Consider the following 72089-nt stretch of genomic DNA (forward strand, 5'->3'; position numbering starts at 1 on the left):
TTACAAATTCAACAGAAATTAACGCTTTTCAAATACTTAGTCCAAAGAAACTGCGGCATATAACGCGACAGTAACATTTAACAGAGTCATCTGATAATGCGCATTGCAATGCATATATTCCCAAAGTTTATATTTTTACCCTTTGCAATTGTTACATTGCAGCTAAATGTTTGCAAGTAAATTCATAGTGGTTTTAGAATCAAAGGTAGTGAAAAAAGTTATTTCGAAGAGCCACAGTTGTAATTCTTTCCTCGCAAACAAATGCCAAGGCAATATTCTTCATCCTGGAATCATTAATAATTCCCAGCTCGATATGTACAATAGTCTTTTTATTGCAACAGATAAGCCTACAAGTCCTATTTCACATGTGTTCTGCCGTTTGGTGAACAGACCAGGCGATGTCAATTTAAAGTTATGTACCCTTTCACTTTTCGAGAGAAAGTGCACTTCGGGTATCGGATCCCTGCTTCTGAGCTGATCGCCGTCATCCATGCACACAATTGCATTCTTCACAGTGGCAAACATTTGGAAGTGAGTCACTATGATTGCTTGCGCTCTCACTCTCCGCGTGTCGCTTACAGGGGAGAGGGTCCGCGTGCAAAAGAGGGCGCCGGTGGCGGAAGAACCGAAAGACGGTAGAGTCAGGACTCGGGGCAAAGAGAAGGGGGGACCAACTCCTCGCCCCCGGGGTGTCCGCCGTCGACCTGGCTGCCGCTGCCCGTTCATCATGCTGGCTGGAACACTTCCTCGAATGGGAAGTTGGCGAAGGCGCGGCTGAAGATGAGGGTGAACGCGCTGCTCACCATGTCGTTGATGGCCGGTCGGAAGAGCGGGAAGAACGGTCTCCAAGACGCGTTGATCACGTTTTCGACCACGTCATCTGCGGGAGGGAAAGTGAAGACATACAAATGAGACAGGATCGAGGCAGCAGCTGGGATTCCCGGAGATGGAACTGGTTTAGTGTTCTTCGAGGAAAGGGGATCAGGTCTGCATGGGGATTGGTCTCACCGCATACACTTCGGTGGTATTTCAAGAGGATGAGTATACTTGAATAATGAAAGTCCTGTGCTTGTTCATTTGAACCAATATTTTCTCTTTCTCCAAAATGTACTTGGTTGTGACATTCATTAAATTAATTGGCAAAAAGTTAATCAGCGAAACAGAAAATATTCGAAGGTCGGAGAAAATATAAAAGGGTGAACCTGGATAAAAGCAAGAAACCTTCCTTGAATGAATATCCTACGTTATCGTGGAGTAGTATACAGTCATTTGCATTGAATTTCACATTTCTGTACGATTGATAATTGGAAAACTGCGAGTAAATCGATATACATAGTTGCGTATATTGTTTAAAAAACATTATGAATGCAAAAAAAACCCATCAACTTTTATTTAATGTTCTTCGAATTTTCTTTATTTGGTAACAAGTAATCTTGTGTTATCACAGAAGTTTGACATTTTTTTCTATGGTCCTTCTTCAAATTCACCTCTAAGTTAGCGTCGGCATATTTGCAAATCATTGCTTTCCTCAAAAACCACTAAGGGTCCGTCCATTTATAAAGTTGAGTAATCTTCATAATTTTTGCTCAAATCAAACAAAAGTTTCTGCCCTTACTAACAGTGCCTTGTCTTAAAACCGCGACGGTTGGTGCTAAGTTATTTCCAAGAAATATCTTGTTGAATTAGATTTGTTTTGGCCACGGATTGAAGAATTATTTATTTTTGCACATTTTTTAGTCCTCTAATTTTTACAGGTTTCCATAATTTTTTATAATTTCAGAAGTTTCTAATTGGATAGTCTAGTGATGTAGGGCTTCCTGCTCGGTTTAATGATCACAATAGTAGGCTTCATCTTTTGATTAGTGAATTTATTTGGTGCGGCGAATAAAGAGCTCGGTGAAATGGTTATTCACCAAGACTTTCTATAGAATTATGTAACTGTATGTTGAGGCTACTTAGCTGTAAAATAGAAGAATTATCTGTATACTTAGATCAATTAAAGCATTTACAAGTTCATTAGTTGATCATTCATTAAGTTTCTCTTCCTTTCAATTACAGTTTAAACAATGCCCATTACATTTTTCTCTAATTTATTTCAACAACCCTTTAAATAAGAATATAAACATCTCATCAACTCAAAATGACACCATTATGCACCTCTACAGATCTAATTAAACCAATATATAAGTCTTTCTTATCTTTAAATGACGCTGCGGCGGCTAACGTACTGGCTTCCCACCCTGAGGGCGCGGGTTCAAATCCCGGCGGTGTTGAATATTTTTCAGAGGTATCTCGATCCCTACTTGAGGTGCTCTGTGGAGGGCACTTTGAGTGAGTACGCCGTCCGTCGGATGGGACGTTAAACTGCGGACCCCTTGGCGCTTTTCGTAAAGAGTAGGCTAATGCCGACGCCGGGTTTCTCTCCACCCTTCATCATTTCCTATCCATCCCCTATGGCGCAAATGACCTCAGCTGTCGGTCGCCTCCCCTCAAAACTACTACTATTAAATGACGCCCTACTGTTTCTTTTTTATGCTGACCCACCTAATCTTTCATACTTTTCTATGATTTATTGCAGAAGACTCCAAAACAAATTCCTCATGTAGATTTAGATGGCAAGATCCTTCTTAAGATCACGGTTTTTAAAGCAATAGCAGGCGCTTGTACTTATCCATAACAAATAGGAATGAATTATTGAATGAGCATAAGGGATTAGCAGAGTTTTATGCAAAATGTTAAAAACCTTATTTCAGTATTTTTTTTTCTTTTTGGAATTATCTTATTTGTATGGAGTTCCCTCATAGTTCTTAGAGTTTACAATTGAATTACTCAATTTTGTTCAGTTAATTGAAAATTTCCTTGCTTCACTCCGAAACTTTCCAATTTAAACATTCAACTTCAATTTCACATAACGTGAATTTCATTCTTCCTAGGCTAATTCTACTGTTATTATGTATAATATAACAATAATAATATTATTAATACTATAATAATATTAAGTAATAATTCCTAGTCAACTCTGATCCTATACTTTAATGCTTATGAGAGTAAGTTTTTTGAGTTGTTTCAATGACAAGATGCATGAAAGAGTCGAATCCAGTCTTCTTGAAGGACGGTTTTCATTCAGACTCATCATTAGTACTTCCCTACAAGAATGGCGGAGACTTTAACCAGAGAAACTGGGAGGTCATCATGACGCCAATGTTTGAGCAGTCCAAAAGAGAATGGTGTTAAGTGATTTTGAGTATTTTCCACGGGAGAGGAAAAAAATTTATTTTTTCAAGAGATGTAGCTCACCTGGGGGCCAACCGTAGACGGCCTTGGAATACCGTTAAATGAATATTCATCTGCATCGGCAAAAAATTTCTTCGTAAACTCAACAGAAGTTAACGATCACCTAAGACTTTATAAATATATTCATTATGGACCTAGCTTTTTGTTAAGACAACACTGATGATTCCCTGTGCCATTTACGAACTCATTTATACATAGTTTCGAAAAACAGGAGGTACCTAGCCGTTGGCGTGGGATAGGATTTGGTTATTAAACGAAATACTTCCAAAAAGCTTTGAGCATACAACTCAGAGATCAACGTAAACAAAAAACTCTGACCTTACCCTAATACGCTTTAATTCTTTGCACAGGCAGTCATTTAGGATGCCTAAATTTCAATATTTATATGTATATTTTTTTGAAGTACTCTTACGGTTAAGGTAGGTTGTGGATGAACACACGTACCAGATAAGTATTTTGTTTCTCCTAAAAAAACACAATTCAACATCTCTACGAGTCCCTTTTCATCTTTGTTTACTTCCTTCCTCCCTTCATCCCGTCCAACATCCTTATTCTATTCCTGCCCTTTCCTCGTTTGCTTAATATTCTCCCTTGTATTACTGCCTTCAACATCCCACTGAAGATCAATACGTCATGCATTAATTTGTCCTGCCTCCTTATGATCTCTCCTAACTATCTTCTGTCCTCAACGTTCTCATTTGTTTAGCTTTCGGCCCATTTCACCTTCGATATTTTTCCCCACTCCCACATTTCAAAAGCGACCCATCTACATCTATAATAAGAGACTCATTCACGAATTATTCACTCTATTGCAAAGTTTTGACGAGCCTTTTCTTAACATTCTTACTCAACGTCCTGCTTTGACCATTTCGGTCCACGAGATTTCCGAGATAAGTAAACTGTTCCTCCTACTCTAATTTAATATTAAACTTGACCTTTGTCTTAATGGCAAACCGGATAAGCTTTGTTTTATTTACATTAATTAACATTCCATATCTATCGCACTACATTTCCAATTCACTAAGCAATGCTTGCAAGCCCTTGGCTGACTGACAAACTAAAGCTTGGTCATCAGCAAAACTAACTGATTTTACGAATTCCCCGTCGACTTTCATTCCTACTTTCAGTTCTTCCCATGCCTCTTTAATCATTTCCTCTGGATACAGGTTTAACAGCAACGGTGATAATGGGCAACTCTGCCGTACACCTCTTCCTAACACTGTCCATCCGGACTCCCCGTTCCCCACTCGTACCTGAGCGGGGCATGTACAGGTTGCGGATTAGCCTCCTTTCTCTCCAATCTATTCATATTGTCTGCAATATACTCATTAGATTTCCTAGTTCAATCTATTAAATGCCTTTTCGAAGCCCAGGAAACAGGCAAATACGTCCTAATAATGCTTTATATTCCTCTCGATTAGTGATCTCATTACTGCAATAACATCACGCGTTCCTCTCTCCTTTCTAAACCCAAACTGGTCATCTCCTAAGTAATCATTTGCCCTCCTCTCTATCCTTTTGTTAATGATCCCGAGAACCAGTTTATCAGCGTGGGATATCAAACTTTGTTTGATTCTTCAGACCTCTCATGGTAGCCTTTACCTTTTCGGGAAAAGGAACTAACACTGATCTCACAAAGTCTTCCGGCCAGATTCCTTCCTCATAGAAACAACTAATCAGTTCATTTAGAGTTTTCATCCCACATTTTCCTAAACATTTCAGTACTTCCACAGGAATGTTGTCAACCCCTACAGCCTTAAATTGAAATTCTTTTAAAGTTTGCCACATCTGCCCCATTCTTCCGGTCTTGCCCCAAGCGCATTCCCTGTGCTCAACAGACACTTGCGGGGTCGGAGATTTGACGTCTCAAATGACGTCACTCGAGAAGTGCAGCAATGGTTTTCGACGCCATTTGCCGAGTTACCTAAGTAACGGTCTTCGAGAGGTCAAGAAAAGCTGAAAGTAATGTATAACTCCATCTGTAAAGGAGATGTAAAAATAAAAAATGAAAATTAAGTTTCTATCTTTGGTTTGTAATTTTATCGGCAGCTATTCTCCTTGGCCCAGCAACCTCTTGCCTTACCACTTCCGAGTCATCCTTCTTTGTCTTTCCTTTCCCCATCCGGCTCTTATTGCTTTGCTTCCAAATTGCGTGACCTACAAGTCACGCCATGGTTTATGGCAAAGGTTACAAGACCACAAAGGTATGAGGAATACAGTTTAACTTCAATTACAATATCAATTTCTCTTATCTCCAAATTCTCTTTATTAAGGATTCGGCATTGTACCATTTGTTCTTTACTCACCGCGCGACGCACACAAAATACACAAATGTAATCTTTGTTCCCATAATCTGAAGGATGCGCAAAATTGATAATGTGTTCAATAAAGAGAACGTATTTTAATATTCTTTAAATTAAATCTGTTGACATAAGTTCAAAATTCATCAAAAAAAACAAAAAATCCATCTTTTTATAGCCATTTTGCGCACACGCGTGTTTATCACATGAAAATATTTGCATTCAAAGCTGCTTTAAGGTAATAATCAAAGAGATTTTCTTCTTGCCTAGCCCCTTTCACTCATGATAGGCGCAATCACAGTAGCTGTGAAAACTTGTTTTGGATCCCGTTGGTCGTGTAATACGTGGAACAATTGTAGCTGTGGGTCATTCATCGGGACTTATTCAAACGATAAATTTCGTGGCGAACATGCCTTTACTTACGGCAAATGATTCCGACAACAACGGAGTTAGTTACTCTGAAAACGTAAACATATTGACTCATAAACTTGTACGTGGATAGGAAACTTTCCCAGCGACCTACAAAGTGATATTTTTGATTCGAATGAAAGGTTCTCGGTAAAATACTCCATTTTCACCAATAATTCTTCTCCGTGGAATTCTAAATCTGGTCTTTCAAGGGCTTATCAAGGGTATTCCACTTATAGTTTTAAGGATAAAGCTAATGCGTGAAGCATGTTATATTTTTACAACTAAATGAGAGATAATTTTCCAGATGTCGAAATAATCAACATTAATGAGGGAGAGAAAAAAGGAAAATCTAGTAAACAGCTATAGAGATTATGGAGGAAACTATGCTTTTGCGAAGGGGTTTTTAAGAATCAACTGAAAGAGTTTTAAATACGTTTCACAAAATATTTCAATGATTGCTCAACAGCAGCTGGAACATGCAAGTGGCCATCGTCTTCTTTCGCGCGAAACATTTTATTGGATTTCGGAGAATTTTTCCTCAATGTCAAATCGTTGAATACTTTGGCCGCTCGTTGATTATGTAATCCGTCCGGTACGTCAGTGCAAAACCATGATTTTCATTCCTACCTTTTGTTTGGTGTTTCCATGCAAATTTTCGAAGCAATCAATAGTAAGTCGAGGTGATAGAAACTGTTCCGTGTGCAGCATGCACCCCAAATCATCCTTCTCCCTCACAATAGTCAACATTTTGATGAATTTTTCTCACCAATTAGTTCTTCTTTCGTCATTTAGTGAAAGATTAAATAATTTTTTACGTGTATTCACCAACGTCGGTGGTTATCTTATGTCGAATACTTGCCATGATTAGGGGATGTCGGTTTTTGCATCTATAACGGCGAGGGAATGAAGTGTTGGAGTTGGAATCTGCAAAATTTCTTTTCATTTTACCCGTCCTCCTGAGCCCTCACGAATGTGTAAACCTGCACCGTCTAAAATTTTCCATTCTTCCTCATACTAAAGGAATCCACCATCAGAAAAGACACGCCAAGTAAAAAAGAAATATGTAAAAGAACTAGAGATTGCCTGTGTAACATTGATCGGAAAAGTGCGTCTTATTTAATGTGAACTTCAAGTTATCTTGTGCATAAATAGGAATTTAATTAATTCAGATGCTATAGAGTTAAAAAATGCACAATACTACTCTAGTCTAATTAGATGTATTGTGCAGACACTACATATTCAATCCATTCAATTTAGTTGAAAAAAATGCTTACTCAGTGTTGTGTTTGCCCTGAGAAGATTTGATATGTAGATTTTCATGTCTCTGACACCAGTGTTGACAATCCGCACAGATATAGGGAGACCATCAACAGACCTCTCTCCTCGCCTCAAGGTGACTGTTGTTGTCTGGTTGTAATCATCTGGAAGTAAAGGAAACAATTGATTGGTGAAAGATGCCCACTGTCATTTGAATGAGATAAGCTGCTTTTTCGAAATAATTCAGCTGTGTCCCTTTCACGGTTGCTTAAATATTGGCATCGGAGACCTTTCTTAATTGGTGAAATTTTTTACCTAGAGCATTAGCAGTTGCTAAGAAAGGGAACGAGAGCTGAGGGGATTGAGATGGTGCGGGGGCTAGCGCACTGGCTTCCCACCCAGAGGGCCCGGGTTCAAATCCCGGCGGTGTTGAATATTTTTCAGAGGTATCTCGATCCCTGCTTGAGGTGCTTTGTGGAGGGCACTTTGAGTGAGTACGCCGTCCGTCGGATGGGACGTTAAGCCGCGGACCCCTTGGCGCCTTTCGTAAAGAGTAGGCTAATGCCGACGCCGGGTTTCTCTCCACCCTTCATCCTTTCCTATCCATCCCCTATGGCGCAAATGACCTCAGCTGTCGGTCGCCTCCCCTCAAAACTACTACTACTGAACGATCTGTAAGATATGGCAACATGTCACTTTTTTCTGGTGAATTTGAAAATTTTATTTATAGTATTGTATTAGAGGGAGTTTAGTCAATTTCTGCTCCAGAGTCGTATTTAAATTTATGGCACGTGATATGGTCGGGATGCTTTCTCATGTAGTGTAAAGTGAAAAAAAAGAGAAAGTAAGTCGCTCACCCGCTCTAATAAAAACATTAAAAAGGGACGTATTCTATGATAAATTTATATTGAAACCATATAATAACCAATACGATTATTTGTGCAATTAAACTTGGGTATTAATAAAAATATTGAATTCAAATTCAATTGATGATTAGACTTTGATGAACGTCCATTGAAAGAGAACGATTTAACTCGCTCCTTATTACTTACAAAGAGTAAGATTAAATTTTCCTTTGTTGTTCATGCGGACTGGAATAAAACTTCCTTCAAACTCATAATCTCCGCTGACTACCTTCTCCGGAAATGTCTGCTCGTACGTTAACTTCTTGTTAGCCATGTCACTCCTGCAAAAAGATGAAATCATTGAAAGGTTCTGATTGTACAACGGAATAAAAGTATTTAAGGTGAGCAATCGGACGTTGAGCTCTCTGAGTTTTATATCATGGGGTTTTAGGACGTTTAAATTGTGGAATTATAAAGAAAAGACTAAATAAGTCGCTAAGACTACTATTCAGGACTAACTTGAACCGAGTCACAGTGGACAGCCTCCAACCACTTTCCACCACATTCTTCAACTTCAGCTTGTACTGCATTAGGGGCCCAGATCTCTTGTGAACCACTTCTTTGGCAAAGAATGGGTCGAAGGGTGGCAGCTGATACTCGGGGGCTCCTGGTAAATGAATTGAAATATAAATTAATTAGGTATAAACACTAATTTAATCACAGGCTATTATCTAAATTTCCTCCTATTTCATTCAGAATTCTCATCGACACTTTCCCTGATACATTTTATGCAGGTTGAAATGATTCCTTGTAATATGATCCAGTAAAAAAATTTCTGAAGACAAAATTTAGATCTCTTTTTAAATATGTGATCATGTCACACAAATAATATGAAACTATAACTCGAGCAAATAATCACTCGAAAAATAATTGATATTGCTTATGACGCAGTTTTTCATATCTCAGGTCATCATCATGCAGCATTTTTCTGCAAGCTTTTCTTTTATTTATACACATTCGCCTTAAAGAAAAATACCGAGAAAATGAGGGAACGTACAGGGACTTAAGACATAGGTAAAAAAGAATGGGATAAAATGTTTGTATAAAAAATATCGGCCACAATGTTTTCCTAACGTGCGCGTGAAGTGCAGAACTCAGACCATCGCTCAAGTGTGCGCCTGATCGCAGGTCATATTGGCATTGATAAGATGACAGCGCACACCGTTATCACTGGAATTTTGACAATAGGAAATATATGCGCTAAACTTATCTCGAAGGTCTGAACGGACGACCAAGAGTAGATTCGTGTCTCTGCTTGCGAAGGCCTCCTGCAACGGCATCGCGACGATTCCCCAACCCCAAAACCGTCCCAAATTGGCACCAGCAGACTATAAGGTATCCCTAAAAGTGATATCCTCTGTCAAAGAACACCGCCACAGGTAGCTAAATGCCGTTAAAGAAGCTTGCACGCGTACCCTTAAGAATCCTCCCGGAATCCGTCAACCAGGGAGCCTCCGAGTCGTTATCATGTATTACGTTGAACTTGAGCACGGATTAAGGGGTTGGCTACAACGGATAGAGATTGGTTTAAGTACGACCTTTTGATAAGCCGTTTCCGCTGTTTTTACGCGATACTGGTTTTTCGTCTGCTGATATCCAAAGTGTAGTCCAAAATTTGATTTTTACTAACCCATCTATTTTTTCAAGGATTAGTTTATCTCTTTATTTTGTGAGCGGTTAGCATGGTGAGCGTTTTGTGATATTATTTAAATTTACAGCTATTAATCATGGATTTAATTACGAAGAAGAATTCCATAAGTCGATGCAAGATTTTGATCTCGAGGATATTATTTACCCCCATTAATGAACCCAAGTCGGTTTGTAGAAAGAAAAAAATTTTCTCAAAGTCACTATGGAAAATCGAGGGTCCAAAAAAATTACCACACTTTCTAAATGATCGCTATTGGAGACGTAAGTTATTTGTGATGTGAATTAGTCTAATAATGACGTGAGCCTTGCATTGCTTCTTTTCATAAAACATAGCTTGCACATGAAATGTTTTGAACTTAATTTCTGTTTGGAACAGAAAAAATCCTTAAGAAATTTTTGAAAACCTTCTTATAAGATGACCCTTAAAGAGAAAAAAATAAGGCAATATATTTGGTGAAACTTTGTTCAATTACTTACCTACGGGCATCAAGAACGCTGCTGAGTTAATTCCATTCCTAATGCATTCGTCCATATCTTCATTCCCTGGATGGCAATTTGCGAAAAAGCTTTCTGGAAAAAAAGTCAGTTTTAGTTAATGGTGATTTCTAATCCACATTGCAGTCGTTCATGTATATTCTTATGGTAAGATAAATTAACAATTAATGTTCACACCATAGGTTTTCCGATTATTCACTGAATATTTCCATTCGAGAAATGACATTTCAAATTTCCCCTCGTGACTTTGTGCGAAGAAAACGTTTTCCGCAAATCGCTTATCATTCAGTAGAACTGGTTTCGTAACACCACCAGGCACTATCAGGTGCAAAGTATCGTGGTGTTATTTTGGTCGACTTACGTCTTGAAGATTAGGCGTAGTTAGTTTTGACGGCGGTCAGTGTGGGTCATATTCTAAACTGTACCTCCTTTCGCATATTGTAACCACAAACTGATCTAAACCTATTGAATTCTAGACATGGTGAGAAAATGAAACAGGAGTTGCCCCATGACGACTGAATAATAAACTTAAAATCTCGATGACTATGGTTCTTCCCAAAATTCCACAGCGAAAACGTTCCAATGAGTTAGAGGCAAAAAATAAATTTTACTTTGTTATGGCAATACATACCCCATGGGAAGCATTTAATTTCTATTGTCACTCTGGAAATTAAAATAATAATTAAACACGCATGCCAATCATTATTAAATGAAGATTACAATGCACCTTTCCACTATCCTTTATTCCCGTGCAGCTAGTTTAAACGCTCAAGCGTCATCATCGTGAATAAAGGATAGTGAAAATTCATTGTATTCTTTTTTTTATAGACATGAATTTCCACATAGTTGAGTCGGGAACAATTGAATACGCATTTCAATATTAATTTTTGCTTGCACTTAATAGATTTTGGCATGGAATTTGAAAAACCAATTTTATTTCAATATCTCATCCGAAAGAATCCATATGCCACAAAGCATTAAATTTTCATGTCTCATTGAGGAATATATTTGCAAAATATTGGCATAATCGTCAGTCTCTTTCACCTTCAAGTGTGTTCTGATAAATGAATGAGAAGCAGTGAAGCGGATAACATTACCACTCTGAAATGCTTAAAAAACAAAGTGTTTTCTTCGCTGACTTACTCTGTATATATGTAGAAGTGTAGATAAACTGAAACGGATATCCCCACAAACGCAACTTAGCCGTTTTTCGTTACGGTGGAATTATTGAAGGATATAAATGAGGAAATAACGATTATTCATTTTTAAGAGATGGGAAATAAATTGCGGCGGCAACTATTTCTCATGCATGAATTAATTTTGAGTCAGTGAATACGCATACGAGATATTATCCATTCAAAGTAGCCACATAAGCAATTCATTTGCGTTTCCTGTCGCCAACTGGGCTGCATTGACGCCGCTCCAGATCAGAAAAAACTGGAAGTTATCGCATTGAGGTAATATTCAGAAGAAATTTGAATTTTCTTTTGACTGGATGGCCTTTCAAAGAGAACACCTTTGTAGAGATGCCATTATTTTTTTCATTAGATCCCCATTTGTAAAAAACATACGCATTGATTTTATAATGCCCTGATTCAAGATAAACATTTTTTTACAATTGAATTATTTTTTTAAATGTATAACATTTAATGCTAACTGTACTCTTTAAATTTTTGAACACGAATTAAAAAACCTTTTCGAGTGCGACTATTTCTAAATATAGACATTAATTTGAAAAATTACTTTTCTCGTTGAGGGATTTACCATTTGCCGACTAGTTAATAAAGATATTGACCCATTCAATTCCCATCTAGTCATATCAGATAAGTTTCAATTTGAAATAAAAAAAATTAACCACATCTCATAAGCAATCATATACACCATTTAATTCTGCTTCAATAGTATTTAGTTCTGGCGCTTGGTTACGCAAGGGAGAGTGAGTTTATGCATAAATTACGGGTAACCATATTTACAATTGGGAGCCAAACGGCTTTTACTACAGTGAACGCTAGTCCTTTATGTTTCCAGTCCATTTAAATATTTCAAGGCATAACGTGTGTATTTTATTTATAGAATACCATTTTGATTTCAGGTCCTGCGATGTCATCAAATCCTGTTTTATGCCCTTCCTTTATTATAATTAACACTTAAAAAATTATCATGAATTAGAAATATCGTGCCATGAATATCATTTCGTGCCAAGATTTTATAAACGTTACTTATTATTATTACCTTGGCACCTGCGAGTTTCCCTTTAGACCCATTAAAGTTGAAGTAATTAGAGAAATCATTGGCTATTTTTTTATTGGCCACAGAATGATTAAGAGTCATGGGAACAACTGGATGTGGGAATGAATGTCGGTGGGGAATAAATAAAATCGGTTAGGTTTGCTAAGACGAAGCTCTAGTTGGTCAGTCAGCCACGAGGCTGCAAGAATTGATATGAGAATTTGAAATTCAATGCGACAGACATGAAATGAGAGTCAATATAAATAAAATAATGGTTATGCAATTTTCCAGAAAGACAAAGGCTAACCTTAAGGTTAAAATAGGAAAGCAGAGACTAGAGCAGGTGGAACAGTTCACATATCTCGGAAGTGTTTTGGATTGGAACCGAATTAGTTGGAAAAGGAACTTGGAATGTTAGGACGTTATTGAGGACAGGAAAATTAGAGAATATTGAGCGAGCGATGGACGGATATAATATCTTAGGTCTATGCGAGGTGAGATGGACGGGTAGTGGGGATTACTGGGGTGATAACTATAGAGTAATATATAGCGGAGGGAAATAGAGCCTGCCAGAAGTTTCCATGATATCAAATAAAAGGTTATGAAGGAGGGTAGTCAACATAGCACCAGCAGCGTAGACGTTAACTAGTAGAGATAAAATCAGACCCGACGAACTTTGTCATGGTTCAGATATAAATGCCACCAAGCAATCATAAGGAGGAAGATGCCGATAGGGTATTCGATCAGTTAAAGGGTATAATCACGTGTGTTCCCAAAGGAAAACAATTGATAGTGATGGAAGATTGGAATGCGACGGTAGGATAGGTAGGTAAACAGAGACGAAGAGGGACATGTTGTAGAATGTGGCTTTTCGTTTTGTTAGGAGTTACAAATATTTAGTTGGTGGTTTTGTCCATCATATACCTACCTTAAAAGGTAAATTACCTAACATATTTCAGGTGCATCCCCTGAGAGTGGCAGACAAAGTAGTGTTTTGAAGGAAAGAGGAAAAGGGAGGAAGTTACTATAAGGGAAATCCAGGAAACGGAGACAAAGTCCCCGGAGGATATTATGTCGAATTGTAATGGTATGCTGAAGGCAGTGCTAGAAGGGAAATTGTTGGGCAAGGGGATAAATGAAGGAAAAGAACAGACTTTCGAAGCAGCAAGTAGAAGTTATGAAGAAATGAAGAAATCATTTATTCAGAACAAACAGAAGGAAGTTTTTGTGACATGCGGAGGATGCGTAATGGTCGCTAGGTGCAGTGAAGAAACTATATTTTTGAGGTGGAGTACCTTCAACGAATTATGGGAATTTTTTGAAAAATCATAATTTATTATAATTACTCAATCAAAAGACGTCATAGATTGTCCTATTCTCATTATTTTCTGTGATACTATTACATTTTTGTGATATTGTTATCATAACATACAATGTATATCTAGTCTAAGTGTCATTGAGTTTACTGCACTGATTCCTCAGAGACAGCCGTTGAAATTGAAACTGAGACCCAAGAAAATATCACATCGGTATCCCTAGGTATGTGTTTTGGGAAGATGAGAAATGCTCCTTACGTTGATTTCCACGAGATAATCACGATAATTCGGAAGAATTAGTGGAATCCACTGCGCTTAAATGCGTCTCATGTGTAGTTTTATGTTCCCAACATATGGGTGAGATCCTATTAAATTTTGAAAATTTGTGATAATGATCTTCGAGGATCTAATAACACAAAGGCAGGACTTATGCTATTGTCCACATCCGTGAGAATAGTAAATGGATTATTTTCTTTTGAGATTGATTGTTTGTCCTCTTCAAATATTTAATAGCCATTTATATGGCTGTTTTCTATGGAAAAAATACCCCCCACTGGCCTCCTACTGAAGCAATTTACAGGCTCGGGGGAAGGATGGTTTCGATGAATAATTTAAATTTCCTGTGACCTCCATCGTTGACGTACGAGTAGGCGAGCTAAACATATTTCAAATTTCAACGGCTGTCAATGACGCAATAGCATAATCAGACCGATGAACCCTACATGTGGGCATATATATTACAAATAAAGCTAAATATGTTACTTTAAATTAATTCATTAACGATAAATTATGCGACCACTCTTTTCTAACATTTCCCACCTAGGCATACCATGTAGGAAGGACAGCAAGAAAAAAATGAAAAATATTTGGTCTCACAAACTGAAATTATTGGATGGCAATAAATAAATTAATATAATCAAAATTCACACCGTAGGAGTTATTGATATTCATCATTAATGAGAACTATTGGGTTTTTTACAAATTCATTCCATTGCGAATGGAATCATTTCGCTACACTATACTTATTGCCATTACATGCAAATTGAACCAACGAGATTAACCACTGGACGAGTCAACTCCGCGAAATTTCAGAAAAAGTTTGTTCCAGTACTCGTACTACCATTTTAGACAGGCGATACCATTACAGAACAAAACTTTGTAAAACCTCGTCTATGCGCCGAAACCCGGAGTGTTTTTATTAAGTTATTGTGAAAATAAATATATTTTGCACATTTATTGTTCGTGAATTTTCACAAGGGGGAGACTGAAGCTACTAAATTCAAGCAAGAAATAGAAATTTCCCTTGCCCAAGTGTGATATCCCGCTGTGGGAAATGGGACGCTCCTTACCTCCGTTTCCTTTTTGCACCGCTCTAATGTATTCTCAAGAGTGCGCCGGTGGGCAGTTAGTGCTGTTAGTGACGTACTTTTTTTTTGTAAAAAGCCGTTCCCTCTTGGCTTTCCTTTCCTGTTTGGTTAAGATTTCATATTTTATTCCTAGTTTTAATCAAGTTTCTCCTTCTCACAAACCACACTTCCACTTCAGCCATGCTTCTTTCTTTCGATTCCATGCGTTTCTTATGCACAATGACCGGTAAAGGTGAGAATTCACTCACCGGGACGGTTTATACTTACCCGTACGGGCAGTTAATGAAAATTTCGCTATAAATACATTTATATTGGCCACTTCAAATCGCGAGAAGCCTCATCCCGAAACCAAATAAATTAATGGAAAACAACAAAATTATTTCTTATTATGGATAAAGTGTGATTGCATTTTGAGAAAGTATAGGTTACTGTAGGCTATAATCAATGCAAAAAATTACAGTAATGAATCGAGATTGGTGAACGGGCGCGCTAAGTACTTAACTCGAAAGTATCATGCGAGTGGGTGAAGGTGCGGGTGCCCAGGTTCGTAACCCGGAATCGTACCCGGACCAAACGGTAGAAATCTCTGATTTCTATTCACTCGACTACCACGCACCTGAACTATAAATTGGTGCTTATAAGCTTGTTATTTTTATCTTCGAAGACATTCCTAATATTATGCTTTAAAGAGTAATGTAAATACCTATATATTTAAACCAAAGATGGCCGTGTTGAATAGGATTTAGCAGTAAGTATAGGTGTGGTTAGACCATGAAAAACTGATATTAATCAGAATAGTAATAATAATGGCATAATTATAACTAATGTATAACCAAATTCATTACTCAATTGTTCAAAGGCGAACAAAATCGCAGAGAGTTTGTTTTTTCACAAATATGACCATTTGATATCTGTCTAAAAATGCTGCACTGCCCACATTTCTTCCACATGAAACACAAGGTCACGAGATACGCAACACCTGAAGAGATAATTGAAACGCCATATTTCCCATAAAATGTATTCATACTTGACCCTGGCAGGTTTCACTTTTTGAACGACGAAATAAAATTTCCAGACTGCGTGAGGTTCTACATCTAACTTTGAGTCGCGTGATAACGTTGGGACTGCTTAGAACTGATCTATGCCCAATAAAGAACGAAATAACCTTTGCACTATGTTCAAAACTCAATGTGAATCATGGAAAAATGGCAATATAGAGAAATTGATCACAATAATCGACGGGCTGTAAGATGAACATTTATAAAATATTTTTTAAGTAAATTCCTACCATGCTTAATTTCCCAAACACATTAGTTCTTTTCCATGAAATCGAGGCTTAAACTGCAAAAATATATTTTTGACCCCTCGTTCTTCTTAGGAAGGATGATTTTGCTTGCTTTTACCCAAGTTAGTTAAAATTATGATTACCTCGGTATCGAGGAAGATGGCAATAATTGTAAGGCACACTGACGATGACATAACTTTTACGGAGTATAATACTAGTAACATACGGGGTACGGAGCATAATAATTTAGAAAGTACGTAATATATATCATTAAAAAATGCATTCCTCAGTGTTAAAATGGAAAAATGTGATTTGACATTTAAGACATATTTATTTTTGTAATAACTATTTTTCATCTTAAAAATTGGCGGTAGTATTTCTCGCAGATGTATTGAGTTACTAATGAGACGCCAAAATTCTGGCATAAGCACTTTATGACTTGCATTATTGCATATAAAAGCTACTTTTCTCTACTTTAAGCTGTCTGAGTGCATTAAAAAGTTCCCCCCACTTTTTTAATCTCTTCGGGGGCTCCTATGTCATAAAACCCCGAGCTTTAATAAAATAATTCACATTACATGCATAAAATGGATCATTTGTGAATGATGGGCTACCCACTTTTCCAGTTCGTTAGCCTGAGTGGCATTATCTTTAGGGCACGTGACTATCTGAAAACTGTTTGCCTCAGGGGAAAGATAATACCAATTTAATACCAACCTTCATAAACTGACCACATTATCTGATCGTTTACTTCGTATCATATTACACCCCAATACCATGGACTACAACCTTGACGTGGTGGAAAGTCTTTTACGTGCCGATGACCCCTACTGCTGGCAAGAGCAATTATAATTGCTCCTGTTAGGGTCACCCATGATACCCCAGTTAGGGCCACCCTGGATAGGTCGAAGGTTAGGAACCAAACTAAAGGTAGTCCGCGCAGCGTCTGATTCTCGGTGATGCGGATGTAAAGGCCCCAGTGGGGTGGCAATCGAGTAATGATGCCACGTTAAAACACTATTGAGGAAGGCAACCAGATACTACCTTAGTTATTATTTCCAATAATATAATGATAGACAGTATAGAGAATTTGACTCCTGGCAACTACGGGACTCGGCCCCATCGGCCAGGTGTCGCGCCTGGCAGCGGGAGGGGCAAGGCTTGTAGCCAAGGGTCGTTGCGTGGCATCATCCTTTTATGGGCCTGTTCAGTTTCGGGAACAAGAAAAAGTCACTGGGGGCCAGATCTGGGGACCACGGTGGCTGCTGCATCATTAGTGTGTTATTTATGGCCAAAAATTCGCGCACAAGTTACGATGTGTGAGCAGGGTCGTTGTCATGGTGCAAAAGCGAATTTTTGTTCTTCCACAAATCCGGGCGTTTGTGGCGGATTTCTTCGCGCAAATTGCGCATAACTTACAGGTAATATTACGTATTCACCGTTTTAACCTCTGGTTCATGCCTGGAGCATGAACTACAGAGTAAAAAAGGGAGCATCGGGTTGTCGCGGACAGAGTTATTAGCAACGTTTATGTGTCGCTGTTTTTGGCCAAAATTGAGTAATTTTGGCATGAATTTCGCGGCGAAACGTGTCATGCCCTAATAATTGGTAAAAATTGAATGGCAATCGATATGTTTAGCTTCTCAGAAACTTATCTGACGGTGATTCGACCATTGGCCAATAAAATGTTCTACACTTCATCAATGTTTTCGTCTTTTGCTGACTTGTGGCGTCCGCCACGCTTTTCGTCGTTCACATCTTCTCGGCCCTCTGAGAACATTTTTAAGTACCGGTAAACGTTGCTTTGGTCCAAGATAGCTTCTCCATATGCCACAGTCAACATTAGGAATGCGTCCGCGCACTTAATTTCGGTTTTCACCCAATATTTGTTACAGATTCTTTGATCCATTTTTGGAACAATCAAAAATCGAAGACAAGCCAAAACACGTCCACGAAAAACAGCTGTCAAAAATTAACAGAACGTTCAAAATGGCGGAACCTTCGTCATAACGGAGAGACATAAATACGATACATAATGCTACAAAAAAACCAAAAATGAAATATGTGCAACCCGCGAAAATTCAAAATTCGCGATACTTTTTGAGCAGACCTCGTCTTGGGACATTGCTGAGGACAGGAAAATTAGAGAATTTAAAGCAAGAGATGGAAAGAGGAAAAAAATATATTTTAGGTCAATGCGAGGTGAGATAGAAGGATGGCGGGGATTACTGGAGTGATAGTTATAGAATAATATGCAGCGGAGGAAATGAGAGCCGGCCAGGGATTTATATGACGTTAAAAAAAAAGATAGGAAGAGGCGTAGTCAGCATAGCACAAGCAACAAATTGCATTTTACTAGTGCACACTGTCAAGCACACATAAATACAAGCACTCAACCGGACATTGAGGGATCGGGGTTCGAATCCCGGTCAAGACGAATGATTTTTACACTCTGAAATTGTTGCATTGAAATGCATACAGGTATTAGCGGATGCCTCTGTTAAAAGTTACTGTTGCGGCATCTCCCGCAGTTCTTTGGAATTTGTCTAAAGTATAAACAGGCTAAGTGTTTATAGTTGGCTTTAACCTCGTGGACTGTGGCGCGTCGCGCACGACTACGAATGCCTGTGACATTGTATGTACGGTATTTCGTGACAACATCTTGTTCCTTTAAAAGCCCCTAAAATTTCAGAGTTTAAATGGACACCTCGATAGCTTAAGTGGCTAAAGCACTCGACCGAATATTGAGGGGTGTGAGTTCGAATCCCAGTCAAGGCGAATGATTTTTATACTCTGAAATTGCTGCATTTAAATGAGTTCTGTGACAGACAGTGGCAATACATGGTTTTGGTATCACATAAGCCAAAGGTATTGATGGAAAGTGCCAGGTGACTAAGGAAGGTTTTTTGTTAGATTATATTATGGCTAAGTACAGGTTTAGAAACAGTGTGATCAATTCGCATATCTACCTGGGAGTGGATGCAGACTCTTACCATAATTTAGGTGCTATAAGGTGCAGGGTCCGTTTCGATGAAAAGAGAGATTGATGAGAGACGGAAATGGAAGAATATGAACACAGAGTTGAACAGTAGGATGAAAAAAGAGGTAAATAATACATTGAGGCAGGTAACAAATAAAAGAACAGAAGCATCGTGGAAGGCGCGGTGCGAGGATATGGAAAGTTTGCAGAGGAAGGGTTATTTTGGTGTGCTCTAAAGGAAAGGTTAAAACCTATCGGGAAGTAAGAAGGAAAGATCTGTGTTAACGGTTATAGATAAGCCAGGTAAGATAACAGATGGAACAGAAAAGAATATTGAAGAACTGTATGGTAAAAAGCTTTAACAGGAAGGTCAGGAAGCTTAGATATGGGAAGAGAACATGACGTAGATGAAGATAGCTAAGTTCAGTCATACTCGAAGATGAGATAGAAAAGACATTTGAGGAGATGAAATCAAATAAGGCCGTGGGGGTAGGCAGCATTCCTGCAGAACTACTAAAAGGTTAAGTAAATGTGTGAGAAGAGTCCATATGGACTGATTCGTAGTATTTATGAGGAGGAAATCTGGCCAGAAGGCTTTCTAATATCAATGTTAGGTCCCATTTTGAAAAAAAGTAGAGGCTAAATGATGTGAGGACTACAGAGTCATAAGTTTGTTTTCCCACTTGGCTAAAGGTGTACTCGGGATCATCAAAAATGGGATGAGAGCAGGGCAGATGATTACTTAGGGGTTGACGCTATTTTTTTAATGAGATCAGTAATTGAAAGGAATATAGAATACAATCAGTACTTTTTTGCTTGTTTTGGAGATGTTTTCCGACAAGGTCGTTTGATTTAGTGAATTGGGAAAAACTAAGAGCATGAGGCAGAAAATAGGAATATATTGGATGGAGTAGGTATAAGCCAGGTTTGTCCATTATCACCTTAGCCGTTCAACGTATATGTGGAGGAAATGATAAAAGAGGCATGGGAAGAACTGGAATTGGAATGTTAGTCGACCTAGAAAACGTATAATTAATTATGTTTGCTGATGGCCAAGGTCTAGTTTGTCAGTCAGCGAAGGGGTTTCAAGATTTGCTGAGTGAATTGGAAATTCAGTGCGACAGATAAGGTATGAGAATAAATATAAATAAAACAAAGATTTGAGAAGGAAGATATTATCAAGCAATAAATTAGAAAAAATTGGAAAATATTTTGTTTAATTATTATTTATGTAGTGATTTGTTAAAATAATGACCGTGCTGCTTCGTTGCAAGTTATATGTTCAGAAAATGATAACCAAGGTGAATCCAAGCATGTAGAATCTAACGTCTCTCTTCTAATAGGTCCGAATTCCGCTCAGATTGCAAGTAGAAGTTTCGTCATTCATTTATGATGAATACATTTCTAGTGTAAACCTTTTCCAAACCTCCTCATACCAAAACAATTTTTTATATGGAGCAACAAAACATTTTTTACCTTATCAATTGTTCATTATCTTAAAAACAGCATTATAAGGTATAAATAACTTTTGTGCGCAACATCATGACTATACAAACAGAAGATGAAATTTTTTAGAGGTTTGAAATATTTACTTGGCCTTCCAGAGCTTTTTGCTCCGGGGGAAACGCTTAGTAAATAGGCATTCTGAGTTCCGTCTTGAAGGCCAGTGTCAATGGGAGGAGTGCTCAGCTTCCCTCAATCGTAATATTTAAACAAACGTATGAAATTCGCGTATTTATTCAACCACGTTGAAGGCATTGCCTCATACTAGATGTAAATAGCTTAATTAAGTTGAAAGGAACAATATATTGTTCTGCCATATATCTCTAATCCAGAGCCCAATACCTATGAATATGCCACGCCCCATTTTGGCACAACACAGTTGATTGCCACCGAAAATAAGATTCTCATAAAATGCTTAATAATAACCAACTCAAAAGCAATTGTCCTTTGAAACCTTTTCTTAAATCACTCATCATTCGTTCGCTATCAGACACAACGAGAGAACATATCTGTGAAAGTTCTAGTAAGCTTTAAACATGTTCAACGTCTCCAAGGACGAAGGAACCGTATTTCCAGAACAATGTCATCTCAACGAACACTCATTTTTCATACTTCAATACTTAATAACAATAATAATAATTGGGCCCGTTCGAGCAGAATCGGGCAATTTATTGTTTCAATTTCAGTGTTTCTTTGGGGTGCCTTTTGTTAAAACCCCAAATACAATTTCGTTAATTTTACAAAATGCAAAATATGAGTTACATGCCATTCCTTTCAGTTACTCTCCCCGTTCTTACTTTATCTTTTGCTGATAAATCTTTCCAATATTTTCCTAATCAGTCTCTCGTGTAGATATTCCCCAATTTGTTGGACGTTATGCAAATACCAAAGTATAGCCTCCAGTTCGCGTCTTTCCTCGGCATAAATTGGGCAATAAAGGAATCTGTGTATTGCCGTATCTTCCTCCATCATGCATTCACACGTTCCCTCCTTTTGTTTCCCTATTTTCTTGAGTTGTGATCTAAACTCCCCGTGCCCCGTTAAAATTTGCGTTATACCTTTGTAAGTTTTAAAGTTGATCTTTATTCTTTACTTCACGCTAGGTAAAAATTGTCTGGTTGTTTTCCCCTTTCCTAAGGTTTCCCATTCCCACATATCCAGGAAATACGCTCTTATAAAATTCCTGTTCCTGCTCCATTTCTCAGTTGGAGACAAAGCTACATCTCCTAGCGTCCATCTGTTCCATCTGCTTCATCCGTGCCTTGATTCTTCTTTCCTCTATTGAGAACGTTATCGGCTGTATCCCAGTTATTATTTGTAGAGCTTCATTACAGACCATATTGTAGCTCCCGGATATTGTAATTAGGCAAGATCTTTGGGCCTTCTCTACTTCAATACTTGTGAAAAAGATCGATGAGCATGATTAAATGGAAATATATTAAAGTTTTTGGAATTTTGGTGGCCAATAATTTTAATCCATGAACGGCCAGCGCAATTCCATCAACTAATCATATATCAATTATTTGGAGGATTTCTTTTCAAACGAAAAATTATTACATGCTTAGTTAGGCGAAATTTGGATCCTTTATGGCTTATCTTCCGTTGATGGTTCGCTATCTTGTGATAAAATTTCACAGAAAAAATATGACATGTATTTCTAAACTGAGTAAAGGATTTGACGTAATATTCAATTAAATTTATGATAATCATATTGCCAATATATATATTTATAAGTAAATCTGGAAGGTTTTTTAAGAGAGCCATGCAATTTTATATTTTTAATTAAGAAAGGTGAGCATGGTAGAGAATGTGAACTTGGATCACAATTTAGGGTGAATTGAGTGCAATATTAAATTAATGAGAATGACGAAGGTAAGAAGTATGAGGACCTGGGAAAAAGGAGCTACTGGAGTAACAAGAAAAACGTAATTACATGTGTCAGGAAGCTGTTTATAAAATTCAGAGGGAGGATAAGAAGAGGAAGGTGCAAGAGAAGAAAAGTGGCGATATCTCAATCTAGAAATAAGGTATATGCCAGAAGAAAAAATAAGAGCGGTAAATAGCAAAAGCTCTGGATCACAGAATAAAGAGATAGGAACAAAGATGGAGGAATAAAATGGAAAAAATATCAACATAGAACTACGAAGAGGGATACATAAAGAGCTAAACAGTGAACTGAGGAAAGAAACTAATAAGACCTAGGAAAGAGCAGTGTGAGGATATGGAGAGTTTCCAGAGACAGAACGGAATGGGTTTGTTGAACAAGAAGATAAGAATCTGGCAGGATGTAAGAAAGGAAAATCTGTTGGCACTATGTGATTTTTAAATATATTATAAAATATCAATAGAACAACAAGAGGTTTTACAAGATACCTAGATTATATATAGAGGGATTATATAATTAAAATAACACACCAGGAAGCCTTAATTTATGCGCATAGGCAATATGATGTTGATAGTGAAAGCTCAGGACCAGGAATACCTATATAAAAATTCCTAAAAAACACCCAAGACTTACGAAAAAGTAGAAGTTTTATGAAATCGTACCATTTATATGGATGGGCCTTTACCGGTAGACTATGATCAGTAATGATACTAATCTCAAAAGAGGGGAAAAAAGCAGTACGTGAGAGCTTTTGGAATCATAGCGTGAATTCTAACGTGACAGAGTTACTACTTTAAATCATGAACAGAAGGATAGAGAATAGAAAAAATGAGTTCAAGGCAAAGATCTGTTTAAATGAAGAAAGTTTTTGGTTGCATATTGTGCTTTAGTAACAATTAGCTCACCAGTAGAAAGGAAGATAAGAGAATAGGTAGGATGTAGAGATATGCTACATGAACGTTTGACAGAGTAAACGAGTAAAAACTAATTAGCAAATTTTCAGAAGATAGGTGAAGACTGGAGGCATCAATGGATTTTCCGGGACCATTACATTTTTCCGGCCTGCATTTTCATTCACTAAAATATGTACATTTATCTGCATGTATACACATTCAGATGAAAGAGAACATCGATAGGGATGGAGACTGGCATGACAGCTGGTATGAGTAGTTCCGTACCTACTGGTATGTTCATCTTCAAAGCATATTTAGGTTTATCAAGCGTTAGTTGGTCAGTTAACAAAGGGTTTGCAAACATTACCTGATATCTTGCAGATACGTAGTGCTGGGCTATGAAATGAGACCTAACCATGAGAGAAAGAAGGCAACGAGATTATCACAAAGAAGGCTAAGTTACACATTAAATTAAAAGAAATTCTATATGCAAGAAAAATAATGGGCATTTTGGATGTAATTAAGAGTGAGACAGAATGTATGCAGAGCTAATGAATGAACAATTGTTATATGCCGTGGTAACGGATTTAAGGATTTATTGCAACTAGTTAATTAGGACGTAAGACTACATTAGCGTGCAGTGGCAGAGTCTCAAAGAGTATCTAACTTATACCGGTGGATTATTGATAATAGTAAATAATAGCTTTTGTTGCAAGACTCTGGTAAGAATCACAACTTGAATCAATCTGGTTATTTAAAAATTCATGTATTATTTACTTACAAAAATTTCATATAAGAGATTCATTCATTTATTAAAACATATAATTTAGCCCCAACTCCTATGGCCATGTGCCGCTAAACTCATGTGAGCGTATAATTATTATGCGGTAACCTACCGGTTAGGGTAGGTATTGGATGGACACATACACCAAAGAAAAATTTGTTTCTCTTAACAAAATACAACCCAACATCATACTCCACAACAGGTCATTCCTCATCTCCGTACTCTTCCTACTCCTTTAGTCCATCCAAAGTCCCTGTCTATTCCTGCCGCTTCCTCATTTGCCCAAAATTATACCCTCTATTACAGTCTTCAATATCCCACTGCGGATCAATTCGCTGTTCATCCATTTTTCCTGCCTCCTACAATTTTCTCCCAACAATCTCCTCTCCTCCTCCACCATACCCAGCACTTCCTCGTTTGAACATAATGAATAACTGATTGAAGCAATTTTCCACTTGATATTTTTTTTTATTTTACGACCGGGTTTCGATGTATTACATCATCATCAGATGTAATACATCGAAACCCGGTCGTAAAATAAAAAAATTTATAGGTGGAAAAGTGCTTCAATCAGTTATTCATTATGTTCGACTTCCACCACATCACGCCTGAAGCTACTCAATTTACTTCCTCGTTTGTTTCCCTTTCGGTCCATTCCACTTCCTCCATCCTGCTCTATACCCACATTTCAAAAGCTTCCAATCTATGCCTATCATCCTGCTTCAGTGATCATGTTTCCGCGTTGTACATAACTACGCTCCATAGCAAAGTTTTGACGAATCTTTTCTTAACATCCTGACTATACGTCCCTATCATCAATTCCCTCCTTGTGAAAGCCTCTTTGCCCAGTTCCATTCTTCTCCTTACGTCCATTCTACTTCAACCACTTTAGCCTTTGGCTGTGGCCAGTGTATTTATGGAAAATCGCACCTCGTAAAATGTTTTGTTGCTCCATATAAAAAATTGTTTTGGTATGAGGAGGTTTGGAAAAGGTTTACACTAGAAATGTATTCATCATAAATGAATGACGAAACTTCTACTTGCAATCTGAGCGGAATTCGGACCTATTAGAAGAGAGACGTTAGATTCTACATGCTTGGATTCACCTTGGTTATCATTTTCTGAACATATAACTTGCAACGAAGCAGCACGGTCATTATTTTAACAAATCACTACATAAATACGAGGGTCATCCGGAAAGTAGTACCCGTTCGTGCCGCATGAAGTGCTGACGACGCGAGTAGCCACTGGACGAGGTCAGATAGCTTCAGTGGCTTGTCTGCCTTCTCTGAGCCAAGTTGCGTGACGCTAGCATTGCCTGTGTTGTTTCTGTGATTGTTTACAATGTTTAAAAAAATTGAGAACGCCGCCAGTTGTGAAGTGAGGGCAGTGATTAAATTCCTCAATGCAAGAAACGTTCGCCCATGTGATATTCATCGCCAATTAAAGGAGGTGTATGGAGACAATGTAATGGACGAGTCGTCTGTTCGGCGGTGGTGTCGCAACTTCAACATGGGGAGGGGGAACACACACGACGATGAGCGTTCGGGGAGACCGTCTGTCATTACAGACCAACTGGTGAGCTCAGTTGACGAATTCGTGAGGAACGATCGGCGCGTCACAATTGATGACATCTGTGAGCATTTTCCCAATGTTTCTCGAACAATTGTTCATGAAATTGTTAAACACCATCTGCATTATGCAAAAATTTAAAGAAGGAGTGACCCTGTATCTCAATGAGCTGGCGGCGAAGGACTATGCAGCAGGAATACAGAAACTTGTCACACGTTATGACAAATGCCTTAATTTGCTTGGAGATTATGTTGAGAAGTAGTTTAAAGTATCCTCTTTCAAATAAAATTTTTTATGTTTGTTAATATTTACTTTTGTGTCTTTATTTCACGAACGGGTACTACTTTCCGGATGACCCTCGTAATAATTAAACAAAATATTTTCCAATTTTTTCTAATTTATTGCTTGATAATAGTGAGCATCAAAGAAAGTATTTTTATAAGTTTTATAGGAACATAATTATAAATGTGAACGCACATAATGTCAATATGTAAATATAGTACATGGACTTACTCAATGGTGGCGCATCCTGGGCGTTCGCTGTCAGAAGAATGAGAAGCAGCAGTAAAGCGCCTTCCATGGCTGTGTTAGGCGCGATGCGACTCAAATGAAGGCGACACTGTGGATTGAGAACGACAGCATAAACCTAGTGGGAAGGCAATGGTGTATCTGAGTTGGGCGAGAGGAACCCGTTACCTCGACTTCAAGACATTTTGCTTTTACAAATGAACGTATTGATCCAGCCAGCTCTCACGCGACTAACCTAATTCTTAAGACTATATTAAAAACTTTTAAGTTAAACTGGTTTTCATTTTTAAAGGTGAGTGTAGAACTCAGTCCGAAGAGCGCAAAGCGTGAAATTCACGCATCAAGGCAATGGGTCCAGATCCACAAAGTTTGATTAATCAGAAAATCTCTACGCGGGCCCATTGTAATTAAATTTACCCCTAGGGTTTTACACTGTGGAAAGGATTATTATAGTTTTGGATTTTATATAATATATAGTTTTAGTTTATTTTTATAAAGTAATCAGTGGTGAGAAATTTTTTTTCCAAATTTAATATCCCTTCCACGCTTTATAAAGTTTCACAATCAGCTTCAGTTGAAAGGACTACCTGTATTAATGTAATTTAGATTTAATACTGTTTATAGTTTATAGTATACTCTTTATAAATTTATAGGCATATATAGTTGATAGAAGAGACTGAATGTTTCTCTCGAAGGGTCAGACAGATTTATCTAATATATTTGCACATATAAATTAACATATTCAAATGTATAAATGAAAAACTTAGGTTGTAACATAAACCTGCTCAAAAATGTGAAATTAGCTGCAGTTAGAGTTTCGAAAATGTTTATGCAAGTATTCAATATAATAAAGTTTAATTTAGAACCATGTACGTAGAACACGTATGGACAGGTATACATATTTGATAAAAAATTGTATGCTAAATTATTAAAGAATATAAATCTATGACTAGGAATTTGCAAAATTTGAGACTTAGTCTCATATTATTTCATAAAAAATCTATGGGTAATAATCAATATTTAAGCTTCTCTACTTTTACATTTCTACCCAAATTCATCTTTAATATTATTTTATAATTTAAGATTAAGGCACATAATCCAGCTAAATTCCCTCTAATCACCCAATGAAATGTTAAATTATATTGTGTCATCAAGAAAAATATATTTAAAAGATATTTAATGAAGGAAATAAACCGTCAGTTACCAAATATATCAATGATATTATATTCGTGACCAATGCCAAGAAGGGAAGCTCAAACAGTCAAAAATAATACCAATGAGCTGCTGTAACTATGCAGTCACCTCGTATCCGTTGAAGCTAACTTATCTCTTTAGAGATATTTGATCTCCATGAAGTATTATTTATGGCCATCCAAACTAGTTTAAAAGCTATACGTGTTTCAAAATAAACGATGTTTTTGTGCTCATAATGACGAAACTGCTTGCGTTACAAAAGTGAGAGCAAATCTCAAAATAATAACATAGACTGTGTATAACTGCGCCTTTTTTTGGGGTCAATGAAATCTCAATGACACGGGGGATTCTTTGCAGGTAACTCACCTTCTATTGCCCAAAGAAAAGGAATCGGCAAAAAATAAACCCCTAACACAAAGGTCGGTCGAAGTGACATCAGTAGGCAGGGGTGAGAATACTGTGTGGTGAAGAGAAATTGAGATGGAGAGGAAGGGGACAGAGAAGAAGGGGTAGGGAGAAGAGGAGTCGGTAACTCTGGCTGCCGAAAGGTAGAAAGTGAAAGTGGGTCGCGCGGACCGAGTTCGGAGACTTCAACGCTCGGTAAGAAAACGGTGGGTAGACCTAGATTCAGGCTGCGTACAATTCCGGCTCTCGAGACAGGGAAAGAATGAAAGGGGCGGCGGTCATCGCCACGGTGCGTCGGCTGCGGGGCTACTAATCCGCGGTGTTACCTTGACCCGAAGGGAGCGGACAGGCTTTTGATTACTCCGAGAGAACAGCTAAATCACACAACTTATTTTCTAAAGCGTTTAACTTCAAATTTCGCGGACTCAAAAAAGCTCCCAGTTTCTTTTGGGCCATTCAGAGTTGGTGGCTTACATATGGTTCATAGTGGTAAATGCGGATTCATGCATAGGAATATTTTAAAAGTTAGAATGACTGACTTATCTCATTTCCCACCTTTGCAAGCGCCACAGTTTGCAAGGTGAAATAATTAATATATCCATCCTGCTTGTTTATCCCTATTGACAAGCTTGATATGCATTTTAAATGATTACAAAAATACCTTGCCAAAATATTTCATTAATTAGTAAGAATTTCTTAATTATCAATATTAGTATTGCCATTCCAGTCAACATTTAATACTTATCAAAGTTACTTATCAACTACTTTAAGTTACTTACAAAGATACTTATCAACATTTAATACTTATCATTTAATACTTAATAAAGTGTGTGGAATTACAAAGTCAATTATTTAATTACATTTCAATAATGCTTATCTATCTGATAATGCCAAAGGAGAACGTTTTGACCTGGAAAATCGCGCCCGGACACATACACTCATATAAGAGTTGTAATAATTCCAATATTTATATGGCGTAGAGATAAAATGACCGGCAAAATTACAATTAAAGTTGATGAGTACGACTTAAATAAACTTTTTAATAGCAATTGTTAGGTACATGCCAATTCAATTGTCAGTGCAGCCACATGCCTCTAATTCTTAGCAAGTAAAATTTCCCTATTCATCCTGTTCAAAATAAGTAAATTGCACTCCCGTTACTTACTGTGAAAAAATGATTCCCAAGAAGTGTATCATCTTCGTTGTGGGTTACTGAGAAAAGTTTCAGAGGACGCAAAAAAGGACGCAGTTATTGCTTCGTCTTAAAATAGAGTCATTAGCCTATGACAAATGGTAAATATTTTACAAGACTTTCAATGTATGTAAACGCAATTATTAAATTCTTGCGAGTATATTATAAAAGTACTCCTTCTTTTAACTACAGTTTTGATGCTCAGCATGGTTTTCTTGATTTTATCAGTGGTCCGTACATTGGCATGAATCCCTTGTCGGAATTTTGCAAGGCTCTCTGGAGCCAAGAGACTGGAGTTAACTGGGAATGAATCTCCAAGGCTTTACTAAAATTTCCAAAAATTTTACTTGTTTTGCAAAACAATAAGCCAACTTATGTCCGAAGGATTCTTAACCCTCTCAAAAACGCATTAAATGGTGTGAGAATCACTTCAATTTAAAATAAAATACGTTATATTTTACAAATTACCCATTTCAATTTATTTAAAATTAGGCATTTGATTATTGACTCTGCTTTGAAATTTTTCTATACTTGGTTGTTTTTCGATTCATAATTAATTTTATTTAAATTATTACAAAACAAAAATGGACATGTAGATTAATTTGATACACTGCATATCGAATGATTTAAAACTCATCTGGTATGTGAAAACATCAAGGTGTAACGCAGCCTATTTTACTAATTTTAAAGATTTCCACGGCGAAGAAACCGTCTGTTTTTAATATTTAATAGAATATTATTGAGTTCGTGTTCGTGAAGAAAACTGTCTTATTTTTGCGTACATACAAAACCTGCTGTGAGAGTAAAAATAGTTTGCTCATGAATGGAAGCGAGCCACTCATGGTAGTTTCTATCTTTGTCATATACCAAGGAGATGAAATACCCGTCACTGATGGAACTACAACCCGCTATTCACAGTTCTACGGTACACAGTACAACTCTGAAAACTTGAAACTCACCAATGAGGTAGTTAAGAAGTGCATGGGTGAGAATTAAAAATAAGCTCCCTGTTTTTATTTCTAAATGAAGGAAAGTCCTCTTGAAACCAGCTACACTCACAGAGATGGCAATCGCTATATTCTGCAAATGAGCACAGCGCAATAGTCATGCGACCGTGACGTAATTCAGCCCTTCCTGAGCCAAAACCTAAATTGTGTGACTTCGGTCATCGAAAATAACTTCAGTTTAGATTGATAGTCACTTATATTTTACTTTATATATTTAGTATAAATATACATATATTTATATTTTTTTGAAGTAATCAAATGGTAAGGAAGGTTTCCAATAGACACAACTACCAAGTGAATATGTTGTTTCACCTAACAGAAAACAATCCAGCGTCCTACCCTATAACAAGTCCCTCTTCATCTCTGGATACTTCCTTCCTCCCTTCATCCCGTCAAAAATCCCTATACTTTTCCTCCCCTTTCCTCGTTTGCCTAACATTCTCCCCTCTATTACAGTCTTCAACTTCCCAGTGCCAATCAATACACCTTTCATCCAATTTTCCCACCTCCATAATCTTTCACCCAACAATACCCTGTCCTCACTCACCATACCCATCAATTCTTTATTTGTTTTCCTTTCGTTCCATTTTAACTTCTCCATCCTTGCCCACACGCGCATTTCGAAATCCTTGAATCTATGCCTATCCTCCTGCTTCAGTGACCATGTTTCCGCAAATTAAATAAATATGCTCCATGTCAAAGTCTTAACTAGTTTTTTCCTAACACCCTTACTCAACGTCCCTGTCATCAACACCCTCCTTCGTGTGAAAGCCTCTTTGCCTAGGGCCATCCTTCTCCATAGTACTTTGACATTTCGGTCCACACACTTCCGAGATGCGTGAACTGTTACTCCTACTCCTTAATATTAAGCTCTATACACCTTTGTCTTTCTGGAAAATTGCATAATATTTGTTTTATTTATATTTATTCTCATACCATATCTATCGCACTAAATTTCAAATTCACCCAGCAAATCTTGCAACCCCTTGACTGACTGAGAAAGTAGAGCTTGGCCATCAGCAAACATAACTGATTTGACAAATTCTCCGCCGACTTCCATGCCTATCTCTAGTTTTCCCATTCCCATTTCCTGCAATATACTGAAGATTTTTTCTCAATGCACTTTATTCTAATGCACTTCTAACGCCTTTTCGAAATCTACAAAACAGGCAATTATTTCCTGATAGTATTCTTTATTCCGCTCGATTAGTGATCTCATTATTACAGTGGCATCTCAGACCAGACTCACCCCATCCCAATTCCCAACTAATTATCCCCTAAGTAATTATTTGCCTTGATCTCCATCCTTTTGAAGATGATCCTGAGAAATTTAGCCAAGTGGGAAATCAAAATTATTGTTCTGTAATACTCACATGATGTAGCTTTTATCTATTTCGGAAAAAGAACGAACAATTATCTATTAAAGTGTTCCGGCCAGATTCCTCCCTCATAGACGCTACGAATCGGTCCATATAAACTCTTCCTCCCACATTTTCCTTAATCATATAGTAGTTCCGTAGGAATGTTGAATACCCCCACGGTACAGCTCTTCAATATATTCCTTCCATCTCTCTTGAATCTTTTCTGGTTCACCTGTTGTCTTACCCAACTTATCTCTAACTTTTAACATAGATTTTCCCTGTTTACCTTCAGTTATATTATTTTAACCTTTCCTTTACGGCGCCCAAATTGCACCCTTTCTTTACAAACTTTCCATATCCTCGCACTGCGTCTTCAGCCATGCTTCTTTTCCGTTTTTTGTTACCAGCCTCAAAATATTATGTAACTCTTTGTACTTCCTTCTGTCTAACTCTGTGTTTACATTCTTCCTTTTTCTTTTCTCATTAATCTTTCTTATCATCTCATTCATGATTTTCTTGTCATTTTCTCATAAACGGTTCCTATAGTTTCTTTTAAGGCTTTTGATGCATCTTTTTTGATGTATTCTCATTTTCTTAAGTAGTACTCAGCTTTTTATCCTCATCCTTAATTTTCTCTACAACCTGCTGATACTTATTTCTTGTTAGTCCAGTTAATAATTCTGCTACCCGAACATTCCATTTCCTAACTCGCCGCCCATACCCATTCTTTTTGATACGGACGCTACACTTCTTAACAACTGAATTGTGGTCACAGTCCGTATCGGCTCCTGGGAAGCTGCACAAATTGATCACACTGTTCCTAAATTTGTGCCTAACCATAATATAATTTTACTGGAATCTTTCTGAGTCACTTGGCATTTTTATGTATACCTACGCCTTTTGTGATTTCTAAGCTAAGTGTTGGTATTAACTACCCCTGTATCTTACAGTACTTAAATGCTTTCTCCCCGTGATTATTTCTCGTGCTTAAACCGTAGTCTCCCACCTAATCACCATCTCTTTCTTCGTCTACCGTCGCATTCCAATACGCTGTCACTATCAAATGTTTTCCTGCGAGAAAACACGCAATTATATCCTCAAACTGATCGCATATCCAATCGACTTCTTCCTCCTTATGTTTGCTCGGTGGCATTTATTTCTGAACAATGACCAAGTTCGTCGGTTCTGCTTTTATCTCTACTAGTAATATTCTGTTCGTTGCTTGTGCATAAACGTAGAGTAATAGACTGAAGAGACATTGTGAATTGGAATACGACAAAATGACCGTGATGAGGAATTTGAACAAGGTTCCCATCGTCGCCTTCAAGGAAGACGATGGTAGATGCACTGGTATCAGTGTGTCGGCACAAGGGTGTCTTTGAACGAGTTATAATAATTTTTGTTTTGATCAGAAATAATTAGTTCCCGGATTAATTCTACTTATCTTTGGGACTAACACTGTATAGATGACATAATGAAAAAACTTTAGGGCTTTCGATATGAGAACGTGGATGCATCTTATTGTTGATATTTTAAAATATGATTTCGTAAAATTAATCTATATTGACACGCCTATCATTAAATGTACTTATTTTCCCTTTTTTTCTACTCCTTGAAATAATATCACGTTTTTTTCAACCATATTAATCGCTATGTCAGTACTTAATTCCACTTGGTAAAATATAGCACGATAACGATCACATCTATCGCTATGTTACTCATTGAGCACAAGTTTTTCTAAAAATATAAATACTAAACCAAATCGGTCACCAATTTCTTCTTAAAAGGGATGTTGTGTGAGCAGATCAAGGACATCAGCACAGCTACTCACAAACGAACAAGCATGGCTGCTGAAAATTATTGAACAGAGTATATAGCAGCAAAAGTTCAGTTACCTAAAAATTAGTTTTCAATAATATTAAAGATAATATATTTGAGTTTTTTTCCGTAAACATTAACTGAAGTGTGATATTTCTAATAAATATCTCCTTTTCCTCTAAGTGCTAATCAAATTGCATTCAGTTCACGTTTGGAATTACGCCTATCTTTTCGATGAAAAAATAGTGTTAAGTTTTCTAAAGGAATGCGTAATCCCACATTGACAATTTAAGATTTTTAGGATCAACACTAAGATGGTTACAAAATGTGCTACTCAGTATCAAACTTCGGAAATCTTTCCGCATCACGACTTTACTGGAGTTATGTCATCACCGTTTAAAGTGAATCGTGCTCCGGAAATCATTTACTGCATGTAACTCCGCAAAATAATACGAGTTAGCTTCGGCGCTTCAGTTAGGGGATAAAAAGTCACGTCGCAATATCAATAGCGGGCTTTTGTCATCGTAAATATTTAGCCTGCTTTATTGAAGAGATACGAGTACGTCATCCATTAATGTGTACCCTTACGATATATCTAAATCACTTAAATAGCTTTATAAGCATTACAAAAATGTATTTTAACTAAATAAGTTATATTCAATTATTGAACCAAAAGTATTTCACATGGTATGAATTTAATCAGCTATAAATTAAGGTTATAGATATAACCAGCAAATATATTAATAAGGTATGAAATAAACAAATAAGGCTTTCCTACTTGAAGGAAATGGACAGAAAGCCTGGAAAATCGCACATCAATTATAAAATTCGAGTTTTCCAGTTTCAGATGTTAACAACCGATATGAAAAGTAAAATGCTTCAGTGCATTATGGTGAGTAAAATCGTCCTGTTTCTAAGTCATCTTTTTCTGCGTTAACAATTAAGAGTATACCTCAATTACTTACTCGTATAACCGTTTTACAAACTGGAATTATTTCCAAAAGAATTGATCAGGTGAAACATGAGCTGGTTTATTTATCTACAAGTACGTAGAAGTGTTGATCGTGTTGATCTTAAAGTGGTTAAAACAGAAATATTTGAAGGAAATAATCAACGAGAAATGTTGTTTCGAGTTGCTTAGAGCACACTTCAAATATGAATCGTTTGTTTTGGACCATACGCAAAACTAACTTTCCGAGGGAAACAGTATGCAAAGCTACCTGTCACTTAAAGATTCATTACAAACGAGAAGAAAGTGTCCCAATATTAAGATATATTCTAGATTTGAAAACCATGGAAGCAATAAGATTGAATATGCGTTTTAAATTTCTCAATAAATATAATTAATTTAAATTCAACTTGACACAGGAATAAAAAACGATTTTAGCATTTTCTGAAACTGGTAGAAGATGCTGCAGTGGGAAGTAAAAGCGCTTTTACCGTCAAACTGATCTATATAAATAATCATTTTCTCCTCACAAAATTCACGATGACACCAGCAGAAGCAAAGCAGACGATAGAAAGAACTCTCCGAATGCCATTATTCATTAATTATCATTTTCTCTAATGGATGGTGACCTCGTATATCCTGCCAAGTGCCGTCTTAATTTCTTTCAGGGAGAGATGCAAACCGACAAATAATGAGTACATGGAAGTGGAGAAAGGAGTGAGTGGCATTCTAGAAATTTTCTACATGAGTCAAGCCTATTATACAAGCCTAAACTTGCGCACATATGGTACTATACTTGAGCTTGTACTATACATGTACGTATATTGTGCTTTGAGATTTGGAAATTAATAACCTGCGTAATTATTGCGAGTTTCATAATAATCGCTCAAAAAGTTAAGTGGTCGTCCATAGCAACCCTGAGAGGAACGACGATTTTGAAAAAATCATAAGACAGGATTTAAATCCCCAGGAATATTTAATTTCTACTCAAACAAGACCATTCCTATAAATGCTGATATTTGCATTTATAAAATACTATCTTAAAAGTCTATACTCATTTTTCAAGAAGATGGTAATTTGTATTCGATTGTTTCCCGCTCAACTTTGTGAAAGTTTAAATTTATTAAATGAAGAGCTCAACGTATTTTTCTACTGCTATTTACTTTGGTACTACTAGTTTCAACGCTTAGACGTCATCATCGGGTACAAATTAATCAAGTTGCGGTCCATTGATAAACCATTCTTGTGGGGAAAATCTGTTTTCGGAAATGTGACCTCGCGCAATCTCGCTACGCCAAGCATCTTTGGGAAGAAAACTATGGGAGCGATTTCAACCCGGAACTCATACACCAAACGGACAAAGGAAGGAGGATGGACAAGTGGGAAGAGCTGGAAAATAGAAAGAACTTGAAAAAGGGACATTTGATCAACGACTTATTGCTTGAATGCCTCTCCTTAATCCTGGAAACATCCCTTTCCTTCACGAAAAGACCATACAACCCCCACCTCTGAACCACATATCGCCTTTCCTGACGCTTAACACCCCTCTCCACCTACCCATAAACGCCGATCATAACCCCTTCTCCTTCCTCCCTCTCTCCTTCCCCCTCTCTCACCCACCCGTTTCTCACATGAATGGTTTATAAATGGACCGCAACTTCACTAATTCGTACCTGATGATGATGCCTACGCGTTGAATCTATTAGTGCCAAAATAAAGAACAGTGGAAGAACACATTGTGTTCTTCATTTAATGAAGATGATAATTCATATATTGAGCCTGATTAAATAAGCCTGATAAATTGAGCCTGAGCCTTGGGGGGTGAGTATTATATTCTAAACCTTCTGTTGATATTTTATTTCCTACATAGCGCAACGTTTTAGATTTCCAAAGTTCGTTTTGTTTTACAAGGTACGTATAACTATACGACAAATATGTGTATAAAAATAATCTCATTTATCATTAATCAAAAAAGGTGACATGAAAACAAAATATCTAGTTGTTAGTGTACCACCAATACATATTCTTTTTAATTGTCGAGGCTATGAGGTGATGACGAAAATGACTTTGGGTGTATTAACCGTCTTGATAAAAGCAAAACTAAGTTGAAATTGTATTTGAAGGGGCGTGACTATATCACTTAGTGATGGAGACTATGAGACAATGGAGAAGAATGGTAGATAGAATGATCAGCATTTAAAATTCAGTTCGCAAGCACTCGTACCGAAGAATTCTGGAAAAAGTGCCAGAAGGGTGGTGATTTTCGTCGGACCACGTGAACAGCATTATTCAAAAGGCAACAATGCGTGCGGTAGAGAAAAGAGCCACCTCAGGCGCACGATATTTTCACTTCACAGGGTTAGACATGCGTGTCATTCGAAAGGAAAAAAATCCACGGTTGCGAAGGGAAGTTTTGAAAGAATCGATGGCTTCAATTATTATTCTCTGAAAGGTTTTTACTGGATGACGCCATAGGCGGAAGAAATGAAATTTAAATTTAGGAACATTACCAGTGGCGAAAGAAATTTAAGCAACGATCAAATTTAATGTGTCAGGACTATAATGCGATCAATATATATATGTATATATATATATATATATATATATATATATATATATATATATATATATATATATATATATATATACTTCTTTGTTTCACCATAATTTTTAGACATTTTGGTACTCAAATACATTGGTACTCTTTGGTACCACATATACCATGGTTTCTCTGTTTTACTGTTTGGAAGTGTCCATCTCTGATTATCAAATAAATGGAAACTAAATGTGATGCATTTGTTACATTTACATGATTTTTGTATTGGTAGTATTTCATGTGCCCCGTGGTTCCATTTCAATAGGAATGAATGATATTTGTCGCAAAATACAAGGGTATCTAAGGATAGAGCAAGACATTTCTTTTTTTATTAATATAAACGAGATTGTAATGCGTCGGGGCATCGTTTTCGAGCAATTTTTATTTGCCGCATTCTGCTGACTTCCACAATGATAGCCTTCAAAAGGACAAAAAAAAGCAGGAGGGATGCATGAATCTGATTGGTGACAATTTATAGATGTGCTAAGAATAAAAAATAAAAATAAAATTCCTATCTCGATCATTTATTTGTAATAATCAACATTTTACGATACCCACGAGTAATGCTGCATAATTAGTATGGCTATATACGAGGGTCATCCGGAAAGTAGTACCCGTTCGTGCCGCATGAAGTGCTGACGACGCGAGTAGCCGCTGGACGAGGTCAGATAGCTTCAGTGGCTTGTCTGCCTTCTCTGAGCCAAGTTGCGTGACGCTAGCATTGCCTGTGTTGTTTCTGTGATTGTTTACAATGTTTAAAAAAATTGAGAACGCCGCCAGTTGTGAAGTGAGGGCAGTGATTAAATTCCTCAATGCAAGAAACGTTCGCCCATGTGATATTCATCGCCAATTAAAGGAGGTGTATGGAGACAATGTAATGGACGAGTCGTCTGTTCGGCGGTGGTGTCGCAACTTCAACATGGGGAGGGGGAACACACACGACGATGAGCGTTCGGAGAGACCGTCTGTCATTACAGACCAACTGGTGAGCTCAGTTGACGAATTCGTGAGGAACGATCGGCGCGTCACAATTGATGACATCTGTGAGCATTTTCCCAATGTTTCTCGAACAATTGTTCATGAAATTGTTAAACACCATCTGCATTATGCAAAAATTTGTGCAAGATGGGTCCCTCGCGTATCTCAATGAGCTGGCGGCGAAGGACTATGCAGCAGGAATACAGAAACTTGTCACACGTTATGACAAATGCCTTAATTTGCTTGGAGATTATGTTGAGAAGTAGTTTAAAGTATCCTCTTTCAAATAAAATTTTTTATGTTTGTTAATATTTACTTTTGTGTCTTTATTTCACGAACGGGTACTACTTTCCGGATGACCCTCGTAATAAGGATTTCAATTAGAATATTTGAATTGAAGGAAGAAGTATGATGTCTATTTACCAAATACATTCTAAATAATTTCTTCAATCATTGCATGATAAAATGTCTGCATTTAGAAAATCCTTTGCTTTCATCAAAACAGTCCATGCGTCTTTCTTTATAATTTCTTTCCCTTTAGTAAAATAATTAATGCTGAGAATGCCTTTTAAAATAATCCGTTTTTTTAATATTCTTTACTTTGAAAATTTCGTTTTTTTTGTTGCTATTAAAATAACTGGGCACTAAAAATCGTGATTTATGAACTCACGAAAGTCTTTCAAAGTAGGTAACCACGGTTTCGCTGCCAAACCTAAAAAAAAATGATATTGCATACAATTAACTCCTGAATTTTACTATAGTGTAATAAGGTCCCATATTAGTTTTCTTAATTTTAGCTCCTATTATTAATATCATCTGAAAAGTTAACTGGCCATTTGATTTATATTGCTCTGTGAAAGCCTTCGGGAATATTTTTTGGAAGTTCAACGAACTGACACCAAGCTCTTTAGCAACTCTTCTGTTATGCGAATAATCTGTATTAAAATGTATCCATCAGTTTAGGTTAACGTGCCGAGCTGCAAGTAACTATGGTTAAATAGGCATTATCTTCTCAATTGCATGAGAACATCTGTAGGATCTACTCACGTTTTATGATTCTGGAACTGCGGTACCGACGATTATAATTTGTTTGAATTATGGCCAATGAGGCCCAGAAAAGAGTGGTTCTTATGGGTTAGCGCTACTTTCGTTTCCGTTCGCAGATGAAAATTTAGGGACGTTATATTCATACCACAAATACATTTCATTTGATAGAATTCATTTCCGGAAAATATCAGAAAAAATATTCCAGGAATGGAAACCCTTAGATCCATTTTGGTTCTGTGAAAGCCCAATTATCTACGCGACTTTGCGAAACTCATCCCATATGGTCTAAGTGTTATGCGGATCACGAAAATTACGAAATGTCATATCGCTAACAATTTTTTATGGCAATATGTGATTTCCAGATAGAATATCTTACGTTACTACCTGGCTACTGATATTAATAATTATTACATTATTTATTGGCTAGACACAACAGCTTCATCCGATAAGAGGGTGATGAAAGTTAATTACTTAGAATTTTACGCACTCATGCTTCCATCTCTTCCATCATAGCTGTAAATATCAGTAGCCAGGTAGCAACGTGAGTTCCTCTATCTGAAAATCACATATTGCCATAAATATAGTTAGCGATGTGAAATGTCCTGATTTTCGAGTTCCACATAACACTTCGACCATATACGAGTGTGGTCCCAGACATACCCGACCCCACAAAGAAAACACAATCATTTTGGAAAAAAAAGTATTTATTTTTCGACATAATCTCTTTTCAGCTCTGTACACTTTTCCCAGCGATGTTAACTAGGCTCGATGCCCTTTTTATAATAAGAACTGTCTTGCTCCTCAAAATAGCCCTTAACTGCCGACATCACTGCTTCATGGCTGGAAAATCTTTGACCGCCGAGCAATTTTTTCAAGTTTGGGAGCAGAAAATAATCCGAGGGGGTTAAATCTGGCGAATAGGGTTCATGACATAGCAATTCAAGCTTTAATTCATGAATTTTGGTCCTTGCAATAACAGTTTTGTGAGCTGGTGTATCCCCTTGATGAAACAACACTTTCTTCTTAGCCAAATGCGGTTGCTTTTGCTTGATTTTTTCGCTCAAAAGTTGAAATAAGTTTGCATGATACTCGCCGTTGATAGTTTTACCTTTTTCAAGATACTCAATGAAAATTATCCCACGCGCATCCCAGAAAACCAACGCCATGACCTTGCCTGCAGATGAAACAGCCTTCGCCTTCTTTGGAACCGGGTCTCATTTTTGAATCCGTTGTTATGATTGTTCTTTTGTCTCGAGTGAAACGTAATGGATCCATGGTTATGAAACGGCGTGAAATTTCTGCTTTGTTGCTGTGAAACTTTGCTAAACACTCAATTGAAACTTCTTCTGGACACTGGTTTCACTTGAGTGTCGCGGCACATATCTTGCACACAGTTCTCTCATGTCCAAATTTTCAGTTCATATGCGATATACCACCCTTTTTGAAATGCCTACTGTGTCTGCTAGCTCGCGTACTTTCATTCGATGATCATCCATTATCACTTTGCGGATTTTCTTCATCGTTTCCGGAGTCGTCATCTCATTTGATCGACCAATGCAATGCTCGTCTTGACAGCACGCACGGCCTCGTTTAAACTCTGCTACCTAATATTTTACTGTTGTAAACGAAGGAGCAGACTCATTCAGAGTAGAATCCAGTTCAGATTTTATATTGGTTGGCCTGAGGCTTTTCAAATAAAAGTATTGTATCTCATAACGATGACCAACATTCTCCATTTTGACAAATTCACTGAAAATGTTCACTTTTGATGGCTACAAAACAAATACTAAAGAACATAGCGTCTTCAAACTTGAAACATTTGCTTTATAGATTACATGCTTTCTGAAAAAGTGATATTTTTTAAACATCTACCGCCATCTCTATGGGAACAAACTCGTAGGATGAGTTTCGCAAATTTGCGTGGGCAGTTGCGCGATGTATAGAAACCATGAACACAGTAATCAACCCGAAGGTCGGTTCGTTAGGTGATGGTAGAGTTCACTCAGTATTAAGCCCGACGGCGTGTGGAATTCACACATTAGGGTAGGGGGGCCAGTTCTATTCTCTTTGCCGGTTATAGTTTCCCAGGAAGATCTGGTACCCGAAAAATCACATAGCTTGGGTGGAGCTGCAGGTACCTAGATACTTGCCCGGGAATCGAACCCGGGACCCTCCGGTCAGTGGTCCAACGCTCTACCCCCTGGACAACCGTGACCCATTTGTTTGGATGGACCCACCAGTTTTGGGTGAGCACAACTACCAAATGAATATTTTGTGACTCCTAACAAAACACAATCCAGTAACCTTCTCTCCATCAAGTCCCTCTTCATCCCAAGAAAACCTTCATCGACCGACGACGGCTCGAACCGATGCTCAGGTAGCCAAAGTGAAAAACGTTTTGGACTTTGACAGGCGTTTAACCATCGCCCTTGTCAGTGAGGAGACCAGCCTTTCAGTCGGAACAGTCCACACCATTGTAACAGAGGATCTTGCGATGAGGAAAATGTGTGCGAAGCTGGTGCCCAAAGTCTTGAGCGAGGAACAAAAACTGTCGCGGGTGGAAATTTCGCAAGAAATTTTCCGGGTCCAGGAAGATGAAGATTTTCTCAAGTGTTATTACCTCAAAGGTTAGCTCAAAAGGAGCTCAAAGGATATCGCTTTGACTCCATCGAGGCGGTTTAAGTGGCGACGACAAAGGTTCTCAACAGTATTCCGGAAACCGAATTCCAGCGGGATTTTGACGAGTGGCAGACGCGCCGAACAAAGTGTGGAGGAGGAATGGAGGAGGGGGAATGTGTTTTGAAGACTATTAAATAATTGTAATGATTCCTGCAATAAATTTCGATTTTTGGAACCAGCCCCGATAATTCCTGTACGGACCCTGTTTATATGGGAGTGTCCTTTCTTAGTGTTTCAATTAAAAAAAATCTATATCAGTGTTTTTTTATATTGGTCTGTCGCCGAAGAGGGTTCTATTTCCAAGATATGTATGTATATGTATATGCCCATTAATTATTTTTGCTGGGGTTACCATCATAGATAGAAAAATTCTCGAAAATAGTGCAACATTTAACTTTAATTATCATTGTTTATAATATTACTTTGGATGAAACACGATTACAACGATAATCATTTAATTCAAAAATTCTTTCAAAACGTTGAATAGAAAATTTTGCTCCGCTATAATGCACATTTTGAATTGATACGCAAAAGAGTGGAAAGATGTCATCATAAGCAAAAGTGATGATTTACGGGGTCAAATCAAGATATCTCAAATTCTGTGATAATATACTTATTCTATTCTCTTCTTTTTCCTGATTTAATTCTTTTAATTTTTTCATAGTGAATCTAATTTTATTAGAGATACCTATCCTTAAACATAGGTATCACTTTTGCAATTAGTCATGCAATATTTATCGAAATATATAATTTTTATAAATCAAAATTTGGCGTCCTGGATCTAAGTAGAGTTGATTTGCATATGAAAGACTATAGCATAGTCGTGGAAATAAATAAAGGAGTTAAAACTTTTATTTCTGCTAAAAGAATAGGTGGATAAAAGGACTTACTTCAACGATAAACGTTAAATTCGACCGTCTTATCACCTAAAAGTTTACAAGTTTTGCAAAAGATAAATAAAGGTGATTCAATTAGAGGTTCAGTATTTGTATTCAATTTTTTTTTACAAAATTTTGGTAATCCTTATATAATTAAACCACAGTTCATATCAGGCTATTTAAACAAATCTTACGCTAATAGATATAAAAGAGCAAGCCTAGTGACTCATTATTTCTTCTGTAAATATTCTTCAGGTAAATACAGGATAAAATGTTACAATACATATGTTTTTCATATTCTAGAGGGAAAGTGATGCAAATTTTTTGACGAATTTGCACCCTGTAAACGTATTAAAGAAATGTTCCATCTAATTATTTATCAAAACCGCAGAACATTTATATGCTTGACTTGTTGAAAAGGTAATAGTTTACCGCTTAACATCAACTAGAATTACTGCCAATACATTTAAAATTTTATCTCCATCTCCTCACATATCTCAAATAAATCTACATTTTGATTGAAATTAGAAAAAAAGACAGTAATCATCAAGTAAATTGAAAGACAAACTCTAAAAATTTACCCATGAAAAACTCAAAGGTAAACATATATCTATGCAAAGGTGAAATGGCAATTTTGAATTGATATTACGGCTGAAATTGTACTTTCTAATCCTACGCAATAACACCCCCCGTGATGTAATTTATACTTCTTGGCCGATGAAAACTGGCGAAGCAAGTTATGACTAACATTTGAGGTTAGTTGAACGGGATTGACTATCCAAGAGAAGCGATGTCAAGCAGCTATTTCACTGGAAATTATAGGCCGACATCACGAACGAATGTATAAAACGAGTGCTTATCAAGTCTCAAAGTGGGAGTAACGTTGATTTACATAAAACCGTCGTAGAAATATTCCGCTGCTGATTCAAATAACACACCAGACGTAAAGGGTTGGGATAGTAGCGAATGTGATTCGCTCAAATTATCATTGTGAAAAATGAAATTGTTTCTTGAATGGATTAAATGCTATCAAGTAAGATGACCTGGTTATTAAAAGATTCATTCGTAAATGGTCATTTATAATGTATCCACCGAATGTATCCACCCTCCCACCAGAGATTAATTTGATATCGTTCATTTAATTCATGACATTACTAAGAGTACGAAATTCCTTTATTTCTTAAAACCTATTTTTTCACTCTTGCCATTTAAAATGCTGACCTAAAGGCACCGGCTTCAAGTCTCAGGTGTTTTTTTCAATTCGGTCTAAAATTTAAAAAATGTATTGATTCACGAACGTTGTGAGAAATCTTGGTGGACAATGAGAAAGGGCATGGCTCCATGCCAATCCCTGTCCTTCCTGTGTGAATTCCATACACCAAAAGTCTCAGTTCTTGGTAAAAACAAAGCAATTTATCAACAAATAGACGCTGTGATAATTAATGAATTTTATATATTTAATCAAAATCGCAGAAAGATGATATGTTATGAGATTGAAAATTCGTATGACGTCAATGTAGTGGAACATAAATTATCCCCATTTTAACCTGAAAAAATTTCAAAATACACCCGCGTTAAATAAATTCCACATAGAATTGTGCTTACTCAACAACGTAGGTTAGGTTGGCACAGAAGGGCGTAAAAATTACGTCATACTAAACGATTGAATGGCGATAGCTGTTGACTTTCTGGAATCCCAAAAGTGGTCTTTTTCCAACTGAAGACGTCTTGTTAAGGATGGAGCCAGCCGTATTCTTGAGGTGCGCCCAAGGCCGAGCATTGCTATGGTGCCCCTTGAAACATTGCATAAGTCTCTCCGTGCAGTTTTGCCTACTAGGGACCAAAGCCCCCGAGTAGGCTCCTTCTGGTTCACATCGAAGGACTAAAAAAAAAAACTCAAAACCCTCTAGAGTCTATGCCGACCGAAGTCTTCTCGGTGAGACGACGTCGAAACTCATCTCGTTCGATTTCTATGACACTTGCAGGGCCCTGGTTACGGTGTTCCACGTATAACGAAGTTTGTTACAAAACTTTACGATCTTATTATTGCAAAAAAAATACTTCAATAGCAAATTGTTGGCCAGGGCCCCCTTCAAATTTCATAGCACAAACCAATCCATACGCCACACTCCTCAGCAAGTTCCCTGACAATTAAACGTCGATTTGCACGAACGAGATCGTTCATTTCCTCGATGGTGGGGTCATCAGTCGACGTTGATGGTCTTACGAAACGTCCGTCGACTTTCACTGATTGCTGTCCCTTTATGTACCGGGTAAACTACCCATAACACGCTGTACGTTTCATAGTGTCCTCCAGCCTTGGTAATCAACTCGAAAAAATCCGTGAAGGATTTGGCTGAGTTTCACCCAGAATTTCACAGAAAAACGTTGCTCCTTCAAAGAGCTCATTTCCGCGGATCTGATATTTCACCGCATTCCACGGACATTAGTTCACATCAATCAGCAAAATTAGCAAAGGGGATCGAGATGGTGCGGGGGCTAACGTACTGGCTTCCCACCCTGAGGGCGCGGGTTCAAATCCCGGCGGTGTTGAATATTTTTCAGAGGTATCTCGATCCCTACTTGAGGTGCTTTGTGGAGGGCACTTTGAGTGAGTACGCCGTCCGTCGGATGGGACGTTAAGCTGCGGACCCCTTGGCGCCTTTCGTAAAGAGTAGGCTAATGCCGACGCCGGGTTTCTCTCCACCCTTCATCCTTTCCTGTCCATCCCCTATGGCGCAAATGACCTTAGCTGTCGGTCGCCTCCCCTAAAAACTACTACTACTACCAAAATTAGCAATGAGCAACACAAGATATCAACAAAGTGGTGGAAGGAGGTTATTGGGGAAGTTTCCGCGAACCCAACGCCTCCAAGTAATAAGCAACTGGGGGCGCGCTATTCAAAAAGTTCGATAAGTTTTTATAACAGACCTCTTATAGTTAAGCTGGATCATTTTTAACAAATGCGATTGCCATGTCTCCAAGTGGAAACGCAAAATCCTGCCCGAAGATGCTAAGCGATTTGAAATCATTCGGACTAATTTCACTCGGGAGGGAAGGAGCTAAGTGGGGGGACATTGTTTTACGGCACTGCTTACCTTGCAAAGGGAGTGGACTTTCCAACGCAAGCTGCACGCCTCCGGTTCGATCCAACCGTACGGTGTGCAGCGGGGAGGTCTCCGAAGCACCAAACCTTGGAGGGAGGCGGAATAGAAGCGATTTTCCGGACCAGCGGAGGGAAGGACACGCTGGTCGGTTCTTGGTGGACGAGATCACAAAAAGATAGACGCAGCCGAAAAGGAGCGAGGCAGGACGGTCCTCACGGCGCGCGGACAAGGGAGCGAATCGAATCACGCTTCCGAGGTGGCTCGCGGGAGAATCACGGACAAAGGGGCGGGATGAGAGAGGGGCGGGAGGAGGTTTTTTTCTTCGCGTGGGAGGGGTCCACTCTCCACTCTTACCCTCCTTCCCCCTCCCACTGACTCCCCTCGACGTTCCCGTCAATATATCCTTCATAAACACCAAACGGACCCACTCCACAGGAACGCGCGTCTATTTATCCCCTCCCTCTTCAAGACACACGTCCTGACCCAATATCTCCCCACTCGAGGCTTTCCCTTTGCTTCCAAACCCTCAGCACAGCTCCGTTCCTTTCCCCCTTTCATGCCTGCTCTTCCCCCACCACCCCTGCCCGCCACTCTCCCTTCCGTCTTCCCTCCACATAGGGTTGTGCGATACTCACTTTCCAATATCGACCGTCGATACAAATGAAAAGTCGAGATGACTACCATATATTGGCGTGGCGATAATTTTTTTAGCTACGTTTATCTATGCACAGTCACAGGTGTAATGAACAAATATCGGCAACTCCGAGTAATATCGGCAAAATCTCTCGGTCGTTTTATTTATTAATAAAAATTAATAAAATATAGTGCATAATGCCCAAGGCTAGTATCTATATTGTCATCACATGGAAGGTTGCCATTAAACGTTTTCTTCCAATAAATCATTGGCATTATCGGTGTTGATATTTGTCCAGTGGTGCATTCAGTTTAATAATGCCCGCACCAATGATCAGCGACGAAGATCGCAGTACAGATGTCTCCTAGCCTTGTGACTGGCGGCAGAGACAGAATTGAAAAGCTTGTGTATTTTTATGATATATTTCTCAGTGTAAATAGTGACTATATAGAAAAATAGTTTAAAAACGTGCCTTTCAAATGAATATAATAAAAGTTTGTCTTGTCACTAGGTTCATATTTTATTTCAAAACGTAAGTTACTTTCTGGATAGTACTTGTATAACATCACCGTATCGTCATATCAGCGATAATTGCTGCCTTCGATAAGTATCGGTACCTTAAAATTACCCCTTTTGATCGGGAAGACATGAAAAAATATCCGCCTGTTGTCGTTATGTCACCCTTTGTGTTTGCACCATCCACCCTAATTCCATCAACGGCAGCGTGCTCTCCTTGGTGGGCGATGGAGCGGGGTTGGAGGAGGGGAGTTCAAAACTTTCGTCATGACTCACGTGCTCCCGCGACTTCTCCTCCCCTTGCACTTTCGCAAAGGAGTGGAACGGGATGGATAGCCACTCCTCATGGACGGGTTTCCCCATTCATGACCCTTCCTCCCCCTCGCCGCGAAATCTTTCCAGCGGGAAAGTATCCGGGTGCGTCGGGTTTCATCTGCAGTGCGCAGCGAAACTACTTATTCCTCCAGTTTCTCCGCATTTTAAGTCCAGCGCCTGACGGAGAACTCGTTGGGATCAATGGAACTGGTCTAGTAGAGCAGCAGCAATGAGCAAGTTTTTCCTGTACTCGGACGGTTGAGATCAATTCTACCCGTTAGCTCCACGTTAGATGAAAATATTTTTCGGTGAAAAACAGCATTCTCATCCAGGTGAGATTCACCCTCCTGACCTTTGTGACAGCTACTCTCCAGTCTACCCAGTCCGGCCAGAGGAGTGGTATCATCTGAGTTAATAAGGAAAATCTAGGTCAGGCTAAGGATATTATGGGACCAAAAAGCGATTTAGCGACACTAATTTTATCTTTTTGTGGTTTTTCAAGCTAAATGTCGCATTAAGTGAAAAAAAAGACTCACAGAAAAATCTAGTCCAAACTCGCCATTTACAATAACTTGTAGAAATATTTGGCAGTTTATGCAACGCAATCATTTGAAGCTATCGTATCGTAGATTAGTTTTACTGCCAACCATGTCATAAGTATAATTGGAACGAATATTTTTGAGCTCCTTGAAGCGTACAGGATAATTTCTAACGTTTCTTATTAGCTAAAGCAGACTGACGCATTGTTACCCTCACTGCATTTGATTCAATCATGAGCCGTGGTATTTCAAACAAGACTGAATATCATTAATTGCAATATTATAATTTAGGGAAAGTACTGAAGATGTCCAAAAATAAATACCAAGACAAATAAGAGTGGAGAGCTTACAGGGACGAGTAGACCCGCAGACATTGGTCATTTAAACGCTAATTAAATTAAATTTAGTTGTCTCCGGTATATTTTATGGAATTTCCATAACATATTGTTGTGAAATGATATTATTGACTTTGTAATTCCACGTACTTTATGACGCAAAAATATTGAAGATTGGACTACAAAGCACGGCTCAGATTCAACAACCACTTCAAGGCAGATTCGCATATATTTGTTTTCGGGGTGGAAAGTCTTTTTGAGTGATTTGGGTTTCTAAGTGAATTTTGGATGATAAATATTGGAGCCTTTGGACTCCATTCCTCTCCTTTTGTCAGTCTTTCCAGCATTTTCCCCTAAGAGTGAGAACATTCTACTTTTTAAAAATGCAGGTTTCCGCATGGCATATGCTCACATTTCATCCCAGAGCTTTCAGTGTCTCTGGCAACATTCTCGGCAAACGCGGTGCTCATAGGAGAGCAAATTATTTGCATCAGTGAGGAAGAAATACGGAAGTAGAACTCTCTGCGAATTGAATTTTAGGGCACAGCAAGAGAGAGCGCGTGAGATAATTCTATCTGCCACCTGAATACTGAATGCGAACCAAGATGCAGAAAAATAGGCCGGTCCTTAGTTACGAGTGTATGGTATATCAGAAGGGAAAATTCTAAATTAAAATGTGCTCACTTTAAGTATCGCAAAACTGTCAAATTTCTGTTATAAAGACGCTGAAATCAGTAATTAAAATTCAACTAGACAAAAATAGAAACAAAATATCTTAATATTTAATACGTTTTAAACGGTTAGAAAGATTTTTAGAATATTTTACGATGTTTGTTTTAATATGAGGTGAATGAAGGATGGTTATCTAGAGTTGACTATGAGTTATTCTAGAAAAGCACATGGCAACTAGATACTTCACCATTTTCAGTGGCCTTACCCATGACCTGTGACCTTTAAATACCCACTATGTGCCTATACTACTTAAACGACTTGTACAAACGGGACATTTCTCCAATCACAAATACTTTTTGAATCGCGTCAATGATAATGCTAAACGTTCTGAATAATAACAAGTTTAGTTTTCTGCATATAACCTATGCCAACATTTGATGAATTGAGAAGCTTCGGTTCATGCTATCTTCTTAGGATGCATTTAAATGTACACTCCTGGGGATTTTCATCCACCCAATATCCCGATAAAGCAAGATTAGCTTGTCATTATATTTCCCAAAGAGATATATGAGGTCAAAAGAACAGAAACGGATTCTGACCTGTGATTTAAGGATTAGTTGGTTGAGCGTGTGAGCACGTTGCTAATCCGGCCTATTGGATAGAATAGCCCAGCCAAATGCTGCCTGTATTCAACGTGTCGTCTAAAAGAAAAGTAATACTCAAAGATATATCTATTATAAAAACCTTGCTTTATATTCAATATGCATCGTCTCTCCGCCACCCCGGCGAAAACTATTTCTGGGGCAATGGAAATGAGGAAACTTAAATGAAAAATTTCATGCATGTGTAAGCCTTATAATTGTAGCCGAGAAATTACAGAGTTATTACTACCTTTCACTCCAACACGCCTTCGCCTAAGACGCAAACGCCCTGACATAATTTAGCAAACTTTTAAAATGTTACATTTTCTCCCGCGATGCCTTCTCTCCAACCCTCGCATACTTGAGTTGGCATAACTGGACCTGAGCCGAGAAAGAGAAAGGGGAATGTATGAACTAACCGGCATTGGGTAATGAAAAAACTGGTCATTTTTATTCCATTCATATGACCCTTCTGAGACAAAAAGGTGAATGTTTTCGAGATTTCAAATTGTCCTATTCCTGATAAATGGTCCCTTTTAGCTAATGGAACAAAATTGCTACCAAAAATATGAATTGAATGAAATGTACGGGGTCTGAGGTAGGCCTTTTTGTCATCATAATTTGGCATATCACGAATGCTCACCATTGTAGTTTTTTGCTGATAACCTATGCTAATTATTGCTGAATTTCAAAGGCTCGGTTCATAATAAGTTATATTGATATATTTTGGTCTTCAGACGACCCTGCTGGTATAACGTATTCCTCTTCTGCTATTTATTAACATACGTGTGTGTGTGTATATATATATATACCTGTATATATATATATATATATATATATAATTAATAGCATGTATATATATTAATGGTATATATATGTACATGATTTTTGGACAAACCATGTACATATTTATGTATATGCACATGGTTTGTCCAAAAAACATTTAGAGAGATTTTTATTCCGTCGACGTGGACGGCTAGAGTGGTGCGATTTGTGGTGAGATAGACGGTGGAAGGTCTTGGGAAAGTAACGTGACCCTCATCAGCTGTCTGTGGGGCGTTTCAGTGTGCTGGTCACTACAAAACCGGACACCTGTTCGAGGGTTTCGTCACGAATTCACGATTCCATGTGCCATGGAGCAACGATGTGCGATAAAAATTTGTTTAAAGCTGGGAAAATCGGGTTCGGGAGATACAGCAATGTCCCGAGGAATGGTTTTCCACTGGCTAAAATGCTCCGGGAGGGTAGGGAGGAGGTTGACAATGAGGAATACCTAAAACATCCATCAACAACACACTGTGATGAAATTATGCAAAACGTCAGACACATGCTCGATTCTCATTGACCCCTAAGTGCCAGGAGTTAGCAAAATAGTGCAATATTCAGAAAACCACAGTGAATTGTATTCTTAGAGAACATTTAGCCATGAGTAAGGTGTGCCAAGATGGTCTCTAGGATGCTCTTAGAAGACTGCTCATGTGACAACCTTGCTTTGGATCTCTTAGACCACGGTGAAAGCGATCAGAATCCGAGGCATGGGTCTTTAAGTACGACCCATGTATAATCCCTTGGAGTTCCATTTTGGACCATTGGAGATCGAAAAGACAATAACGAGGAGGCTGAGCGATGGTCCTGTGTATTTCTTATATGAAGCATGTAACAACTGGCGGAGGAACTGGCATTGGTGTTGGCACCGGCCCGGCAAGTCGAAAAATCCGCTGTTCAAGTCCCGGTCAAGAAATATTTTTACACTTGTGATCTACTCAATTTCGCCTTCCCCACCTCTCCTGTGTTCGTCCTTTATGTGTTCCTATTCCTTTTTCCTATATCTGTTTCCATTTGAATGAATATTTGTTCGCCATATGTTGGGTTTTCGTGTTTATATATATATATATGTATATATATATTTATATATATATATAACAATTCCAGCAGTCAGTCATACTTCTATATCTTCAGAGGAAGACGGATTGTTTCCATCGAAATATCAAGAAAATACGTGTGAGTGTTCTCTTTTTTTGTGTTTCTATATTGTGTGTTACTGTGTATTATATATATATATATATATATATATATATATATATATATATATAACTATTGTACGGAAAAACTCACACGAGCGGCATAATGATGGGCTGACACAATATAACACAAATAGAATAGAATAGCAACATTTAAAAGGACACTCACACGCTAAATTGTTCGAGCTTTCGGTCCTCTCAGAGGCCTTCTTCAAGAGAGTCTCTCTTGAAGGAGGCCTCTGAGAGGGCCGAAAGCTCGAACAATTTACCGCGTGAGTGCCCTTTTAAATGTTGCTATTCTATTCTATTTGTCTTATATTGTGTCAGCCCATTATATATATATATATATATATATATATATATATATATATATATATATATATATATATATATATATATACTATATATCTTCGAAATGGAACGCTCTTCGGCGACGCGCAAATGAATGAAAACACAGATGTAGATTGTTAAAACATAGAAACAAAAAGAAAGGACACTCAAGTATGTAGTTTTGACGTTCCGACAACAGGGCCGCCATCATCAGAAATCACTTCAGTCGTCAGAAATTTCTGATGATGACGGTCGTGCCGTCGAAACGTCAAAACTACATATGTGAGTGTCCTTTCTTTGTGTTTCTTTTAAAAAAAATCTACATCTGTGTTTATATATATATATATATATATAGTATATATTATATATATATATATAGTATATATTATATATATATATATATTTTTTTTTCTAAAAGTACAGAAAAATTTTGAATTATTGAGTAGGACTATCTTTTCATTAGATCCTTCTTGTTACCAATCAATATTCGCATATGAAATCACTTCGTCTCTTGCAATCTTCTTCCGTATTAACCTTTCTACCAGCTCCCAAACATGGCCCTTTCCACAATTTTTCCTTTTATCAATTATTGCTTCCCATATCCCTTCAGACATGCCATTTAAAGTCAAACACTATAGGTGGCATGCATTTGGTTCCTGGCAGCTTAATCAGACCCAAGTGTGAACCTTGCCCATTAGGGAGTGCACCCTACTCCTTCCGGTCGAGCGTATCAAATTCCGATCAACCATCCAAATTCCCACTACTCTCTCTATCCCTCCTGCCCTTATCCTACACCTGCCTTACCCTCCTTCCCTTCACCCGTACCACCGAAATATTAGGAAGAAGAATTCCCGCCGTCCGACTGGTATTCATGTTTGGTGTTCATTATTATGGTCATTATGGCTCATTTAATTCTCCTGCCTATAATTTCGATAAACACTCTGCACCTACTCTTTATGATTGCTTGTCATGTTATTTTTCCCTCTTGCGTGTTCGTCCATTTCCCTGCCACGAGTAGGAGAAAAAGCTACCGAGCTCCCTGATTCCCTGGTTCAAAGAATCGGGGCACTTGATGGAATAAGCCCCATACGGAATTTTAGTTGTAAATGGGTCTTTCTTGATAGCTCAATGGTCAGACTGTTGGCCGAGCAAGTTTGGGTCACTTAGTTTGAGTCACGGCCAAGGAAACTATTTTCTGCTTGGAATCCGCACCCTTCCACCGTCTCCACTAACCTTGAGTATGTCCAGTTTATGTCATTTTCCCCTCTATCTATGGGTGTTTCTGTGTGAATATTTTTTCAGAATTTGACGGATTTTTGTGCCAAGAGTTACTAAAAGAACACGTAAAAGTCTTATTTGTTTTGCTACATTATACTCACCACATCACTTTCAGATTTACTCCGTTACTTTCTCGGAGGTCCTTGAACCAGAGCTCGGAGAGTTCCGGGATAAAAATCTGTCCTGAAGCACAACGGAAGGTTTTCAACCTCTATGTTGACTCCAAATATTTTTTCCTTTCCCCTCCATTGCACTATATGACTTATTGTTTATAGATCCATAAAAATAGAAAAAAAGTCAATGAACCTGAAATACAATCGGTGAGAAATTACTTCTGGCTGGATGCTGCATCCTGTCATAACACCGCCGGCTAATAAAACTCGCTCTAAATTCTTAATTTGAAGACATTTTGATTGAGTTTTAAATAGCTGATATATTTCAATTCAAAATTAATAGTAAAAAAAAAGTTTCCATCAAATGTTTTTTTAAGGAGCAGTAAAAGCGTAGGAATTTTTATTTTGGATATCATATTCCTAATTCGATACTTCTACGATGCCTACTACGATCGAACGGATGAAGAGAGATCTTCACTCTGAATCATTGGGGCCCATTGCGGGAGAGTTGATGAACCCGCAAACTTAATGCACGTTTACCTTAGGCAAATCCAAATTACTCCGGGAAATACTGCGACAGTAACTTTAAACGAAGTCACCATGTTTGTGCTCTTGGAAATTTCTGCATCTTGGTGTAAGCATTTTGGAATTCTGACTTGAGCTTCAAATAATAAGGATGGCCAGAAAAACCATTTTAGTTAAAATTTGTATAGCGTGCTTCTCATTATTTTACTCCATTACAATGCGTACTATGGCTTATCTTAAATTGCCAAGTTTATTGAACAGTAAAACACAACATAATACATGTATTTTCCACTTTTCCTCCTGAGAAGCCCAGGTCTTATTAAAACTGATTCTAAAATCTTTCGGATTCAGAGCTCGTCTTCCGCGTAGGGCCTAGAGAAATGCCTAATGTGTCACTGAGAGACATATTTTAAAAATATTTTCGAATTTTTTGGTGTAGCAAGGGCTTCCTATTATAAGCCATAGTCCAGTAGGTGAAAGCTGCTACATTAAGGCATTTTAAGTTCTTTGGCATGATTTAAATCTTTCGGGGATAATTAAAAGCTGAAGAAAATTCTCCAGCAATAAAATCCCTTATCAATGGAGATGGACTATAATAGGATCTGTTACGGACGATGAAGGCCGTAGCGATGCAATTTGGGGATCAGGGAATACAGTTAACAGGTAATGATATGAATTTGATCGAAATTAATTAAAAATTTGGCCACTTCATTTAATATTCCTGAGTCAAAGATAATTATGAAAATAAAGTATTGAAATGAGATAAACTCTATTGATTCTAATTCTTAATTACATTACCTTTTATTTTTTTTAACCTCATTAGCTAAACATAAATGAACTTTTTTCTCATTTTCACAGATTAGATTACCACTACCGGAGATAATGAGATTTTGGCTTTTTTTCTTTCAATTAGCAATCAATGTAACCATTATATTACTGTTCTATCAATAAGTTATTTTAAACAGATGGTGAGATTAGAGTAATAGACTAAATTGAATGCTCTATTTTTATTATTCCACGTAGGCTCTCGTGGAATGCATGCAAAATTAATGCATATAATAAATATCACTTTGATATCCAGTCAAGAGAACGTTGCTCGCGCATATTTCGTCATTTTTTCGAGTTATCCGAAACTCCGTGAGGTGTTTGCCGCAATATATTGGCCATTCCTTCCTCACCACGTGATAGTTTACCCTCGGGCAAAAACTTTCTTCATCTGATTTGGCTGCGGTCAAATTTCAAAGTGCTACTTTTATCGGGGCTTTAAATGAAGGACCATATGGGGCCAATTGATGTCATCAGCTCGAATAGCTTAAGCGTGGTTATTCAGAGAAGTCATGAAAATATTTTACAAATATATCAGTGCTAAAGTAATATACTCGAGGAAATATACTGCTGAAAGAGTATACTCGAAAGATTATGTGCAAAATTTTGTGCCAGAAGAAAATATTGCGCATGTAGTTTTGAATTTGCGGTAAAATGCGATTTTATCTTTAAAGTTTATTTCTGGCGTCTATGACCGCAAAAAATCATCTCCCTTTCATATGTTGGAATCTGTTCCCAGTTTTGAGAAAATTTGGTGAACATTACCGCTAAAAAATTCCTTTTACTATAAAATTACAAATTAGCCCCAAAACAATGTAAAGCCATTATTAACTCTGAGAAAATATTTCAGTGTTTCATTTATTTGAAAATTGTGAAATTTTCACCCTTTCAATCTGAACTTAAATCTTATTCGTATATCTAAATAAATATTAAAATACTGAAAGTCCTTTAGGACTTTACCTCCATACCTTGTGGTCAAAATTTTGGATTGTATATAAAGCATTCGCATCAATTTATTTTTATTATTATAAGTGTGTACTTGCTCTTTAATAGTAGAAGTCTCTCTTACAAATTATTATAGTGTGATTCTTTTATCTCGCTTGTGAAGTAAAATTAAAAATAAAATCCATGGACCAAGAATAAGATGTGGAAGTTGAAATCAAACAGCTATAAAATCCAGTAAAACCGAGAAGTTAAGATGAGAAATATTTTTGCCTTAGCTTGCAAGTCTTATCAGTTCGCTGTGGTAAACTATTTCATCCATTGCAAGTTTATTTTCTAAATACCGCTATTTAGCGATTGATAATAGTGGAGAGGTATTGACTTTTCCAGCGATCATTGTAGCGAGGAGCACTGTTTCTTCCGCAAGGAACCGCAATCGTTCAAGGATAAGAACCCGCGTTTCCACCTTTCCACCCTCACGTAAGCACAGTTTCATTTTCCAATATTAAATATCGCGAGAAGGTCAGATAGGGATACACATACTTGAATGACTCATAACCAATAGGCTAGCACTCAAGAGAGTACTTATAAGAGAGACGACGTGATGTTTGAAGTGAACCTTCTATCTACTGGCCTTCAGAGGCATTGTTCTGAGTTTGAAACGGGTTTTCCTCTTCAAATTCTAACTTCCCAAGTTATAACAAACAATATATTTAAAGTATCAATACATGGAAAATGTTTTTACGCATTCTATAGTACATTTATCTCTTCGATTCGTACAAAATATTGATGATTGATGGTATGTGATTATAAGATTTTGCAGTGAAATTTGCATCATGAGGAAAAGCTGCCCACGTATTTCATATACATCTATAAAATACCTCACAAGCCGCCTCAAGGACGTGTGGCAGGGGGTGGTAGGTCACCAGCCATTCTACATGAATCCCTTCTATTTGCTTAAGCACATGGCACCCAGCAATCCACAAAAATACCGCGCGGAAAGTGGGCGACCGAACACCGTTCATGCAACATGTCTACGCATATTACGAGTATTTGACTGCTGCAGAGAGCTACAAATCCAGCAAATGAACTATGAAAACACCATTGATCCACATGAAACAGTTAACTTGATAAAAAAGCTGAATGAAATACTACGGTGGCATTACGAATGTTTTCAGAATAATTTGTCATACAAAAACATTTAGCGCAAAGCTGTGTGATTCTTTCATGGTAATTGGATCTAATATTTATTAAAAATATATTTGTATGCAGTTTTAAGCACACAGGTACTTTTAGAAAGAGTAATTTAACAAGGTATTAATTTAAAAACTTTGATGATATGAGGTAAAAGCTACGAATTGGTCTTAACTTGAAGCAGATGGTTGTTACAATTTGACTTGTAATAGTTGTGACCATCATAAATATCTCACAATTCCCCAAGTTTATCCCTTTAAGGAACACTAACATGGTTAACATAGCGTTATCTATAAGTCAGAAGAGATAATGAATGATCTACGGAGTTCATTTACATAACAGGAAAAGCCATACATTTGAATACTAAAGGAATCATCTAGGAACGTGGTGGTTATGGATGTCTTGTGATCTGTGATACTGACACATTATGTCACAACCGGCCACGAGGTTGCATGGCAACATTTCAGGTCACCAATTATTAGGTATTTAGTGCCATTAACAGCAATACACCTATAATGTCTTGTAGTGCAGACTGTCGTGCGTGTGTTTTCCCATGTTCTGACTATGAATTTTGCGAGGGAAACGTGATTCCGACGACTTGCCTATTCGTCAACTTCTCTTGTTCGATTTGGTCTCACTCATTATTATATTGCAAGGCCTGAGTCATTCCCTCTGGCTTACATTGCAACCATTTGATTTAGATTAAACTAATAGGCCAGGGGATGAATAAATTATCCATGCTTCTATTATATCCTAGCCGATGGTTTCAACCCATGACTTCAAGATGGAATATTACTGCTTTTGGTTATACGTGTATTTTTATTTTTCATTGCAATAAATTTAGAATAATAATTAAAATGACCATAAAAATAACTGAAAACATATCAGATTACATAGCGTATCGCAAAATCAATAGAAATCTTGTGATAACTGCACAATTCCCGCGGAAGATCATTTTGAATCCGAGAGCGAAAAGCAGCATTAAAATGCGACGAAGAGGTTTGGCGCAAATCGAGCGGAAAACGGCCCAAGTCAAGAGAGTATTCATGATGACGATGCAAGTGGACGAGGCCGCTCAGAAAAAATTAAGTTTGAAAGAAGTAGATATGCACTTGGAGCTCGGCAATACATGTATAGAAATGAATGACTGAATATCGAAACAGAAGAATCCTTGGAAAACCTAATGCTGAGGAAAGCCAAATGTATAATTTCATTAAACTGCATAAGGTACTGTTATTGATTATATATGATCATATATCGTCAAGTAACTGTTACCTTGTGCCTGCTACAGAGTGGTTAGTCCCAGGAAAGAAAATGTTCAAGAGCCTAATTCAGTTGGAAAGACAAAAAGGATCCAACAGCGAAAGAAAGAACTTTTAAATGCACTTCAAAGAGCTTTAACATTATATACTTTTAAAGCAATATTATTTACTCTTTTTAGTATACTAATTTGGTCGGTCAAGCAATACAAACTAACGTTTACAAGGCCTGACCCAAAAGTAGTATGTCTTATTTTTTCCCGATTGGACTGACGGACGGGCGGCGGTTTCTCTGGCTTGGTTCGACGAAGGGGAGTTTCAGGAAAGGCTGGAGGCCGGTGTCTGTTGGCTCCCAGCCTTTCTAGAGTGCGTATCTTTCTTTAGTGAAATTTCTATAACGTGACCTCGTTTCACTCCGTCATGATCCGGTTATTGGATCCGGTCATCAAATTTTGCGCGAAACTTGGCAAAACCGGGAAAGAGACTCATGACATGCTCAAAGTAACTTATGGTGATAACACCTTGGGTAAATCGGGTGTTTTTGTGTGGCAAAATTTGTTTCGGGAGGATAGAGAAGATGCTAAAGACGCCGAACGTTCAGGACACCCTTCGCCCTCAAAAAGAGACGAATATGTTGCAAGAGTGTTTTTTGGGCAGGGATGGCAAATTTAGTGCTCGGATGGTTCATGATAAACTTGGTATCACTAAAAGTGATGTGCATCGACGTGTGATCGGAAACATGGGCATAGGAAAGATGTGTGCGAAGTTGGTGCCGCGAGTGCTCTCGGACGAACAAAAGGAAACTCACGAACGCGGATCTGCCAAGGTTCTCGACCCTGTGACTGCCTGCCTCAGCCACCTTTCAGCCCTGACGATGCCCCACTAGACATCTACCTCTTCGTTTGTCTCAAATCAGTTCTGGAGGAACGTCACCACGGGTCGGTGGAAGCGTTACAACAGGTCGTGACGAGGAAGCTTAGCAGCATGCCGAGCTCCACCTTCCAGAAGGCATACGAGGCATGGAAAACCCGCTGGCAGCGGTGCGTGGACGTAAAAAGGCACTACTTAGAAGACTTATACGTAAATGTATCAATTCTGGCAATAAATATTTTTTAGTCGACTCAGTTCTTCTACTTTTGAGACAGACCTCGCATGAGCATCATAGGTGTTTTCCTTTAAAGAGAAAATTTCCGATACCACACGGTTTAAAGATTAGGATGCCGTAAAGATATACATTTAAAGTTTGACAGTTATCTTAGAAGAAAAAATAAAATTAGAATCAGTAAAATGATCCCAAAACCATTTTTTACCCTTTTAGGTAAGAAGAACTCAACCTTCAAAAAACAACATGCCTACACGATTTTTCGTAGTTTTTCGTAATTTCCATTTGATCTCATAATATTTTACTACCTCTGATACACCAGGAGCAGAATATAAAATTTAAATACGTGTAGAGGCTATTGAAAGTTGGTTCTGTAAAATATTTTACCGAAGTGTTTACTTAAAGATTGATATCCAGGTATTCCTAGAGATATTAGTTGGAATTTGGAATATTTCTACTTCGTTTCCATTCATTAAGGTCAGTGGTTTGCTTCACCTGAACATAAAGTATCAGGAATGTGAAATGAAATTTACGTAAGCACTTTTACCTGTACTTGATTTTTTTCTGGTGATCAATTTCTGTAGGTACAACAAATCTAATCACATTTTCAACTTCATATAATTGGATGCGGAGGAAAAGCGTAAAACGAAAGATAGTAGGCGCAGGACCCGCCCGGAAGGAACGATGAACCCTTGACGGATGCTGCGGAAAATAAATAATTCTGAGTAGTGCATTTGCGTGAGTGATGAAACTTTCCGAGCAGGATTAATGACTAGGCCTAATAAATAGTAGAGAATTGGCCAAGAAATATATTATTCGTAAATTTAAGGTCAATAGGTATCTAGTTGACGCTTTGATAGCACGGCCGTAACGATCAGAATCATATGCTGATGCATATGATGAATGAGATCCTGATGATGGCGACCGTGCCGTTGGAACGTCAACTAGATATGTAAGTGTCCTTTCTCTGTGTTTCTGTGTATTAATACTATAATCAAACCTTATATTATATATATATATATATATATATATATATATATATATATATATATATATATATATATGTATAAAACTTGAGAGCAACAAACAATATAAGAACACATAAAAAGAACACTCACACGTTATTTCTTAATTATTACGACGGAATTTAGCTCCGTCTTCATTGGAAGAAACAGAACTACTTTTTTATTCAACACTTCCGTGTTACTCCGACATATATATATATGTGTGTGTGTGTGTGTGGGTTGCAGTAGTCCAGTGGGTAGAGCGTTGGGCTGCTGACCGGAGGGTCCTGGTTCAATTCCCGGGCAAGGCACTCTGGGCACCTGCAGCTCCACCCAGGCTAAAGTGATTTTTCGGGTACCAGATCTTCCTGGGAACCATAACCGGCACAGGGAAAGGAACTGGCCCCCCTACACTGATGTGTGAATTTTCACACGCCGTATAGGGCTTAGTACAGGGTGATCTCTACCATCACCTACTAAACCGACCTTCCGGTTGATTACTGTGTTTATGGTTATGGTGTATATATATATATATATATATATATATATATATATATATATATATATATATATATATATATATATATATATATATACGAGGGTCATCCGGAAATAAAATTGTGTGGGTGTGTATGTAGGTTTGCGAGTGTTATATTGTGCTGCCAAATGTTAATGTTATATATGCATACACACACACAAAAATAAAATTTATTGCACGTAAAGCACGAAACGCAGGAAAAAATATGAAAAGCTTGGAGGAAACTCCACACGACCGATGGTCACGACCAAGAATCGGATGATGAAATATCAAAGATGGTTCGAACCCTCCGTTCATTTGAAAGATATTAAATGGAGGATTGCCTATAGGTAGGCATTTTTGTTTTTCCTCATTTCACTGAATTGGCGGTGCGTTGAAAGCATGAGCTGGCGAACTACGGTAAGGCGATTTCAAGTTGAGATTCGAAAGTTGAGCAACTCGAGAGTGAGTCTTGTTTTCACGTATATTGTGAGTTTACCGAAACCATAGAGATCGTGCTCCTGTCTCCCCAAGAATGCACGTTTGTACGCGCCTGAGAACACGCGCTGGAATTAACTATCCATTCTTTGACGTCACAAAATAGCTCGAATTTACTGCTCAATTGGAGTTGTTTTGCTAAATCTCGCTAATATATGTGTATAGCACAAATATATAAAAATGCGGATGTAGACTTTTTAAATATAGAGACACAAAGAAAGGACACTAACATATGTAGTTTTGACGTTTCGTCAGATTCTGATGACGACAGTCGTGCCGTCGAAACGTCAAAACTACGTATGTGGGTGTCTTTCTTTGTGTTTCTATGTTTAAATATCTAGATCCTAGTTTATATAAATAAATATTTATATAAATATAAATATGTATATATATATATAAATATGTATATATATATATAGTATATACATATATATATATAGTCAGATTTATGCCGATTTACATAAATTCTAATTAGATACGGGTAATTATAACGTTTGAGGAATTTTAAAGAGGATGACTTATTTAGCTTCTCTGCAAGGGAATGATTGAAATCGTGCCGAGAAAAAGAATGAATACGGAATCTTTTGATTCATTTTTATCGATAAAACAGATATACTCTTATATAAGCTACCAGGGAAAGTAAGTACAGTAGCGTAACGAGTAATAAGACAAAGTCAACCTTGAAGAAAACTTCGCTCGAATTACATTGTGCCACGATCAAAATTAATTTTATTGAGTTTTATTATGATATCAATGTTAGATATTTTCCCACCACCTTAACGATAGATGATGAAGAAAGCGAAGAAGAATTTGAAGGATGTTTTTATCGTCCACCTAAATGTGAATGTTTGGCCTAAAGATGGATTGAAGATTAACAGATAAAGCATGAACTGACTGAGAACAAATTATATAGTTTTTATATTTTTTAAATGACACCATACTTAGATTGGGAAATACAGTGCATATATTTTGAGGCATAATAGTTTATTGAAAATCATGATTGACGGTAATATGGAGGGTCAGTTTTACAGAGGACGGCCAATGATGAAATATTAGGAGGGGATGATGTAAAATATGGGTCTGATGGCTCAAGGGTCAAGTAGGAAACAGTAGTAGTTTGGGGAGCTGCTCCAAACCAGCCTTCAGATTGATAACCGGTGCCAATGCCGCCTGATAAAACTAAAATCTAATAGTAATACACATTTATTGAATCCATCGTCTAGTTGTTAGAATTTTGGTCAATCTGATTACCATGTGCAAACCTTCTTGTAAAATCACTTACGATTTATGTCAAAACTTCTCCCGAATGCCTACTGCATCAAGAACAACCGAAATAGAAAGTGTAGACTCGATGAAATACTTAGACGTTACTCACCACCTCTCCTGGGTGAAACATTAAGCGGAATAAATGGACAAGCTAACAAAAAATTAGGGTTTATTAGAAAATTCTTGGGGAAATGTGATGACAATATCAAACATAAATGCTGTTTTTCGCTCGTTAGGCCTCATTTATAATATACTGTTAGTATACGGGGTCCTCACGAAGTAGGATGGACTGCCAAAATGGGTCGCGTGCAGCGTAGAGGAGCTGGATTTCTAAATCGTTGTCATGATAAACTTAGTAGCGTATCCAATGTATTAGGGGAGCTAGGCTGCGAATCACTCAATAGAACGAAGGCTAAATTACTGATTTAATCTCTTCCATAAATTGAAAGGATTTTTAAATAGGTAATTAGCCCCATCGTTTTACGATGGGAAACATCATGCAAATGAAATTAAAAATTAAGTATAGAACAAATAGGTTTAAGATGTCATTTATTTCACGAATGATAAGGGATCAGAATAAATTAACGCTTTTCTAACCGCGATGGGAAGGATACGTGCTTTGGGTCAAGGATATTTTGGTGTGTAATCACCCCCTGCCACATTCCTTGTGGTGGGTCGCAGGGTATTTAATAAAAATAAAAACTAAATTGGTTTTTCTAGGCAGTTGTAATTCACATAAGAATTTTCAGAAGTAGGAGTTAAGAAGATCTATTAGTGGGGCTAAAATATCGTTGCAGGGAAATTACGCACAGCAGCCGTCCGTTCACGAAAAAACATGTTAAATCAGGATTATTTATTACTATTAAGTAATCTACCAGTTAAGGTAGGTTTTGGATGAACACAACTACCAAATGAACATTTTGTGACTCCTAACAAAACACAATCCAGCAACCTACTCTACATCAGGTCCCTCTTCATCTCTGAGTACTTTCTACCTCCCTTCATTCCGTTAAACTTCCCTTTCCTCGTTGGCCTAACATTCTCCCCTCTATCACATTCTTCAACATCCCACTCCCGACCAATACCCCCTTTATCCACTTTTCCTGCCTCCTTAGGATTTCTCCCAACAAACCCCTCTCCTCGCCCACCATATCAAGTAACTCATCATTTGTTTTCCTTTCGTTCCATTTCACCTTCTCCATTCTTCTCCACACCCACATTGCAAAAGCCTCCCATCTACGTCTATCCTCCTGCTTCAGTGACTACGTTTCACCGCAGTAGATAGCTACGCTCCATATAAAAGTTTTGATGAGTCTTTTCTTAACATCCTTCCCCAACGTCCCTTACTCAACTCCCTCCTTCTTATGAAAGTATCTTTGCCTGACGCAATTCTTCTCCTTACATCCCTACTATTTCGAGAGTTTTGGTCCAAAACACTTCCGAGATAAGTTAACTGTTCTACCCGCTCTAGTTTCTTGTGTCAACTATTATGTCACCCGCCTTATCTCTAACTACTAGCCAAGATCTTCCCTTCTTACTTCCGGATATTGATTTAACCTTGTTGTATAGCGCCCAAATTTCACCCTTCCTCTGCAAAATTTCCATATCCTCTCACTGCGTCTTCCACCATTCTTATTTTGTTTTATTTTTTGCCCATCTCAATTTAATATTTAATTCTATGTACTTTCTTCTGCCTAGCTCTGTGTTGACATTCATCCATTTTCTTCTCTCATCTATCCTTCTAACCATCCCATCTGTGATCCATGGTTTACTTGTCATTTTCCCATTAACAGTTCCTATAGTTTCTTTTGCGGCTTTCGAATCTATTTTTTTATGTGGTCCCATTTTTTCTCGATAGCACTCAGCTCTTTACTCTCATCCATGATTTTCTCTACAGCCTGGTGATACTCCTTTCATATCAAGCCATTTAATGCCCATATATTCCTTTTGCTAACCCGCCTTTTCTTCTTGAAACGGACTCAATTCTTAATACTATTAAATTGTGGTCAGAGTCCGCATCCGCTCCCGGGAAGCTGTGCGAATTGATCACACTCTTTTTAAATCTGTGCCTAACATTAATATAATCAAACAAATACCTTTTTGTGTCACCTGACATTTTTCACTCATACCTTTGCCTTTGTGGCGTCTAAACCAAGTACGTTTTACTGTTGACTGACCCCTGCCTCTTACAGGGGTCAGTCTTCAACTCAACTGCTTTCTCATCGCGGTCATTCCTCGTGCCTAAACCGTAACCCCTACCTCATCACCATCTCTTCCTTCGCCTACCGTCTCATCCCAATCCCCCATCACGATCAAATGTTTTCCTTCGGGAACACACGCGATTATGTCCTCCAACTGATCATATATCCAATCGACTTCTTCCTCTCAATGATTGCTTGGTGGCATGTATACCTGAACAATAACCAATTTCGTCGGTTCTGCCTTTATCTTTATTAGTAATATTCTATCCGTTACTTGTTCTATGCTTAATACGTTTCTTTCTATCTTTTTATTTAATATCATATAAACCTCTGGCTCTCATTCCCTGTATATTATTCTAAAACTTTCACCCCGCTATCCTTCCATCTCATCTCGCATTGACCTGAAATGCCGCTTTTCCATCTCTCGCTTTATATTCTCTAATTTTCCTGTCCTGAATATTGTCCTAACCTTCCATGTTCCTATTACAACTAATTCAGTTCTTCTTCTGCGTATTCTGTTCTGCTGCGGTCGTTTTTCCTTTGCAAAGATTTCGTAAGATGCGACTGCGGAAGCCTTGCCCCTTTCGCTGTCAAGCAGGGCACACGGACGATTGGGCCGAGCCCCGTAGTTGCTAGGACTCGTATTCTCTATACTCTTTATAATAAAGATCTTAGGAATAATAATTGAGGTGGTTTCCCGTTTCCTTCCTCAATAGTGTTTCCAATGCAAAACCATTGCTCAAAGGCCGCCCCACTGGGGTCAGACGCCTTTGCAGCCACCTCAATGAGGAACAGACGCTGCGCGGACTACCTTTCGTCTGGCTCCTGATATTTTACCTATCTGGCCTATTACTCCCGTCAGCCCAGCTCTAGGGGACATCGAAACGCACAAGCCCTTCCAGCACGTCAAGGTTGTAGTCCTTTGGTTGCGCCATGTTCGCGATTGCACGTCACGCTGAAAATTCGTTGAACCCAACAAGCTGACACCTTTGAAATGGGCAGTTCTGCGAGAGTAATTTTCCTCACGCTGACGGAACTAAGATTGGTCTCATTCATACTATTTGGATGGTTGCCCTTCCATCTATTAGGATAAGGACTTTCTTCACTGTGTCCGTATTTTCCGTGGATGATGGTCTTCCACTTCACGGATCATCTGTGAGGGGCATGTTGCCAGTTGAAAGATCTTTTTTCACTTCTCAACTTATTTTATGGTGGGCAATTATTTCCACAAATAGCCATTATTTCATTGGGGATTTTCTGGGTACTGTAACGTTTCAAATAAGGGAACTTAATCACACCGAGAGTCCTTATCGTCTCCATACTCCGAAATACTTTAATCTACGGTTTCGTGAGACAAAAAAATCAGTAATAAATAGATGTAATTTAAAACTTAATGTACATATATATCAATTAAGATTGCAAAAAATATTATGCAACAATCTCGAGTATTTCATAATAATTATTACTTTAGAACGGTTTCCCGATTGGTGGAGGAAAATGCCAATGTTCTTTGAGATAACTGCATCCCTGCAAATTGCAAGCTGCAGAAAGAGTGCCCTTTGTAATTTAACTAGAAAGCAACCTTCATTAAAACCGTTTGGTGGAAGATGACCCAGGCAGCGGGTACATTTCACATTTCAAACACCACACTCTCCTGGTTGGACAAATCGGCCTTTTCAAGCTTTTCATCCAGTCGCTTGGCTCCGTCGCATTACTCCCCTCTCCTTTTGCCCCTCTGAAAACTTTATCCTTCTCCCTTCCCCTCTCTTCCCATTCAGACCTTCCTCGTCCCTGCAGGAGAGGGCGTACGGCCGAACCACGGCACCACATCGACGAGGGCGCCAATTGGACGGGCGATGTCACCTAGAAGCGCCAGCCGCCCGCTTGCTCGCTGCTGCTACTTCGGCCCTTCGGTTTCACACGAACGCCTTCCGGGAAGTGCGTCACGTAATACCAGACCACCCGTCCGCGTCACGCCCGCCTTTCTATCGGAGGCTTTTCGCAAAGCTATCGCCGCGCGTGATTTACGTGTGCTTGATGTCAGGAATTATGTGAATGATGGATTCGTGCCTCGGCGTATTGTGTCGACAGCGAGAACTCCGGATGGTGGATGAACACGTCCAGAACAGCAGGAGTCAGCGAAACTGCATGGGAAAGGGGGCAAACAGTTTTAGTTTCACAAATGTGAGACCTTCACAGCAAAAAATAACTCGCTTTCAGGGCTTGTAGCATTATGTTTACTTAAGGCATTGACACATTTAATAACATTAAAAAAGTATAAATATTAAATTGATTTACAGAGAAATGTGAAAATTACTCTAGGCACGAGAGAAACTTATGTCCGATGATTGTTGCTGACAGACGCACATCTCATTTTATTTGACTGAAACGGAGATATAGGTACATCACTATTAAAATAAATAGTTAATATTCTAGTTTTTTAGATTTAAATCTATTAATGACTAGAAGATGTTCACCACTTGCAGAATTTCCTGGATTCTTTGTTATCCTCTTACTCTTTTGTTAGGGTCTGCTTCCATTTCCGTTATGGTACTTATCTCGACAACTGTTGACTCCAATCTTCCCCTAAGTCGTACCTTGAACGTTCGATCCATTGCTTTCCTCCCCCAATCCGTGTCTCATGAAATTTCTCGACAGTCGTTTCATGGTATAGTAATGGCGTATCTCTAAAATAGTGGGATGCCCTTTTGATATTCAGTGTATTAGCTTCCCATGCCGAGGAACTAATTTCAAGAATGATAACAAACTTCTAGGCTTGAGAAAGCGCCTAACTTAACTACATAGTAGCTACATTTCAAATGTAAATGATAGGATTTTCGAGCAATGTGATTAATGGAATGTAAAATGTTTCATTAAAAATGTATGTGTAACTTTTAGTTTGCCGCTAAAGCCAAATTAATTAAATTGAACTACCTAAGAAATGGAAATTAATAAATTAATACAGGTCCGTCCGTCTGATAAATTTTGCTAACATACCTCCAGAGCAAACATTAACCCATTAATTTCAATAATCATTCGACTGTGGGAAGGTATGATATGTGAAGGTGGAGCTCACCTGGTAATCAAACCAATCATGTATGAAATTTACTCATCAGATTTGGGGAGACGATTCTAGTATCATCTATAGTTTCCTAGGAAGATATGGTACCAAAAAATCATACCACTTATCTGAAGATAAGGGTATCCAGATTCGTTAATCGGAATCGAACCCTGGCTCCCCGGTCAATAGCCCAGTCAGTGACTTTGAGCACATGATATTTGAATTCACAAAGCGTACATTGCTCAAGCCTAGATTTTTCTTTATGCTGATGAAGGTATCAGTGATGTTTTCTGGGTCACATGGAGTAGCTGCCTGGTGGGTTGCAACATGTTTTTCCTGAACGTCACCATTAACATAATGACAAGAAAAGGCTCATCTTCATTCTCAGAATCAAGCACGATTGCAAAAAAATCTCTGTCTTTCGACTAATGTGGCATGAAATGATGTAATGGTGAGTGTTGATATTTTGTCAAATCATATGAGTTTGAGCGCAGTTGAGGATGGGTAGAGCCAACAAACAAGTGACGCAATATATGAGAACAGCAGTACAGACACAAAATCCCATCCTTCCTCCTTTTTATGTGTATTCCGTTGCAATTTTGTGGGAAGTGTGCAACTCCTTCCCTCATTTGGTTAACTTAGAGAGCTTGTCCCATAATTAGAGTCATTGCATGAAGTATAAGTGATAAAAAAAAGAAGATAAGTGCATTAAGTCACCCTTAAAGAACAGAAAATGATTGCATTTCTCATTTAAATTCTAATGTACTGAACTTGAATCACTTACATCGGAACCCTTTCGTTGTGACTTTAGCATCGGCGTGGGGTCCTTGTGAAGGTGTTCATGAACCAGAGATCATTTTCATGAGAATATCGTGATGGAGAGGTGACCATTTTGCTGTTTCATCATTAGTTAAGTACTCTACGTTAATTTGCTTGTAATGCAATTTCTAACTTTAAGTACTACAAACACATGATTCTTGATGTAGCAGTGTTGAATGCTTCCTACATGTAATTGTGAGTTTTCAACCGAAAATGGAAAGCTTCAGCATCTATCGCTGCAGTGGGGTTTATAGCCAAGACCTTGAGCATTGGGTAATAGAGCACTTTTGGATGTCAACGCTGCGACCTAAGTGAGGCAGATGGTATGTTTTTCAACGCTTAATTAACCGTGAGAAGGTAGGTGGGACTACCTTCTACTGGCGTACTCTGGGTCGCGATCACTAAATTATTCAAGGTGAGTCATTATTATCATTTTTCTCTCTGAAAGCCTGGCATCAACCATTATAATTTTCGAGGCATATAGTTGGGATATTTAAGTGCATTTTGAAGGTTTTCTGGCCGACAAAAATGCCTTGCTGGGCATTTGTGAGAGTTTTTTGGTAGTATTTTTGGACAATTAGCACCATATTGGTGAATGTGACCTCCCTGCCTTCAGTCCATGTTGCAAATTTAGAGAAGCCAGTCCTTGTCTCGGGGGCTCTTTTATTAGTCGGCTATTTTCAGTTTGCAGTTCATCCCAAAATATAAATGAAATTATGGTTTGATGAGTAGCTTTTAATGTTTTTGTGAAATTAATAGAAAATTATTTTAGAAGCTGGTTGGAAATTTTTCACTCTCTCTAAAGTAGAGTTAAATTCTAGGAGCCAGAGTTTTAATGGGGACTAACATCTTACCTGGCCAACCATTATCTTAAGCCGAAGAGGAATGTTTTCTATCATCCTTTTGTTCACAAAAAAAGCTGAGACTTTATGAAAATGTATTGAGTCATCATGTAGAGGGAACTCCATTACGATTATTCTCGGGGAGAAGAATGTTAACAAAATTGAAAGTGACAATATTCAACGTACCTAACTTCTGAATATACTATATACCATGGATGATTTTTTAACAAACTTTGGGGTGGTATGCTGAATGATTTCAATTGTCCTTGTGAATACTGCAATGCAAGAGTGTAATATGCTATCGTCAGTGAAGAGCCAAAGTATTTCCCTTAAAGGGCGATTGGGACAACCTATTATGTGGTGCTTGTTCGACAGTTTATCTGAACTCATAGAATTTAGGATGCGCTTAATTTCTAGGTCAGAGCATATAGGAATGTTGTAAATAAATAGCTCACGTCGTATTTTAAAAGATGTAATCTTTTGGAACCAACCTTGAGTCGTTGCTAACACAATATGACTATATAAGAAATGCTGGGCGGTACGCAAAATTACATGTTCAAGTATTCTTTATAAATGAGTGTTTTTTTGTAGAGCTAATGATATAAGGCAGTGATTTCTTAAATATTTTCTATTTAAAGATTGGATTGGTTGTCCAAAGGGCAGAACGTTTTACTACTGACGGAAGGGTCAGGTTCAATATACACCTCTCTACTCCTCTTGGTACCCTCAGCTTCACTAAATATGTGTGTTTTATATTCCAGATCTTCCTCCTCAGAAACCATATGTGACACAGAGAAAGGGAAGGACCCCATGCCTTGATGTATGAATTTCAAACGCTGCTAGATTTTTTATTTGGTAAGCCCATCCAAACAAACCTTTCCTCTAAATGCTGTGGTTTCTACTGGATAATGAAATTCATATTTCCACTTTAATGAGTGGATGTGATCAGAGCTATTTTAAATGGCATGGCATCTAAGCTCCAATTAGGGCTTATTGAAAATGGTTATAGGAATGATTCAATTTCGGTGCTCACTCTTTTGGCACACGTGTCGAGCTCACTTTCAGTCCTGGGGATTCCTAATTGGTGAAGGACAACATGTGTTTAAATAATTTTATGCAATTCATGATTGCATATCATCATGGCACTCATGATTGTCCCCCATTTTAGCTATTAGTTTACTCTTGTCTCCCCTCCCCTTCACTTTCTGTTACACTGGAAACTGTGTTACTTATTGAGTACTAATCATTTTATCTCAAAGAAATAGAGGAAAGGAAGAAATGAAATATTTACAGCTCATCTTGATCAATGATCAATGACATGCAATTTAAAGGAGGTGCAACTGAAGGTAAATTTTATAAAAGTTCAAACTATTCACAAGGGTCTTGAAGACAACTTGCTGTTCACTAGTAGTAGCAAATGTATCTGTGAAGAAGACTTGCGGAAGAGGATGATTGGAGAAACTCAAGAATGGAGCCAGTGACCACAGTGTTTTCATGTGTCAAGAAAATGTTAGCTCTGAGAAAGAGGCTTGCTCTCAAAATGTGCTTGAGTGAATATCAGAAACAGACGTTGTAAGAAAATTATAGATTAGAACAAATTTTCAACTGTGGTGAGATTTTGATTTTATGAAAAAATAAAACTGTAAGAGCCTTTTTAACTAAAGAGGTACCGACATCGCCAAGTCACAAGTCATTGAAAAATAAGGTTGAATAACTTTCCTTCTGTGTGCTAATCCTGAAGATAAAACCTCTAATGGTTTATTACAGAAAATCCTCAAGTCATTAATAAACATAATTTTAACAAGCCAAAACATTTTTTATAAGAAAAGCAAGCCTTAAAGCCAATTGCAAAGTGAAAAAGTGAAAGTCAATTCTTATCTGAGTTGATAGCAGAGGTTTTTATTTCCAACAGAAAATGGAACCTGAAAGAAAAAAGATTGCTTGAAAAACTTGTTATAATGGATAATGCTTCAGCACATCCACCACAATTGGAGGATTTTTGATGAAGAGTTTAATTTAATCAAAGTGCTTGCTTCCTGATAGTATATCAATCACAAAAATACTGATTCAATGTTCTATTGTCAATCTCAATGAGCTTTACACCAAGTGCTTTTAAAAAGGTCGTTTTAACCACCACTGACAGAGAACAGATGTCTGGAATTCTGAAACAATAATTTCAATACTCTCCAATGTTTGCATCTTATCACACAATCTTGGGAAGGTGTATCTTTGAGAAGACTAAAATCAACCAGAAAGATGTTGTGACCCCAGTGCAACGAATTTCTTTGGAAGGACATGAAAGTGAATTTTTTTCGTAAATATGCATGTTTACCTGGAAAAATTTATGAAAATAAGTAAATGATGCACCAATGGAGTTGTTATAGGAGCACAGTATTGAGCTTCCCATTAGAGAGTTAAAAGTATTTAAGAAGGGAGAAAAAAAGGATAATTAGGAAGAGCAAATGTATTAAAAGGGCAAATGCAACAGGAACAAAAATAAAGCAATCAGAACATGCTGCACACAAAATCTTGCAGCCCCAGGGAAAGGTCTAAGACTTGGTTAACAAATGCTATCCAAATCAAGTCATTCAATCAAGAGCAATGAATATCTTCATTGACAATATGATTACTCTCTTTAGAAAGGGGCTAAGGAATCAACAATCTCAGTTTTTGATGGAAAGGTTTTCTAAATATATGACATCTCATGACAGAACATGAACATCAACTGAGAGATGATTCTTACTCATAATCCATAAAATTAAAGATTTCAGAATT

General features: G+C 37.8%; 1 protein-coding gene across 1 annotated transcript; it reads right to left on the reverse strand.

Annotated features, from left to right (window-relative positions):
- Positions 1-308: 308 nt before the first annotated feature.
- Positions 309-46115, reverse strand: Jhbp16 (Juvenile hormone binding protein 16). The gene is made up of 7 exons (XM_071599202.1): positions 45857-46115; positions 26640-26745; positions 10295-10387; positions 8627-8774; positions 8315-8448; positions 7280-7426; positions 309-880 (listed from the first exon to the last, which is right to left on the reverse strand). Exons 2-7 carry the CDS (start codon positions 26704-26706, stop codon positions 726-728), a joined length of 744 nt encoding a protein of 247 aa, XP_071455303.1. The 5' UTR covers positions 26707-26745; positions 45857-46115; the 3' UTR covers positions 309-725.
- Positions 46116-72089: the final 25974 nt, after the last annotated feature.

This window comes from Hetaerina americana, unplaced genomic scaffold, assembly GCF_022747635.1.
Source record: "Hetaerina americana unplaced genomic scaffold, ioHetAmer1.1.p SCAF_11, whole genome shotgun sequence".
Classification (NCBI taxonomy): domain Eukaryota; kingdom Metazoa; phylum Arthropoda; class Insecta; order Odonata; family Calopterygidae; genus Hetaerina; species Hetaerina americana.

Bases quoted from the DNA above. Each gene is read 5' to 3' on its own strand.
- Jhbp16 (XM_071599202.1), bottom strand. From the start codon at position 26,706: ATGGAAGGCGCTTTACTGCTGCTTCTCATTCTTCTGACAGCGAACGCC. The intron at 10,388-26,639 runs GTAAGTCCATGT...CTTTTTTTCCAG, and splicing joins CCAGGATGCGCCACCATTGA to AAAGCTTTTTCGCAAATTGC. The intron at 7,427-8,314 runs GTAAGTAATAAG...CTTTACTTCCAG, and splicing joins AAAATTTAATCTTACTCTTT to ATGATTACAACCAGACAACA.